Source organism: Conger conger, chromosome 3 (assembly GCF_963514075.1).
Source record: "Conger conger chromosome 3, fConCon1.1, whole genome shotgun sequence".
In the NCBI taxonomy this organism is placed as follows: domain Eukaryota; kingdom Metazoa; phylum Chordata; class Actinopteri; order Anguilliformes; family Congridae; genus Conger; species Conger conger.
Genome location: NC_083762.1, coordinates 5679124 through 5751212, shown reverse-complemented (window position 1 = coordinate 5751212; position 72089 = coordinate 5679124). Strand labels below are relative to the sequence as shown.

At 42.1% G+C, this 72089-nt stretch overlaps 3 protein-coding genes and 1 long non-coding RNA gene across 6 annotated transcripts; 3 read left to right on the top strand and 1 right to left on the bottom strand.

The window, feature by feature from the left end:
- Positions 1-12260: 12260 nt before the first annotated feature.
- On the top strand, positions 12261-13890 carry LOC133123287 (uncharacterized). The gene is made up of 3 exons (XR_009708225.1): positions 12261-12377; positions 13126-13485; positions 13587-13890. It is a non-coding gene; the product is annotated as an uncharacterized LOC133123287 (long non-coding RNA).
- An 18342-nt stretch (positions 13891-32232) lies between these two features.
- Positions 32233-36237, top strand: LOC133125309 (uncharacterized). The gene is made up of 4 exons (XM_061237134.1): positions 32233-32881; positions 33386-33715; positions 34702-34827; positions 35415-36237. The coding sequence occupies exons 1-4, from the start codon at positions 32821-32823 to the stop codon at positions 35540-35542; spliced, it is 645 nt and encodes a 214-aa protein (XP_061093118.1). The 5' UTR covers positions 32233-32820; the 3' UTR covers positions 35543-36237.
- A 10598-nt stretch (positions 36238-46835) lies between these two features.
- On the top strand, positions 46836-54033 carry LOC133125307 (uncharacterized). Its single transcript, XM_061237133.1, has 6 exons — positions 46836-46902; positions 50371-50514; positions 51219-51479; positions 52730-52831; positions 53201-53281; positions 53739-54033. The coding sequence occupies exons 1-6, from the start codon at positions 46836-46838 to the stop codon at positions 53804-53806; spliced, it is 723 nt and encodes a 240-aa protein (XP_061093117.1). The 3' UTR covers positions 53807-54033.
- On the bottom strand, positions 54030-59482 carry LOC133125301 (uncharacterized). Of its 3 annotated transcripts, XM_061237126.1 has the most exons (6): positions 59159-59476; positions 58673-58954; positions 58135-58434; positions 56702-56926; positions 55715-55849; positions 54030-55288 (listed from the first exon to the last, which is right to left on the bottom strand). In XM_061237126.1, exons 1-6 carry the CDS (start codon positions 59217-59219, stop codon positions 55152-55154), a joined length of 1140 nt encoding a protein of 379 aa, XP_061093110.1. In that variant the 5' UTR covers positions 59220-59476; the 3' UTR covers positions 54030-55151. The 3 variants fall into 3 exon arrangements, with proteins under 3 accessions (XP_061093110.1, XP_061093109.1, XP_061093108.1); XM_061237125.1 differs by lacking the exon at positions 54030-55288 and having other exon boundaries at positions 55721-56665; positions 59159-59482; XM_061237124.1 differs by lacking the exon at positions 54030-55288 and having other exon boundaries at positions 55721-56926; positions 59159-59482.
- Positions 59483-72089: the final 12607 nt, after the last annotated feature.

Here is a 72089-nt window from a genome sequence, read left to right as displayed (position 1 = left end):
TGTTTCGAGTTTCGGAAAGTGTGCATTTTGATATTCCGTTTTGAGTTTCATGTCTATAGTTTTCAAAAATGACCTGCAGGTTCTGAAATTAGTGTCAAAGTGATTTTAAGAAACTGTAATATTTAAAAGACCAAAGATGCAATTATCTCCACATAGCCTAAATACTTATATTATAACGGGCCTCCTGGTTTTACTTTCTGATTGGCGATTTGCTCTTACTGTAAATCTTCCCTGGGTTTTCTGTCGATTTTTACATATGCTCGATCCCCTCAGTTGCTGACGATAGCTGTACTATTATTATTATTGCTGATGTGCTCTATATGTTTACCACTGCATTGCAATAGCAGAGACAGTTGCTGCTTCATTGACAACCCCAAGCCTCTGACAAGATACACTCAGTGAGCCATTTATTAGGTATTTATTAGAGCTCATTTTTAGACTTCAACTGTTGTAGCCTATCCACTTAAGGCTTGATGCGTTGTGTGTTCAGAGATGCTCTTCTGCATACCACTGTTGTAATGTGTGGTTATTTGTGTTACTGTCGCCTTCCTGTCAGCTTTGACCCGTCTGGCCCTTCTCCTCTGACCTCGCTCATTAACAAGGCATTTCTGCCCACAGAACTGCTGCTCACTGGATGTTTTTAGTTTTTTGCACCATTCTCTGCAAACGCTAGAGACTGTTGTGCGTGAAAACCCCCAGGAGATCAGCGGTTTCTGAGATACTCCAGCCACCCTCTCTGGCACCCACAATCATTAGATGTCACATAGATCACATTTCTTTCCGTATTCTGATGGTCGATGTGAACTTTAACTGAAGCTCCTGGCCCGTATTTGCATGATTGTATGCACTGCACTGTTGCCACACAACTGGCCGATTAGACAATCACATGAAGAAGTAGGTGTTCCTAATAAAGTGCTCAGTGAGTGCACAGCGAGAGTGTCATTGACATTACTATGCGCCAGTCCATTGTGGTGCTGTGGTAAATATGTGATCTTGGTTCCCTTCAGAGTGCCAAGAGCAGATGGTTGTTCCTGTGGCACTGGGATCTTGCTCGGTTCTTCTTGCTATCCTGTTGGGGACCTGGTGCCGGCTCTACAAAAAGAAGCAAAAACAACCAAAGAGAAGCCAGAGAAGGACTGGTGAGAAAGGTGCTTTGCTACTCCTTGTCCCCCTAAAACTGTACAAATTTCATTTACCCCTTTGAATATCTCTTGAGGATCTTTGAATTTCTATCAGGCCTCTTTAACGCTTGTGTTGTCTTAAGGGTTAAAAAATGACCCGCCACTATGTTTAACATCATAGAAAATTTGAAAGATATAGATATTACATTACATTACATTACATTACATTACATTATTGGCATTTGGCAGACGCTCTTATCCAGAGCGACGTACAACAAAGTGCATACCCATAACAATTATTACTCTATTTGTTAATAGATATAGACAAATAGATTTGAAAGATAGAAATTCAATTAAGCTGCTTTATTTCATGGGTTTAGTGAAGTTGGGTCATTTACTACCCTCTGGACAAGGGGAGTATACAGAATGTTATGACTACACAAGGGTTAATAGGACGTCTGTGCCTTGTTGGTGATATCACATTTTTGGATTCTTGACACAAGTGAAGATACAGTCCTGTAATGTTTGTGGGTCTGGATAAAAGCACCCAGTAAATGATTATAATGTAATGTACAGTGCAGTAATATTGAGTAATGCAATCTCACTCCCCAGGTGACACATAGATCCAGCCAATCGCAGTGACCTTCCTCAAATTTAGGCCGAATACCCACTTGAAATTCAGGGGGATTTTGTCCACAGGAACTACAACATCGTGGGAAGGATATATTTCTTTTTTTTTTTTCTCACAATTTTTTGGTAATGTGAACTGTAATTTTCCTCCCTGTCACCTTTGTGGGATAGTTTTTGTGTTCTGCAATAGAGATATTGCAGAACACAAACAGATAATTATGTGACCAGCAGGGCTTGACATCAACACCTACCAGTGGCCAAATCCGGATAGAATTTGGCATTGGCGTGTAACTTGTTCACTCTAACTGGCCACTTTGGCAGGTGAGATTTCAGTAACATTTTCAGAATCTGAACTTAAGTCAATTGAATTACGTTTATGTTCCACCGCAGAGTTACATACTTTCATGAGGTATGGACTTGAAAACAAATTCTGACAAAATATGTCTATTAGCTAATTTGCATACTTTACTCAGGATGGCGGAAGTGACAATTTTTTCATTTTTGTTGCAGTCTATAACCTAGTAAGATATTGTTATAATTCTTTCAGATTCTAAATAAGACATGTTTGAAGATATTTTGCGCCAATTTGTATCACCAGTCCACCAGTCTCGAAATTTCAGATTTTCCATGAAGAAAATTGTGAAATTTCAGGATCTAACAATGGACTTTGTGATGCTGTACCTGTCCCTAAAGCTTATAACAAGAAAATAATTTGTTCTCCTGGATATGAAGTAAAGGATTTCAAAGTTTCATGATGATAAGATGACTATGCACTGAGACAGATATGGTAAATAATTATACTAATTCCATCATATACATGGTGTAATCACTCAAAAGGTGGCATTATCCTGAAAATTGAATCGTTGAGGGATGATTTGCAGCAGTAAACAGAAAAGGGTCATTGATTTTTTCAGTGGAACAGAACCTTAAGGCAATTTTTTGGTGATACTACATGATACTACAACTCCCATGAGCACTAGGTGCCATCTCGCTCTAGCTTCTTCAGTGGGAGCAGGCGAACTCGGGTGAACACAGCGCTGCAACTTCAAAGTGTCTGTTTGTATCCATGGCACTGGACAGCGCAGATTCAGATCCTCTAGTTCCAATCTGAAAACATGGAAGTGACAACGATCGCAGCACCGAACACAGAAAAAGATAACGGTTCGGTAAATGAGCGTGAACTTCGAACACAGACAGTTCTGTGACTTTGAGAAATGCCCATGAATTCAAAGTTGCTTTAGCTTATTTTTGAAAGGCAAAGAAAATAAAAAAGGGAAAACAAAAAAAGAAAGAAAGTAGGCTTGTCACAGTGTCTGGTTTAAGCTGTGCATTCAGCAGTTATACTGCATAAAGCCAATACTGATATTTTGTAATTGTAATTAAAAGTAGTCATTAAAAAATAGTCAAAGTAAAAACAATCAAAAATTAAGAAAGAGTTCTGTTACTCCATAAAGCATCTGTAACGGCAGGATACAGATAAAAACATTGTGCATGTCACATCAACATTTTGTAAAATTGTGGCTATGGGTGTGGCAGCCTGTCGAGAAGTGGCTAAGTTATGACTGGGTCCAGGATGGTTGACGGTTCAAGCCCTGGTGTAGCCACGATACGATCCACACAGCGGTTGGGCCCTTGAGCAAGGCCCTTAACCCCGCATTGCTCCAAGGGGGATTTTCCCCTGCTTAGTCTAATCAACTGTAAGTCTCTTCAGCTAAATAACTGCAATGTAATGTGTGCACTTTGTTCTCTGCACTGACACATGGAGAATATTCATGGCAAAGGTATGCAATACAAGTGTTTTGTAATTGAAAAGATTTTGAAGTGCATTTTTTATTTAATGTTCTCTTTAACAAGCTAACATGGTAGTTAAAAGTGGTGTATATCTTTTTTGGTTAGTGTAGGTGATTTAGCAATTACAATGATTTTTATATACCTATATGTCTATTTGACTTCAGTACAATCTATTTTTGTCATGTGTATTTTTTCTTTAATGATGTATTTTATATTTCTTTTTAATATGAATGAAGAGTATAATGTCTCAACTCATGCATGTCTCTGCAACATTATTTGTGAATGTATATTTTAATAAAATGGGTTCCAACTGTTACGTGTGCACTATATAACCAGAAGCATGCTGTAATTGATCAAAACTAAAAGAAATAATTATTATATATATATTCTAAAATATATAAATGTCCATTCTGACAACTTCAGATCCACTTGTGGTTGTGTAGGCAAAGGTGGGGTGCAGGGCAAGGAAAGATTCTTGGAATAAGTAACGTTCATAGAATGAAAGTTCATATGTTTGGTATCGAGCAGAACTATAGATTAGCAGACAATTTGTCACTTGAAATGCGCAGAAACGTTGTTTCCGACCCCAGACAGGGATGGAGACAATAGGGAAGTGGTTTTTAATAAAAAACAAACTTGGCTGATGAGGTGACACGATGAGGCTGCGTTTAGTTTAGGGTGTCCGCAGGGTGACACAGGGGAACCGGCTGAGGTGTTGAAGTGAGTCAGGACCTCGGTTTAAACGTCTCGTCCGAAAGACGGCCTCTCCTACAGCGCAGTGTTCCCATGTCCAGCAGCAACATCGCTTTCCCAGGAGGCCTCCCATCCAGTGTTTTGCTTTATCATATCATTGAGCCCCATCCTTCAACATTACACAAACAGGTTCCCAATCAGTGAAACATAATAATGTGAGAAATGTGTCTGTGTCTGTGTGTGTTGTGGTGGCCCGACCAGGGATCGGTACACCACTGGGGTGGAACGGCCCGTGCGCCGGCGCCAAGAGTTGGGGATGCTGATTCACTCTGAATATTTTCCCCTGTCCTATCTAAGTGAACGGCACCTTGGAGAGAGACCGGGAGGAGAATCAGCACCATGGCCAGCAACCCCCGGGGCGAGACGGGTGCGGCCGCATTCCGCACGTGAAGGAACAATTTGAATTAAGCAGGAACAGCTGACACGAGTGCGGAAAGGAGAGGCGGCGTCTACAAAAGGAGCCGAAAAACGCAACCCGGGGCTCATGACGGAGGAGGAGAGATCCGGAGCCAGAGCTAACTTACGGCGAGAGAGCCCATGCACGCGGAGGAAACCCCCACGGACGAACCCTCAAAAGTCGCGGATTCACGTGAGCCGACAATTAAAACAACGCGCTCGCTAACCTCTCTCTCTCTCTCTCTCTCTCGGAGCCTAGACGGCATCAAAGGCGGGCGACTAGGCGAGGAAGGACGGCTTCAGCGGCCAGGGCACCGCCGGGACAGAGCGAACCACCGGCGGATTCAAGGCGGACGAACACGGCTAATTGAATACCGGTTTTTTTTAGAAGTTTTCCCGACAGTGGAGTTCCTAATTTTGTGGACACTTATATTTTTTTAGTTTCTTTTCTTTTATGGTTTTTTGCATGAAAAGAAAGCACGTGTCGGTGCTGGACTTGTGAAGTGCCCTGAAGGCACGTGGGGAAAATAAAGACGTATTTTCACCCATTTTACTCTCTCTCCCTCTCTCTCTACCAGCGGGTCGCCACAGTGTGTGTGGACATATACAGATATATAGACAGTGTCTATGTATAAAACTAAAAATTGTTCAAGTCTATCTGTCAACATTGTGTCTGTGCCACTTGCAGTTTGACACGGAAGATAATATTTGACCTGTTTCATCGCACCATTCTGTCAGTGGCTTATTCCAGGAAACCTTTTTCGATCCCCTCCCCTCTTGCTAATAGATTCTCTTTTAGACCGGTTAGTGACTATGAAGTCTTCATGGCACTCTCCCATCTGAATATTAAAAAGTCTAAGGGTGAGGATGACTTAGCCCCATATCTTTTGCGTCTCAGTGCTCACCTGGTCGCCTCCCCGCTTGCTCACATTTTTAACCTAACTTTTATCTCCGGTGAAATCCCATCGGTCTGGAAGTCCGCACAGGTCGTGCCCCTGTTCAAAGGGGGTGACACCAGTGACCTAAACAATTATCGTCCCATCTCTAGACTGTGTTGCCTAGCTAAGGTTTTAGAAACCCTGGCAATTGAACAGCTGCGGGCTTTTTTCGATGCATACAATATCCGACACTCACACTAATCAGGATTCAGACCCGGTCATAGCACTGTTACTGCCACTTCCCTCGTCCTTAATGATATTGTGAATGGTCTAGATAATCGCCAACATTGTGCTGCCCTCTTTGTCAACCTCTCTGGCGGCCTGTAGCGTAGTGGTTAAGGTAAATGACTGGGACACGCAAGGTCGGTGGCCGGAGGATTGTCTCTTGCTTAGTCTAATGAACTGTATGTCGCGCTGGATAAGAGCGTCTGCCAAATGCCAATGATGTAATGTAATGTTGATCATGGTATTTTGTTAAGTAAGTTAGCTTCCATTGGCCTGGATGACCTTTCTCTTAGTTGGTTCTCTAACTACGTGTCTGGGAGAAAGCAGTCTTTTGTTGCTGGCAACCTTAGTTCCAGCTCTTTATCTGTTGTTAAGGGTGTCCCACAAGGGTCCATTTCTGGTCCAATTTTATTCACTCTTTATATAAATAATATTCTTTTCCCTTCTGTACATACTAATGTCCATTATTATGCGGACGATACAATAATTTACTGCTTTGGTCCCACCCCAGCTCAGGCAGCTGCAAGCCTGCAGTCAGCCTTCGACACATTCCAACGATCTCTGCTTGATCTCAAATTAGTCTTAAACTCAAACAAAACTAAATGGATGTTTTTCTCTCGATCGTCAATTGTTAATAATAGCCTTTCTCTTCACTCTCTGCAGGGAGAACTAATTGATTGTGTCGACTCATTTAAATACCTGGGTATGTGGCTGGATTCCAAGCTCTCTTTTCGCACACATGTTGAACATCTCATAAAGAAGCTGAGGATTAAAATTGGCTTTCTTTACAGGAATAAATCCTGTTTCTCTCTTCAAACCAGGAAATCCATTGTTCAGTCCCAAATTATGTCTGTTTTTGATTATGGTGACATTGTGTATATGCATGCTTCTCCTGCCATTTTGAAGCTGCTTGATGCTGTGTATCATAGTGCCCTGCGCTTTGTAACGGGTGATGGTTTTCTTACTCACCGATGTGTTTTGTATGAAAAATTGGGTTGGTCGTCCCTAACTGCAGGAAGAGAGCTACATTCTCTTCTATTCATCTATAAAGCTCTGATTGGTAAACTTCCACCGTATTTATCCTCGCTCCACATTCACAACTCTATGAATTCCCGAACACGCTCGCAGTCACACATCAGATTGCTCATTCCGCGCGTGAGGACGGAATATGGAAAAACTGCTTTTTCTCACTATGCTCCGGACAAGTGGAATAGGCTCCAGGACACTCTAAAATGGGATCAATTTTTTTCTCTAGACTCTTTTAGAGTGCTCCTCGTGGGTACCATGACTGAGAACTGCTCGTGTTTTACCAGATTTTTAGTGTCTTACCAATTATTATCTGTTTTTTATAGCTTGTTTTTTGTCTGCTCTTATCTTGTCTGTTGCAACCTGTATCTTTTATATATGTTTTTTGCTCTCAAGGGACTTCCCTGTATAAATAAAGGTCAAACAAAAAAATAAAAAATAAAAATAAGGACATAGAAAGAAGGTTCAAGCTGTATTGTGGAAAAATACAATGAAAGGTTACCTCTTGCTGTATAGATAAGAGCACATAACGACATTGCTCTAACAAAGGAAATATTATAAGTGTTCTATGACACCATTTAGGTCAATCTTACTTCAGAAAAATGTGACTTATTCCAGGAAAGGTTCAAGCTGCATTGCAGAAAAATGCCATTAATAGTTTTCTTTCTGAACAGATTCAGGCACATAACGACATTGCTATAAAAAATTAGTTTTTTTTTTAAAATGGAGGTCTCAATTTTATTCTGTTTTTCTCCTCAATAACTTCCTCTTTAACTGTTGTCACTGTCATGTTCCTTTGGCTAATACACACCACACTCAGACAGAGTCTGTCCTGGACTGGGTTCTTGTGAAGAGGCAGTGTGTGTAACTCTGGTGTGTGTATCTCCTGGACTGGGTTCTTGTTTCGGTGACTCCTGTCCTGTGGGATGAAGAGGATGCTGGGTCCCCTTCTCATACTCCTGCCGCTTTTGACCACGGTGTCACACGGTAAGCTTCACTGACTCAGTACGCATGTTTCAGCCTGTTTTACACACGGTAAGCTTCACTGTCTCAGTTCGCACGTTTCAGCCTGTTTTACACACGGTAAGCTTCACTGTCTCAGTACGCATGTTTCAGCCTGTTTTACACACGGTAAGCTTCACTGTCTCAGTACGCATGTTTCAGCCTGTTTTACACACGGTAAGCTTCACTGTCTCAGTACGCATGTTTCAGCCTGTTTTACACACGGTAAGCTTCACTGTCTCAGTACGCACGTTTCAGCCTGTTTTACACACGGTAAGCTTCACTGTCTCACTACGCACGTTTCCGCCTGTTTTACACACGGTAAGCTTCACTGTCTCAGTACGCATGTTTCAGCCTGTTTTACACACGGTAAGCTTCACTGTCTCAGTACGCATGTTTCAGCCTGTTTTACACACGGTAAGCTTCACTGTCTCAGTACGCATGTTTCAGCCTGTTTACACACGGCTGCATTGTCTGTGTCTAAATTGCTGGATACTGGACCAGCCCTTCTTTTGCTGTACAGAATGTGTGAACATACCCTATAACAGAAGAATCTATACATTTTAGCTTGAAGGCTCATGGTGAACATGTGGTCATGATAAAGGCATCTACTGTATGTCTGAAGAATATAAGATGTGTTGAGAAAGAATTCACATCCATTTATTAACAAAACTTGAAAAATAATGGAATCATTGAAAATTATTTATTTAATGTTGAAAATACTTGGTACATTCAAACTAATTGATTTAGGTTTAAAAACTACTCCAAGCTGCGACACATTATTTTTTGCATTTTAGCATTTTATCAATTTCTAAACATTTGATATCATGATTAAAATATATATTTCTCAACAGTCTTCTGTATTTACTCCTCTGTCATGGCCGTACATTTTATTCCTCTTTTAGGCACCGTGACATACTGATTGACCTCCTGCAGAAGCCCAGAGGGTGAAATATCAGCCCAATATTACGGAGCTCTGGGACAATCAGCTCATGTACACCTGACAAACACCAGTGTTGATCATTCGGGTTTTGAGTTGCAAGTCATTTTCAAGTGTGAAAACATTTTCAAGTACAGAAATAAAACAACTCGTTTTCGTTTGGGTAGAAATGGTCTGTTGCTGAAGAATGGAACCTTAATGATGGATAATTTAACAAAAAATCATTCTGGGGTATATTCAATTGAAGAGTTTTTAGATGGTGGAGGCATGGGAGAAAGACACATAACTCTGACAATTCAAGGTATATTATCTCTTCTATCTTAGTATATTTAAGCCTGTTGTTTTTTTTTAAATGACATTACATTATTGGCATTTGGCAGACGATCTTATCCAGAGCGACGTACAGTTGATTAGACTAAGCAGGAGACAATACTCCCCTGGAGCAATGCAGGGTTAAGGGCCTTGCTCAAGGGCCCAACTGCTGTGCACATCTTATTGCGGCTACTACCGACCTTGCGTGTCCCAGTCATTTACCTTAACCACTACGCTACAAGCTGTTTTCAGTTCAGAGGTCCCCTGTGTTAGGTTCGTCTCTGTTCTTGCCTTTGTTTGATGTCTTTTTATACTCTGTTCTGTCTGTTTTGATTTCTGGATTTCTGTTTTGACCCCTATCTGGCTCTTTGGAGTCTGTCTTTGGTCTGCTATCTTTGTACCTCTGCCCTGTTTGGACTGACCACCCAATCTTTTAACTTTGCCTGTCTGGATTACCCTCTGTCTGCCATATATTGGAGGTTAATATGCCATTTAACTCTGAGAGAATTCAATCAAAACAGAAAATAAAAACAAAAACAATGGTAATAACTCCGTATATGCATTTCCGCCCTGTCTTGTCCCAGCTGTTTCTCCTTATCTCATTATCTCTTCTTTCTTAATATATTTAAGCCTGTTGTTTTTTTAGTTCAGTGTTGCTAGTTTGTCAGTTCAGTTTTCCCCTGTGTTAGGTTCTTCTCTGTTCTAGCCTCTGTTTGATGTCCTTTTATACTCTGTTCTGTCTGTTTTGATTTCTGGATTTCTGTTTTGACCCCTATCTGGCTCTTTGGAGTCTGTCTTTGGTTTGCTATCTTTGTACCTCTGCCCTGTTTGGACTGACCACCCAATCTTTTAACTTTGCCTGTCTGGATTACGCTCTGTCTGCCCCTTATCCACCTGCTACATTAAACCTGCTATTTTCTGGTTATCCACGACACTGCGCATGGTTCCTCTGGCCCAAATCCTGACATAGCATTGATGTGGCTAATGAACCCAAATGTTTGGCGCTATATGAAAGTGCAATGTGGTAGCTCTGTCTCTGTCATGCGTTCTTGCTCAATTTAAGGATAATTACAAAAATTCTTTACTATCTACCCTATGCATATATCGTTGTGTGTGTGTGTGTGTGTGTGTGTGAATATGAGTTTGCGTGCATGTATGTATTCATACAGTAAGTGTGTTGATACCTTGTGTATGCATATTTTGTGCTTATTGAATTTGACTCCTGCTTACTTAAACACTAAAACATGAAATATTGGGTCTTCTATATGTATTTAGGCAATATAATCCATGAAAATAAGTTCATACAATTCAACACAGACTCCTTAGACAAGGTTCCTTAGACCAGAGTTCTCGGCCATTAGAACGCAATAAAAAAATTAAAAATGTCATAAAGAATATGTACAACTATCAGAATGATGTTTGTATGCTGTAAGTCTATCAGAGACTATTTGTCTTTCACACGCATATTTCCCGGTGGATGTCAGAACGGCAGAGTCTCTGGCCTCTGACCTCCTTCAAGCGCAGACTGAAGACCCATCTCTTCAGGCTACACCTTTCCCTCCCCAACTCACAATCACCGTGATTAGCCTTAGACCGTAATGGCACTTATGTATAGATATTGTTACTTGTATAGGTATTGTTGTTTTTATTGGCTGTTGTATTCTAGCTGCCAACTATGGTATGCTAGTTTGAAAGTTGATTGTACTCTTCAAGGGTTCTGAATTTCTGTATGTTTACACTAGGACTCGAAACTGTACTGTCCTCTCAGGTCCACTTTTGCACGTGTTCTTGTGTTTGATTTGCACTTTGTTGTACCTCGCTCTGGATAAGAGCGTCTGCTATATGCCACGTAATGTAATGTAATATTTTGCTCTAGCATACTCACTCTTTTTGCTCTGTGGTGATATAGAAGGTTTGTGCAGTCATTATGTGATTTTGAATTTGCATAAATACATTTAACTTAGGAATTGTCCATTGACAAATTTTGTATGATATACCACCTGAACTTTAGGTGCATGAACAAAAACGGAAAAATGAAAAATTTGGACTGAATTCATCTTTAGCTTCACCTTTGATTGATAAAATATTCAGGGGTCACTACTGGTTTTGTTGCTCTAACTAATGGATGTGCATATTAACTTTTGGCATTTGTAATATTGAAATGTAACCATATTTTATGAATTACTTGATGTATAAATATTCATCAAGTAATCTTTAGGCAATAAGGATTTTTAACAGAGCCCTAATAGTGCAGTAAGGACCTGCTTTAATTATCAAGTTTTACGTTCTCTGTGGGAACTTGTAGACGTAATGCTTGTGATCTATGAGGGCCCAAAAGTTTACCATATGAAAAAGGAAAAAATCATTTTGTGGACCTCATTGTATTTGCTGGGAGTGAGTGAGTGCTAGTCACAGAAGCTAACCCAACTTACTGGGGATGACTGGCTTTTTCCCATTTGACTGGCTCCAATTCACTCACATTCATTTTTCAGACCTCACCGAAATGAATAGTTTCAGTACAAACTTACGAAAGAGGATAATAGAGCTATAAAAAGAGTAGTAATGTAAAATGGTCAGATACGCTGTTTTAGCTATAAGTAGAATAACTATTTACAGATTTTGGCAAAGAAATACAGCAAGTCGTAATTTCGTTGTTTTATGAACATGCCCAGGCTAATATGCAGGAATACATCACTCAGTTAAGATAACAAAACCTTTTCTGGATTCTTTAATTAAACAGCAAAAAAAAAAAAAAAAACAGATGCCTCTTTTATCAATCTGCTATCATACGTAGCAAGTGTGTGCTTTACGACTATTCATTTGGGTGAGGTCGCGTAAATTAATGGAAGTGTATTGAGAACCGGACAAAAGGGAAACACAGCGGTGCAGGGAAAGCTGATGTTCCTGGTATTCACTCCACGCAAATACAATGAGGTTAGCGCCATAAAACTCAAGTGAAATGTCCCTTTAAGGTGGTTCCACAGAGACTCCTGTATTCTCAGCCTTTGTATGTTGCACTGTACCCCACAGGACTTGGAGCCCCTGTGAAGTGCACCATGGCTCATGGGACTGAGATCGATGTGAGGATGAATGCCTCCTTAAACGCCACATCTCTGCTGTACAATACAGAAATATTATTTATGGATCGAGGGGGAGAATACGTGTCTGCCATTTGTAAGACTTATCCCTATACTCCAGATAAGACTTCCGAGAATTCACAAATAACAACATCTTTCACTTCTGGTAAGGGACTTTCCTAAGATGTTAATGTTGTAAGTTGATAATGTACTTGTCGCCAAAGGTACAGGGTGGGGAAAGGATTTGAAGGGGGGAACTGAGTTTAAGAACCCCTAATGAAGGCCATTCACTTCAAATATTCCACTATTGAAAAACACAAACAAATTCAGTACTGTGCAAAAAGTTTAGGCAGGTGTGAAAAAATTCTGTAAAAAAAGAATGCTTTCAAAAATAGAAATATTAATAGTTTATTTTTTATCAATTAACAAAATGCATGAACAGAAGAAGTGAATGAACAGAAGAAAAATCCAAATCAAATCAATATTTGGTGTGACCACCCTTTGCCTTCAAAACAGCATCAATTTTTCTGGGTATACTTGCACACAGTTTTTGAGGGAACTCGGCAGGTAGGTTGTTCCAAACATCTTGGAGAACTAGCCACAGTTCATCTGTGGATTTAGGCAGCCTCAAATGCTTTTGTCTCTACATGTAATCCCAGACAGACTCGATGATGTTGAGATCAGGGCTCTGTGGGGGCCATACCATCACTTCCAGGACCCCTTGTTCTTCTTCACGCTGAAGATAGTTCTGAATGATATTGGCTGTATGTTTGGGGTCATTGTCCTGCTGCAGATTACATTTGGGGCCAATCATATGTCTCCCTGATGGTACTGCATGATGGATAAATATCAGCCTGTACTTCTCAGCATTGAGGAGCCCATTAATTCTGACCAAATCCCAACTCCATTTGCAGAAATACAATGCAAGGAACCTCCACCATGCTTCACTGTTGCCTGCAGACACTCATTCTTGTACCGCTTTTCAGCCCTTCGGAGAACAAACTGCCTTCTGCTATAGCCAAATATTTAAAATGTTGACTCATCAGTCCAGAGAACCTGCTGCCATTTTTCTGCACCTCAGTTCCTGTGTATTTGAGCAAAGTTGAGTTGCTTGGCCTTGTTTCCACGTCGGAGGTATGGCTTTTTGGCCACAATTCTCCCACGAAGACCACTTCTGACCAGACTTCTCCGCACAGTAGATGGGTGTACCTGGGTCCCACTGGATTCTGCCAATTCTGAGCTGATGGCACTGCTGGACATCTTCCGATTGAGAAGTAAGCATGATGTGTCTTTCATCTGCTGGACTAAGTTTCCTTGGTTGACCATTGCGTCTACGTTCCTCAACGTTGCCCGTTTCTTTGTGCTTCTCCAACAGAGCTTGGACAGCACATCTGGAAACCCCTGTCTGCCTTGAAATTTCTGCCAGGGAGAGACCTTGCTGATGCAGTATAACTACCTTGTGTCTTGTTGCTGTGCTCAGTCTTGCCATGGTGTATGACTTCTGACAGTAAACTGTCAGCAACCTCACCTTGGAAGCAGAGTTTGGCTATTCCTCACCCAGTTTTAACCCTCCTATACAACTGTTTCTGTGTCAGTTAATGATTGTGTTTCAACCTACATATTAAATTGATGATCCTGAGCTCCTGTTTGGTATAATTGGTTCATCACACACCTGACTATATGCCTACAAAATCCCTGACTTTGTGCAAATGTACTTAGAAGAGTTGATGCTGTTATTGAAATATAAATCAAATATTGATTTGATTTATATTTTTCTTCTGTTCACTCACTTTGCATTTTGTTAATTGATAAAAATAAACTATTAACATTTCTGTTTTTGAAAGCATTCTTAATTTACTGCATTTTTTCACACCTGCCTAAAACTTTTGCACAGTAATGTACATTCTCTTGAACCATTGGCCTGAGCTGTGCTTTGTGAATATCACCATGCGTTTGACATTACCATTAACCATTACGCTACAGGCCGCCCCATTTCTAATCAGTCTACTGTATTTACTTCACTGTCATGACTGTGAACATACATTTATTTCCTCTTTTCGGCACCGCGACCTCCTGCAGAAGCCCAGAGGGTGAAATATCAGCCCAATATTACGGAGCTCTGGGACAATCTGCTTATGTACACCTGACAAACACCAGTGTTGAACATTCGGATTTACAGTTGGAAGTCATTTTCAAGTGTGAAAACATTTTCACCTACAAGCAGAAACATAAAACATCTCATTTTCGTTCCGGTAGAAATGGTCTGTTCCTGAAGAATGGAACCTTAAGGCTGGATCATTTAACAAAAAATCACTCTGGGGTATATTCAGTTGAAGAGTTTTCCAATGGTAGAAGCATGGGAAACAGAAACATAACTCTGACCATTCAAGGTATATCATTCTTTTGTCGATCAAAATTGTAATATTGCAGATTAATTAATCTTTAAAACTAATATAAAAAAATAGGAAAACCTGCAACTACATGGGACCCACGGCTGTTCTCTTGGCAAAAATGAACTGCTGGCTAACACGGCACCTATTATTAAACATGCAAGTACCTGAAACTAATGCACTTATCTGTTGTCTCAGGAACACTGTAGACGCTGATTCTCTGGGAAATCCATTTGCAAAACAGTTCAGCCTCAGGCCGAATCTGCAGTTGGATGCAGACACAATTCTTCGGCTCTAATGTTCAAATGACTTCAATGTCAGTTTATTTTATTTGCGGACTGCATTAGCACATTTCTAATTTGGGCTGTTTTCCATCCCCTTGTAGCCCCAGTGTCTCCCCCTGAACTGTCCCAGCTCTGTCAGTCCCATGGAGAGATTCGGGCCTGGTGCTCCAGCACTGGGGAGGCCCCCCAGTACAGCTGGACCCTGAATGACCGACCCCTGGATGGGGGGGTGGCCTTCCTCAGCAATGAGACCCAAACTGTCATACTGAAGAGGCACATACCTGGATCTATCACCTGTACAGTCAGTAACCACGTCAGCAAGGAAAGCACCACCCAGAAACTCCTCACCTGTCCAGGTAGGATGCACAAAATCTTCACAAATTATGGAGAAGCCGTATATTGGAGGTTAATATGCCATTTAACTCTGAGAGAATTCAATCAAAACAGATAATAAAAACAAAAACAATAGTAATAACACCTTATATGCATTTCCGCCCTGTCTTGTCCCAGCTGTTTCTCCTTATCTCATTATCTCTTCTTTCTTAATATATTTAAGCCTGTTGTTTTCAGTTCAGTGTCGCTAGTTTGTGAGTTCAGTTTTCCCCTGTGTTAGGTTCTTCTCTGTTCTAGCCTCTGTTTGATGTCCTTTTATACTCTGTTCTGTCTGTTTTGATTTCTGGATTTCTGTTTTGACCCCTATCTGGCTCTTTGGAGTCTGTCTTTGGATTGCTATCTTTGTACCTCTGCCCTGTTTGGACTGACCACCTAATCGTTTGACTTTGTGTGTCTGGATTACGCTCTGTCTGCCCCTTATCCACCTGCTACATTAAACCTGCTATTTTCTGGTTATCCATGAGACTGCGCATGGTTCCTCTGGCGCAAATCCTGACAGAGCATTGATATGGCTAATGAACCCAAATGTTTGGCGCTATATGAAAGTGCAATGTGGTAGCTCTGTCTCTGTCATGCGTTCTTGTTCAATTTAAGGATGATTACAAACATTCTATACTAGCTACCCTATGCATATATCATTGTGTGTGTGTGCGTGTGTATGTGTTTGTGTGCATGTATGTATTCATACAGTAAGTATGTTGATACCTTGTGTATGCATATTTTGTGCTTATTGAATTTGCCGTTTAAGGAGGCGTTCATCTTCCACTTCTAGTAAGGGACTTTCCTAAGATGTTAATGTTGTAAGTTGATAATGTACTTGTCGCCAATGGTACAGGGTGGGGAAAGGGTATGAAGGGGGGGACTGAGTTTAAGAACCCATAATGAAGGCCATTCACTTCAAATATTCCACTATTGAAAAACACAAACAAATTCAGTACTGTGCAAAAAGTTTAGGCAGGTGTGAAAAAATTCTGTAAAAAAAGAATGCTTTCAAAAATAGAAATATTAATAGTTTATTTTTTATCAATTAACAAAATGCATGAACAGAAGAAGTGAATGAACAGAAGAAAAATCCAAATCTAATCAATATTTGGTGTGACCACCCTTTGCCTTCAAAACAGCATCAATATTTCTAGGTATACTTGCACACAGTTTTTGAGGGAACTCGGCAGGTAGGTTGTTCCAAACATCTTGGAGAACTAGCCACAGTTCTTCTGTGGATGTAGGCAGCCTCAAATGCTTCTGTCTCTTCATGTAATCCCAGACAGACTCGATGATATTGAGATCAGGGCTCTGTGGGGGCCATACAATCACTTCCAGGACTCCTTGTTCTTCTTCATGCTGAAGATAGTTCTCAATGACATTGGCTGTATGTTTGGGGTCGTTGTCCTGCTGCAGAATACATTTGGGGCCAATCATATGCCTCCCTGATGGTACTGCATGATGGATAAATATCTGCCTGTACTCAGCATTGAGGAGACCATTCATTCTGACCAATTCCCCAACTCCATTTGCAGAAATACAGCCCCAAATTTGCAAGGAACCTCCACCATGCTTCACTGTTGCCTGCAGACACTCATTTTTGTTCCGCTCTCCAGCCCTTCGGAGAACAAACTGCTTTCTGCTTCAGCCAAATATTTAAAATGTTGACTCATCAGTCCAGAGAACCTGCTGCCATTTTTCTGCACCCCAGTTCCTGTGTTTTTGAGCATGGTTGAGTCGCTTGGCCTTGTTTCGACGTCAGAGGTATGGCTTTTTGGCCACAATTCTTCCATGAAGACCACTTCTGACCAGACTTCTCCGCACAGTAGATGGGTGTACCTGGGTCCCACTGGATTCTGCCAATTCTGAGCTGATGGCACTGCTGGACATCTTCCGATTGGGAAGTAAGCATGATGTGTCTTTCATCTGCTGCACTTAGTTTCCTTTGTTGACCACTGCATCTACGTTCCTCAACGTTGCCCGTTTCTTTGTGCTTCTCCAACAGAGTTTGGACAGCAAATCTGGAAACCCCTGTCTGCCTTGAAATTTCTGCCAGGGAGAGATCTTGCTGATGCAGAATAACTACCTTGTGTCTTGTTGCTGTGCTCAGTCTTGCCATGGTGTATGACTTCTGACAGTAAACTGTCAGCAACCTCACCTTGGAAGCAGAGTTTGGCTATTCCTCACCCAGTTTTAACCCTCCTATACAACTGTTTCTGTGTCAGTTAATGATTGTGTTTCAACCTACATATTAAATTGATGATCAGGAGCTCCTGTTTGGTATAATTGGTTCATTACACACCTGACTATATGCCTACAAAATCCCTGACTTTGTGCAAATGTACTTAGAAGAGTTGATGCTGTTATTGAAATATAAATCAAATATTGATTTGATTTATATTTTTCTTCTGTTCACTCACTTTGCATTTTGTTAATTGATAAAAATAAACTATAAACATTTCTATTTTTGAAAGCATTCTTACTGCATTTTTTCACACCTGCCTAAAACTTTTGCACAGTAATGTACATTCTCTTGAACCATTGGCCTGAGCTGTGTTTTGTGAATATCACCATGCGTTTGACATTACCATTAACCATTACGCTACAGGCCGCCCCATTTCTAATCAGTCTACTGTATTTACTTCACTGTCATGACTGTGAACATACATTTATTTCCTCTTTTAGGCACCGCGACCTCCTGCAGAAGCCCAGAGGGTGAAATATCAGCCCAATATTACGGAGCTCTGGGACAATCAGCTTATGTACACCTGACAAACACCAGTGTTGATCATTCGGGTTTTGAGTTGCAAGTCTTTTTCAAGTGTGAAAACATTTTCACCTACAGGCAGAGTAATAAAAAAACTCGTTTTCGTTTGGGTAGAAATGGTCTGTTGCTGAAGAATGGAACCTTAATGCTGGATAATTTAACAAAAAATCTTTCTGGTGTATATTCAATTGAAGAGTTTTTAAATGGTACAAGCACTGGAACAAGAAAAATAACTCTGACCATTCAAGGTAAATCATTATTTTGTCGATCAAAATTGTAATATTGCAGATTAATTCATCTTTAAAACTAATATAAAAAAATAGGAAAACCTGCAACCACAAGGGACCCAAAACTGTTCTCAAGGCTGAACTGCTGGCTAACACGGCACCTATTATTAAACATGCAAGTACCTGAAACTAATGCACTTATCTACTGTCTCAGTAACACTGTAGACGCTGATTCTCTGGGAAATCCATTTGCAAAACAGTTCAGCCTCAGGCCGAATCTGCAGTTGGATGCAGACACAATTCTACGGCTCTAATGTTCAAATGACTTCAATGTCAGTTTATTTTATTTGCGGACTGCATTAGCACATTTCTAATTTGGGCTGTTTTCCATCCCCTTGTAGCCCCAGTGTCTCCCCCTGAACTGTCCCAGCTCTGTCAGCCCCATGGAGAGATTCGGGCCTGGTGCTCCAGCACAGGGGAGGCCCCCCAGTACAGCTGGTCTCTGAATGATCGTCCCCTGGATGGGGGGGTGGCCTTCCTCAGCAATGAAACCCAAACTGTCATACTGAAGAGGGACATACCTGGATCTATCACCTGTATAGTCAGTAACCACATCAGCAAGGAAAGCACCACCCAGAAACTCCTCACCTGTCCAGGTAGGATGCACAAAATCTTCACAAATTATGGAGAAGCCATTTATTGGAGGTTAATATGCCATTTAACTTTGAGAGAATTCAATCAAAACAGATAATAAAAACAAAAACAATAGTAATAACTCCTTATATGCATTTCCGCCCTGTCTTGTCCCAGCTGTTTCTCCTTATCTCATTATCTCTTCTTTCTTAATATATTTAAGCCTGTTGTTTTCAGTTCAGTGTCGCTAGTTTGTGAGTTCAGTTTTCCCCTGTGTTAGGTTCTTCTCTGTTCTAGCCTCTGTTTGATGTCCTTTCATACTCTGTTCTGTCTGTTTTGATTTCTGGATTTCTGTTTTGACCCCTATCTGGCTCTTTGGAGTCTGTCTTTGGATTGCTATCTTTGTACCTCTGCCCTGTTTGGACTGACCACCTAATCGTTTAACTTTGTGTGTCTGGATTACGCTCTGTCTGCCCCTTATCCACCTGCTACATTAAACCTGCTATTTTCTGGTTATCCATGAGACTGCGCATGGTTTTTCTGACACAAATCCTGACATAGCATTGATATGGCTAATGAACCCAAATGTTTGGCGCTATATGAAAGTGCAATGTGGTAGCTCTGTCTCTGTCATGCGTTCTTGTTCAATTTAAGGATGATTACAAACATTCTATACTATCTACCCTATGCATATATCATTGTGTGAGTGTGCATGTGTATGTGTTTGCGTGCATTTATGTATTCATACAGTAAGTGTGGTGATACCATGTGTATGCATATTTTGTGCTTATTGAATTTGCCGTTTAAGGAGGCGTTCATCTTCCACTTCTGGTAAGGTACTTTCCTAAGATGTTAAAGTTGATAATGTACGTGTCGCCAATGGTACAGGGTGGGGAAAGGGTATGAAGGGGGGAACTGAGTTTGAGAACCCCTAATGAAGGCCAATCACTTCAAATATTCCACTATTGAAAAACACAAACATATTCAGTACTGTGCAAAAAGTTTGGGCAGGTGTGAAAAAATTCTGTAAAAAAAGAATGCTTTCAAAAATAGAAATATTAATAGTTTATTTTTTATCAATTAACAAAATGCATGAACAGAAGAAGTGAATGAACAGAAGAAAAATCCAAATCTAATCAATATTTGGTGTGACCACCCTTTGCCTTCAAAACAGCATCAATATTTCTAGGTATACTTGCACACAGTTTTTGAGGGAACTCGGCAGGTAGGTTGTTCCAAACATCTTGGAGAAGTAGCCACAGTTCTTCTGTGGATGTAGGCAGCCTCAAATGCTTCTGTCTCTTCATGTAATCCCAGACAGACTCGATGATATTGAGATCAGGGCTCTGTGGGGGCCATACAATGACTTCCAAGACTCCTTGTTCTTCTTCATGCTGAAGATAGTTCTTAATGACATTGGCTGTATGTTTGGGGTCATTGTCCTGCTGCAGAATACATTTGGGGCCAATCATATGCCTCCCTGATGGTACTGCATGATGGATAAATATCTGCATTGAGGAGACCATTAATTCTGACCAATTCCCCAACTCCATTTGCAGAAATACAGCCCCAAATTTGCAACCATGCTTCACTGTTGCCTGCAGACACTCATTCTTGTTCCGCTCTCCAGCCCTTTGGAGAACAAACTGCTTTCTGCTTCAGCCAAATATTTAAAATGTTGACTCATCAGTCCAGAGAACCTACTGCCATTTTTCTGCACCCCAGTTCCTGTGTTTTTGAGCATGGTTGAGTCGCTTGGCCTTGTTTCGACATCAGAGGTATGGCTTTTTGGCCACAATTCTTCCATGAAGACCACTTCTGACCAGACTTCTCCGCACAGTAGATGGGTGTACCTGGGTCCCACTGGATTCTGCCAATTCTGAGCTGATGGCACTGCTGGACATCTTCCGATTGGGAAGTAAGCAAGTTGTGTCTTTCATCTGCTGCACTTAGTTTCCACTGCGTCTACGTTCCTCAACGTTGCCCGTTTCCTTGTGCTTCTCCAACAGAGTTTGGACAGCACATCTGGAAACCCCTGTCTGCCTTGAAATTTCTGCCAGGGAGAGATCTTGCTGATGCAGAATAACTACCTTGTGTCTTGTTGCTGTGCTCAGTCTTGCCATGGTGTATGACTTCTGACAGTAAACTGTCAGCAACCTCACCTTGGAAGCAGAGTTTGGCTATTCCTCACCCAGTTTTAACCCTCCTACACAACTGTTTCTGTTTCAGTTAATGATTGTGTTTCAACCTACATATTAAATTGATGATCCTGAGCTCCTGTTTGGTATAATTGGTTAATCACACACCTGACTATATGCCTACAAAATCCCTGACTTTGTGCAAATGTACTTAGAAGAGTTGATGCTGTTTTGAAGGCAAAGTGTGGTCACACCAAATATTGATTTGATTTATATTTTTATTCTGTTCACTCACTTTGCATTTTGTTAATTGATATAAATAAACTATAAACATTTCTATTTTTGAAAGCATTCTTACTTTACTGCATTTTTCACACCTGCCTAAAACCTTTGCACAGTAATGTACATTCTCTTGAACCATTGGTCTGAGCTGTGCTTTGTGAATATCACCATGCGTTTGACATTACCATTAACCATTACGCTACGGGCCGCCCCATTTCTAATCAGTCTACTGTATTTACTTCACTGTCATGACTGTGAACGTACATTTATTTCCTCTTTTAGGCACCGCGACCTCCTGCAGAAGCCCAGAGGGTGAAATATCAGCCCAATATTACGGAGCTCTGGGACAATCAGCTTATGTACACCTGACAAACACCAGTGTTGATCATTCGGGTTTTGAGTTGCAAGTCTTTTTCAAGTGTGAAAACATTTTCACCTACAAGCAGAGAAATAAAACAACTCGTTTTCGTTCCGGTAGAAATGGTCTGTTCCTGAAGAATGGAACCTTAAGGCTGGATAATTTAACAAAAAATCATTCTGGAGTATATTCAATTGAAGAGTTTTCAGATGGTACAGGCAAGGGAAAAAGACACATAACTCTGACCATTCAAGGTAAATCATTATTTTGTCTATCAAAATTGTAATATTGCAGATTAATTTATCTTTAAAACTAATATAAAAAAATAGGAAAACCTGCAACCACAAGGGACCCAAAACTGTTCTCTTGGCCAAAATGAACTGCTGATTCTCTGGGAAATCCATTTGCAATACAGTTCAGCCTCAGGCCGAATCTGCAGTTGGATGCAGGCATAATTCTTCCGCTCTAATGTTCAAGTTACTTTAACCCTTGTGTAGTCTTCATTCTGTATACTCCTCTTGTCCAAAGGGTGAAAAATGACCTTCACTAAACCCCTGAAATAAAGCAGCTTAATTGAATTTTAAACCCCAAATCTATTCTGCATGAAGAAACAATATGTCACTTTTCACAAACTTTGTCATAAAATGTCAAGTTGACAAAATATAATTTAGGGGGTTTTCTCTGCTGTTAAACATGGAGGCGGGACCCTTAAGACAAAGGGTTATTCATTCATTATCCTAACCCAATTATCCTGAACAGGGTTGCAGGGGGGCTGGAGCCTATCCCAGCATACATTGGAAAAAAATGCAGGAATACACCCTGGACAGGTCGTCAGTCCATCGCAGAGCACACACACCATTCACTCACACACTCATCTGGGCCCAAAATTTTACCTTATGAAAAAGGAAATATTATTTTGTGGAGCTCACCCCATTGTATTTGCTGGGAGTGAGTAAGTACTAGTGACAGAAGCTAACCCAACTTACTGGGGATGACTGGCTTTTCCCATTTGACTGGCTCCAATTCACTCCTGTTCATTTTTGAGACCTCACCAAAATTAGTACAAAATAATGAAAGAGTAATAATAAGTAATAATAGAGTGATAAAAAATACTTTTTTTAAGGCTATTTTAAGACTTTGGCGAAAAAATACAACAATATCATTGTTTTAATGAACGTGCCCATGTTAATATGCAGGAATACATCACTTAGTTATGATAACAAAACCTTTTATAGATTCTTTAATAAAACGGCAAAAAAAAAAAAGGTCGCGTAAATTAATGGAAGTGTATTGAGAACCAGACAAAAGGGAAACACAGCGGTGCAGTTAACGGGCAGCAGGGAAAGCTGATGTTCCTGGTATTCACTCCACGCAAATATAATGAGGTTAGCTCCATACAACTCAAGTGAAATGTCCCTTTAATGGTGGTTCCACAGAGACTCCTGTATTCTCAGCCTTTGTATGTTGCACTGTACCCCACAGGACTTGTGAAGTGCACCATGGCTCATGGGACTGAGATCGATGTGAGGATGAACGCCGCATCTCTGCTAAACAATACAGAAATATTATTTAGGGATCGAGGGGGAGAATTTGTGTCTACCATTTGTAAGATTAAGCCCTACACTCCAAATAAGACAACTTCCACTTGTGGTAAGGGACTTTCCAAGATGTTAATGTTCTAAGTTGATAATGTACTTGTCGCCAATGGTGCAGTGAGTTTGATAACCCCTAATGTAGGCCATTCACTTCAAATATTCCACTATTGAAAAACACAAACAAACACATTCTCTTGAACCACTAGTCTGAGCTGTGCTTTGTGAATATCATTGCATTTGACATTACCAGAAAGAATAAAGGCTCCGCACACCAAAACATGCCTGAAATATACATAAATCTGTAACTTCTAACTGAAGACAACTGGACCAGCAATTTCAGCCTTCTATACTTTACCTGATTTGCAAATGAAAAGCTCCTTGATGAAATGCCTCAACCTAAATGGCCACATCTACAGACAATTCTGAAAAATTGATCCTGTTCCAAAGTAATTGGTGTCAATTAGTTGTCAATGTATCCTAAAACATTTATGATCTAAACATGGAATGATGTTACAAATAATCAGTTTCCATGAAACTATGCTTTAGGAGTAGAGCTGCAGAGCAGTGGGATACATTGGTAATTAGATTCACTGGAATTAAAGAAAACACTGTATATTCAAATGTAATGTGTGTATTTCATTTTGAAATGTTAATACTTTCAATGTTAAGTTGTGTCATTGTGAACAAGTGATTTGGTTCAGTGAACAAATTATTTTTGGTTTATGAATATTGTATTGTAGCAATTGAAAAAAGTGTTTTGAGTTTCGGAAAGTGTGCATTTTGATATTCCGTTTTGAGTTTCATGTCTATAGTTTTCAAAAATGACCTGCAGGTTCTGAAATTAGTGTCAAAGTGATTTTAAGAAACTGTAATATTTAAAAGACCAAAGATGCAATTATCTCCACATAGCCTAAATACTTATATTATAACGGGCCTCCTGGTTTTACTTTCTGATTGGCTATTTGCTCTTACTGTAAATCTTCCCTGGGTTTTCTGTCGATTTTTACATATGCTCGATCCCCTCAGTTGCTGACGATAGCTGTACTATTATTATTATTGCTGATGTGCTCAATATGTTTACGACTGCATTGCAATAGCAGAGACAGTTGCTGCTTCATTGACAACCCCAAGCCTCTGACAAGATACACTCAGTGAGCCATTTATTAGGTATTTATCAGAGCTAATTTTTAGACTTCAACTGTTGTAGCCTATCCACTTAGGGCTTGATGCGTTGTGTGTTCAGAGATGCTCTTCTGCATACCACTGTTGTAATGTGTGGTTATTTGTGTTACTGTCGCCTTCCTGTCAGCTTTGACCCGTCTGGCCCTTCTCCTCTGACCTCGCTCATTAACAAGGCATTTCTGCCCACAGAACTGCTGCTCACTGGATGTTTTTAGTTTTTTGCACCATTCTCCACACAACTGGCCGATTAGACAATCACATGAAGATGTAGGTGTTCCTAATAAAGTGCTCAGTGAGTGCAAAGCGAGAGTGTCATTGACATTACTATGCGCCAGTCCATTGTGGTGCTGTGGTAAATATGTGATCTTGGTTCCCTTCAGAGTCCCTAGAGCAGATGGTTGTTCCTGTGGCACTGGGATCTTGCTCGGTTCTTCTTGCTATCCTGTTGGGGACCTGGTGCTGCCTCTACAAAAAGAAGCAAAAACAACCAAAGGGAAGCCAGAGAAGGACTGGTGAGAAAGGTGCTTTGCTACTCCTTGTCTCCCTAAAACTGTACAAATTTAATTTACCCCTTTGAATATCTCTTGCAGATCTGTAATAAGCATAAAAGCACCCAGTAAATGATTATAATGTAATGTACAGTACAGTAATATAGAGTAATGCAATCTCACTCCCCAGGTGACACGTAGATCCAGCCAATTGCAGTGACCTTCCTCAAATTTAGGCCGAATACCTGGTTAAAATTCAGGGGGATTTTTCCACAGGAACTACAACATCGTGGGAAGGATATCTTTTTTTTCCTTTTTTTTTTCTCACAGTTTTTTGGGAATTTGAACTGTAATTTTCCTCCCTGTCACCTTTGTGGGATAGTTTTTGTAATAGATAATTATGTGACCAGCAGGGCTTGACATCAACACCTACCAGTGGCCAAATCCGGATAGAATTTGGCAGTGGCGTGTAACTTGTTCACTCTTACTGGCCACTTTGGCAGGTGAGATTTCAGTCACATTTTCTGAATCTGAAATTAAGTCAATTGAATTACGCTTATGTTCCACCGCAAACGCGTCTTTTGGTCAGAGTAATACTTTCCATATTTCAGAGTTACATATACTTTCATGAGGTATGGACTTGAAAACAAATTCTGACAAAATATGTCAATTACCTAATTTGTATACTTTACTCAAAATGACAAATTTGAACATTTTTTTTTTTGTTGCAGTCTATAACCTAGTAAGATATTGTTATAATTCTTTCAGATTCTAAATAAGACATTTTGAAGATATTTTGAGCCAATTTGTATCACCAGTCTGTCGAGGACCCGGCCCTAGGCCCCCCTGATGAGAGATTGACGGGGGATGGGTTAGAAAGGAATGCATTGTTAACCCCTCACACACGCCATCGAGGTGGAAAAATATGTGGTTCACAGATAATGAGCAGCCACACTTGTCAGTAGAGGAGTCTGAAGTCGGGGGACTTAGATTTAGGGTTTTAAGGAGCAAGGTTAAAGTTCTGACTGAGAATACCCCAACCCTACAGGGGAGGGGCACAATGCCTGGCTAAAGAAAAAAAATAAGGAAAATGGAAAGGATGTCAATACCGAAAGAATATTAAGAGGCTTTAAGGGCCTTCCTGATTATAGCACAAATAATTTTTCGGATAGATTCAAAGGACTGACTATAGAAGAGTTGGTGGATGATTTACACTCAGCTATTGGCTGGATGTCCTTTGTAGATCCCTTAAGGCGCCGCGGAGAGGGGCACCTGAAGAGTGTGTTGAGATGTTGGAGGGCACTAACTTCTGGCTTGTATGAAGTCAAAGTTTGGAGAGAGTCCAAGGAGAGATTATGACAGGGAGACAAATACCAGTGATGAATAGGTTCATTAAAAAATTACATAAGAGCTAGTGTTTTTCCACTCGTATATTAAGATGGTGGAAATTCCCAAACTGGAGGGGCACATGACATAAAATATTGGGGAAATTTCTTTTGAGGTATGAGAAAATGACAATTGGAAAAACAGAAATAATTAATATGATCATTAAAAAACAAGTTACATAAGAGATAAATGTCTTCCCGCTTGAAATATTGGGGACATCTCTTATCAAAAAGGTAAACTTTTGTATGCAAAAAAGATATATAAGGAACAAGCTTTTAGACCTTAGGGTGGGATCTTAGAATTTTGCTTCAGAAGATATCTACGAGCTGTTGAAGAGAGAGCAACACAAGACAGCTGTAGTCAAGCTGGAGTGGCGCGCTCCCTCTGCGCGCCACTCCAGGATATGGATATGGAGAGAGGAGTGACGTACGCGGTGCGGACTCAGCCCAAGAGTTGTGGCAGCAGGACTGATGTCGAAGAGGTGTTCACGCGCATCCCTCATCATACAGAAAAGCTGGTGAAAGAGTTAAAGGGCTTTTACGACATGCTTGGAGGCGTGAACTGCACCTGGAGGCCAACAGACGGGACGCGGGGTTCCTCCACGCTACAGAACACCGTCCTGCTGGACCCACGCAAGAACCTGAAGCCTCCCCCCCTAACCTCAGTGTCAGTGAGGAGAGGCATATGCTGCGGCTGCACTGCAAAACCCCCGACGTGTTCGAAGACATACCAGTGCACATCCCATACAACTGGCAGGAGAAGTACGAAGTGCAAAGTCACGTCTTTCGAAAGTCTGGGTCCTGATCCTGCCCCAGATTCCCAAACCAATGCAGCTGTTCAAAGAGCTCATCAACAGCAAGGAGGAGGGATCAAATCCCGTGGAAAACAAGATGGCTATATTTAGGACATGGGTGGTAATTATAATCTATATTACTTGTAAAAGTAGGAAAAGTAGTACATAGAAGTAATACATTTTAAGTTTCCTTTGAATTTTATGTCTTTTATTTCTCATTAAGATACTATATACGATATAAATAAGTAGTAGACTTTAGGGGTGTTCGTACCCATTGTATTAATGGAAGTTCAGTAGCTTTTATCTCCGTGAAGGGGGAGCCATAAGATAAGGTAAAGGCCAAAGAGGATGATGGATATTGGAGGGGTGTACCTTGATTTTTAAACATCATGGTGGAAAGGTAAATTAGAAAGAGCTAAAGGGGTATATGTAACTTGCATGTGATTAGCAAACTGCAAAAGATGATATGTACACTGTAATCTGTATAACTCTATTCTTTTGATTAATTATAATAAAGTATATCTTACTATAATCATATGTGATAAAGAGTCTTTAGAGGAATACATTGAATACAGGACATCGATTACCAGATTTGCATCACACCCTTCACTTCGAGACTGGGCTGGAAGTTCAGTAGAACTTACCAGGGCTCCAGGACGTTCGGAGTACTTGAGTTCGTCCCCGAGACACCTCCTCGTGGGGTACTGCTCGTGGGAACGTGAGGTCTGAGCTCGGCAAGAGGTCCGTGGCTCACGACAATTTCCCAATAGCCATTTTTCTCGAATCTCGAATTTCAGAATCTAACAATGGAATTTGTGATGCTGTACCTGTCCCTAAAGCTTACAACCTGGTTCTCCTGGATATGAAGTAAAGGATTTCAAAGTTTCATCATGATAGGATGACTATGCACTGAGACAGAAATGGTACATAATTATACTAATTCCATCATATACATGGTGTAATCACTCAAAAGGTGGCATTATCCTGAAAATTGAATAGGTGAGGGATGATTTGCAGTAGTAAACAGAAAAGGGTCATTGATTTTTTCAGTGGAACAGAACCTTAAGGCAATTTTCTGGTGATATTACATGATACTACAACTCCCATGAGCACTAGGTGCCATCTCACTCTAGCTTCATCAGTGGGAGCAGGCAAACTCGGGTGAACACAGCGCTGCAACTTCAAAGTGTCTGTTTGTATCCATGGCACTGGACAGCGCAGATTCAGATCCTCTAGTTCCAATCTGAAAACATGGAAGTGACAACGATCGCAGCACCGAACACAGAAAAAGATAACGGTTCAGTAAATGAGCGTGAACTTCGACCACAGACAGTTCTGTGACTTTGAGAAATGCCCATGAATTCAAAGTTTCTTTAGCTTATTTTTAAAAGGCAAAGAAAATAAAAAGGAAAAATAAAAAAAGAAAGAAAGTAGGCTTGTCACAGTGTCTGGTTTAAGCTGTGCATTCAGCAGTTATAATGCATACTGCCAATACTGATATTTTGTATGTAAGAGTTCTGTTACTCCGTAAAGCGTCTGTAACGACGTGATACAAATAAAATTGAAATTCACAATACATTCAGATAATGCTAATTGCCGTAAGATACAGCAAGTTCTCTTTCTCTAGGCAAGTAATAAAATACCTTTTGCATCACAACATTGGGCATGTCACATCAACATTATGTAAAATTATGGCTATGGGTGTGGCAGCCTGTCGAGAAGTGGCTAAGTTATGACTGGGTCCTGGATGGTTGACGGTTCAAGCCCTGGTGTAGCCACGATACGATCCGCACAGCGGTTGGGCCGCATTGCTCCAAGGGGGATTTTCCCCTGCTTAGTCTCATCAACTGTAAGTCTCTTCAGCTAAATAACTGCAATGTAACGTGTGCACTTTGTTCTCTGCACTGACGCTTGGAGAATATTCATGGCAAAGGTCTGCGATACAAGTGTTTTGTAATTGAAATGATTTTGAAGTGCATTTTTTATTTAATGTTCTCTTTAACAAGCAAACATGGTAGTTAAGAGTGGTGTATATCTTTTTTGGTTAGTGTAGGTGACTTAGCAATTACAATGATTTTTATATACCATACATTGTGTGTATTTGCCTTCAGTACAATCTATTTTTGTCATGTGTATTTTTTCTTTAATGATGTATTTCATATTTCTTCTTTATATGAATTAAGAATATAATGTCTCAACTCATGCATGTCTCTGCAACATTATTTGTGAATGTATATTGTCATAAAATGGGTTCCAACTGTTACATGTGCACCATATAACCAGAAGCATGCTGTTATTGATAAAAACTAAAATACATAATTATTATATATATATTCTAAAATATATAAATGTCCATTCTGACAACTTCAGATTCACTTCACAGGTTTTGTAGGCAAAGGTGGGGTGGAGGGCAAGGGAAGATTCTTGGAATAAGTAAGGTTCATGGAATGAAAGTTCATATGTCACTTGAAATATGCAGAAATGTTGTTTTCGACTTCAGACATGGATGGAGAGAATAGAGAAGTGGTTTTTAGTAAAACTAACTGGCTGATGAGATGACACGATAAGGCTGCATTTAGTTCCCTGGGTGTGAAGGATTGTGGTTTAGCAGGGCGACAAAGGGGAACTGGCTGAGGTGTTGAAATGGTACAGCTAAACCTTCTTCAGGGCTAGCTTTAAACAGTGTTCAGGGTTAGCTTTAAACAGTGTCCAGGGCTAGCTTTAAACCGTGTTCAGGGTTGTCTTTAAACAGTTTTCAGGGTTAGCTTTAAACGGTGTTCAGGGCTAGCTTTAAACAGTTTTCAGGGTTAGTTTTAAAATATGACAAATCTTCTCTTTGTTTGCTGATTTCACTCATCTCCTTGTTCCAGGAAGTCATTTCTGAAAGCAGGTGGTGTGCTGCACGGACAGAGACCGAGCACTTTATTAGGAACATTTTTACTTTATTACTCCTACTTATTCATGCAATTATCTAGTCAGCCAATTGTCTGGCAACAGTGCAATGCATACAGTCATGTAGATACGGGTCAGGAGCCTCAGTTCATGTTCACATCAACCATAAGAATGAGGAAAAAATGTGAAACTGCTAATCTCCTGGGATTTTCACGCACACTAGTCTCTAGAGTTTGCAAAGAATGGTGCAAAAAGCTAAAATCGATCAGAAGTTTCTGATATACTCAAACCACCCTGTCTGGCACCAAAATACAGTCAGTCACTTGGATCACATTTCTTCCCCATTCTGACATTTGGTCTGAGCAACAGCTGAACTTCTTGACCATGTCTGCATGCTTTTATGCATTTAGTTGCTGCCACATGATTGGCTGATTAAATATTTGAGTGTACCGGTCTACCAGTTAAATTGCTCACTGAGTGTATACAATATAACAAAGCAAATGATTGGTTATAGATAGATAGATAGATAGATAGACAGATAGATAGATGCATTCATAGTGCTTTTGTCACACTCAAAGTGCTTTACACTGATGAGGGGGTACTCACCTCAACCACCACCAATGTGAAGCACCCACCAGGGTGAAGCAGCGGCAGCCATTTTGTCCCAGAACTCTAACCACGTCTCGGGTGGAGAGGGGAACTATTTTTTGGCAATTGAATCAGGGGATGACTAGGTGGCAGGTTGAAAGAGCCAGGAAATTTTGCCAGGACACCAGGGAACCTCCCCCCTGCTCTTTGTGAAGAGTGCCACGCTTTAATGACCACAGTGAGTCAGGACCTCGGTTTAAACGTCTCGTCCGAAAGACGGCGTCTCCTACAGCACAGTGTTCCCAAGTCCAGCAGCAACATCACTTTCCCAGGAGGCCACTCATCCAGTGTTTTGCTTTATCATAAAGCATACTGGACGAGCACACATTGAGCCCCATCCTTCAACATTACACAAACAGGTTCCCAATCGGAAACAATTATTTGGTTGTCCGGAGTCGTAGGTTTTCAGCATTTGAGATAAAGTGTCTACTCATGGGACAACACGCTGGACGACATTGGCTGAGGAGGCAAGAGCAGTCATCTTCCAGTCGATCTGTTGTTCCCACCCTGAGCGAGACACCTAACCCCCAATTGCTTCTGATGAGCTGGTTGGTGCCTTGCATTGGTGTGTGAGTTTGTAGGACTGGGTGAATGAGAAGCGTCAATTGTACAGCGCTTTGGATGAAAGGCGCTATATAAATGCCGACCATTTGCCACATACCCTGGCTGATAACTGAGAGTGGTGGGAACTGGCTGGCCAAGATGTCACAGGCTCTGCACTGTGTGAGAGAGAGGAAGAGAAAGAAAAACACAGACAGACACACACTCTTGCACGCAATATTACTACTCCTTGTTGTGATTGAGAGAAGGATTCCCACAGGGCCAGAAGGGAATACGGAGGTGTGGGGAATAACTGGGGCTCCCCGTGTTTGCATGGGTTTCCTCCCACAGTCCAAAGACATGCCGGTTAGGCTGATTGGAGAGTCTAAATTGCCCTTGGGTATGAGTGTGTGAGTGAATGGTGTGTGCCCTGCGATGGACTTGTGACCTGTCCAGGGTGGATTCCTGCCTTTCGCCCAATGTATGCTGGGATAGGCTCCAGCCCCCCCTGCGACCCGGTTCAGGATAAGCGGGTTAGGATAATTAATTAATGAATCTTTTGTCGCCCTCATAACAATCTGATTGCAATCAGGCACGGCTGCATACCTGCATGAAGGGGTGGTGCTGCCCCCTGGTGGACAGTGCCTTAACTTCCCTTCCTGGCTCCACAGGAGGTTCGAGGTCTCTGTGTGGAAAGCTTGGGAGTAATTGCTTCCCCTGTTTCCTGAGAGGTCTAACAAGAGGCCTGAGAACTTTGAGAGTTTGGTGCGGTTTCAATTAGAACATGGTTAGAACATTTCAGTTTGGTTCAGTTTGAACAGTCTGAGAAAATGCATGCAATGCTTTTGTCTCAGCTAGACTACTGACATTCTCTGTTTATCTGGTTGTCTTAAGACGTACTGAGGACTGAGGTTTTGCTTCGAATTGAACGTTGCATTACCACAGTGAAACATAATAATGTTTCACAGCAATATGTGTGTGTGTGTGTGTGTGTGTGGACATATACAGATGTATAGACAGTGTCTACGTATAAAACTAAAAATTGTTCAAGTCTGTCTACATTGTGTCCGTGCCACTTGCAGTTTGACATGGAAGAAAATATTTGACCTGTTTCATCACACCATTCTGTCAGTGGCTTATTCCAGGAAACCTTTTGCAGAATTATAAGGACATAGAAAGAAGGTTCAAGCTGTGTTGTCGAAAATAGAATGGGAAGTTATCTCTTGCTCTATAGATTGGAGCACATAACAACATTGCTATGAAAAAGGAAATATTCTAAATGTTCTATGACACCAATTTGGTGTCATAGAACATTGCGATAAAAAGTAGGGGTTTTTTTTCAATAGAGAAGTCTCAGAAGTTTTATTCTGCTTTTCTCCTCAATAACTTCCTCTTTCCTCGTTTTCCTCATCACACGCTGTCACATGGAGGGCTGTGCAAGATCCTGTGTTGTGAGGTTGAGTAACTTGTGTGCATCTCCTGGACTGGGTTCTTGTGAAGAGGCAGTGTGTGTAACGCTGGTGTGTGTGTCTGTCCTGGACTGGGTTCTTGTGAAGAGGCGGTGTGTGTAACGCTGGTGTGTGTGTATCTCCTGGACTGGGTTCTTGTTTTGGTGACTCCTGTCCTGTGGGATGAAGAGGATGCTGGGTCCCCTTCTCAAACTCCTGCTGCTTTTGGCCGCGGTGTCATACGGTAAGCTTCACTGTCTCAGTACGCATGTTTCAGCCTGTTTTACACACGGTAAGCTTCACTGTCTCAGTACGCATGTTTCAGCCTGTTTTACACATGGTAAGCTTCACTGTCTCAGTACGCATGTTTCAGCCTGTTTTACACACGGTAAGGTTCACTGTCTCAGTACACATGTTTCAGCCTGTTTTACACACGGTAAGCTTCACTGTCTCAGTACGCATGTTTCAGCCTGTTTTACACACGGTTGCGTTGTCTGTATCACTAAATTGATGGATATAAACTTATACATATAAAACAGGACCTGTACTGCCCAGGACTTTCAAATCAAGGTTGAGAATACAGAGCACATGTGAACTCTCTGGGTTTTGTTTTTGAACAGAACTGCTACCTCACTATCTAGCATCGTGCCACTCAGTTTTGTTTAAAGATTATACTGTAATCAGACTACTGCACTTACTTCACCATTATGAATGTCACAGTCAGTTAATTATTTTATCTTGCTTCTAGGCACTGCGACATCCTGTGACATCAGCAGGGATGAACCGGTTCCCTGCTATGGAACACTGGGGCAGTCCGTTTCTATGAATCTGAAAACAGCCACCAATCATGAATGTTCTGGCATACAACTTGAAATAAAATTCAATGGTGTTGATTTTTTCAGATGCAGAAATGGTAAACCAAGTCTTCACAAAGCCTGTAATAATCACTGTCGTTTAGTCAATCGGGCTTTCTGGCTGGAGAACTTAACACAAAATCTTTCTGGGACGTATTCTTTTCAAGAGTTCGATGAAAATGGGAAGAATTTGCAAAATGGAAAAATAGAGCTCATTATTCAAGGTAAGTCATGGGTTTTCTATAATACTTGTAATACAGAGAAACTAATCTTTAAAGAAAAAATAAAAATAACAGCCAAATCCACAATGACACTGAAGCGAAGGATGTTCTCTAGTGCAAAATATACCACTGTCTGATATACCAAAATATACCACTGTCTGACATGGCACCTATTATGAAATATATGTAGACTGAAACATTTAAACGTATTTACAGCAAGTATAATCCATGTATATTCATATTATCAGAAAAGGGCATTTGGAACACAGTCCCTAATAAAGTGAGCTCTTTCCTGGAATTGAATGAGTGAGCTGCAATTTGTGCATATCATCGCACATTGTGCTTTGCGAACCAGCCTAAGACAGCATATCTCAACCTGAGCCTGCACCCCAATAACTGCTCATTACATTTCCAAAATGATGTAAAAGAAAAACTTTCATTCCTTCTAAATAGATTCTAAATATATCTGTTTGAATCAATTTCATGACCGAATATGAGGCATATTCTTTGCTTTTGCCAGGAGTCTTGTAAATATCTTGAAAAACAGGGCCACCCGACCGGATTATAGGCTCACAGACAAAAGAGCCAAGAGCAGAGGGTGAAGTGAAAACGGCAGGAAGGGCCAAGTATGGCAAAACAGGGCAGTACGGGAACTTCCAGAGTTCGAGGTCGTGTCCAGGCAATGGGTCATAACCAAGCAAACAGGGGCGCAGGGAGTCAGGCAGGCGGACGTCGAAGTCGAAGCCGGGGAGCCCCCCCCCCCCCCCCCCACACTCAATGGGTCCTTATGCTTGGCATCCCTAATGGCAAGTCACAGCTATATTTATGATATTCCACATTCCTGGTACCACTGTACTGTGAACACCATTTCCGTTTGATTGACAGTACCTGATAAGCCTCTGAAACGGTAAAGTGAGAGAGACAGTGTGCGTGAGTGTGCACCGGGACCAGTGTGATAGAACGTGTCCTTTATGAGTGATTCTCTTCAGGGCGCCCAGCGAGCATCGTGGCCATTGTGCTGGGAACATGCTCCTTACTTCTAGCCCTGCTTGTCGGGACGTGGTGCGTCTACAAGAAAATGCAGCAACAAACAACCACGAGCCAGACAAGTGCCGGTAAGAAGTGTGCTTCTCCTCCGTGCATCTCCTCTGTCCATAAAACTGCACCCATGTTGTTAGCCCCGCAACACGGTGGCACAGTGCAGCACACTATCCTGGGTTCGAATCCCGGCCTGGGGTTTTCCTCTGGGTACTGGGGGGGCAATTAACAGGGCATTGCTAGAAAAAGAACATGTGTGCTTGATCAACTTACCCAGTATAAATAAAGGTTCATTAAAAAAATAAAAGAAACGAACTATAAAAGAAAAAAAGAATATCTCTTTAATATTGCTTCTGTGACTCCTTGGTTGATTTTTATGCTGAGACTAACACTCATGCTCTCCACAGCTGATTGTCACTGTGGACTACATTACATTACCTGTTATTTAGCTGACGCTTTTATTAAATACGACTTACAGTTGATTGGACTAAGCAGGGGATAATCCTCCCTGGAGTTATTGTGACTACACTGGGGATTGAACCACCGACCTTGTGCGTCCCAGTCGTGCACATTAACCGCGAGGCTAAAGGCTGCCCCGCAGATGTAATGCAATGAAATGTAATTGAATGTTCAGTACAGAACGCAAGGCAATCTCACTCCCCAGGCGACGGGCCGGAGGGGGACCCGCAGGAGTTGGTGTACTGCGAGGTGCAGGTGGCGAAGGGGAAGGATCGCCCAAAGAAGCAGCAGCAGGAGCCGCAGGTGGTCTACGGGGAGGTGAAAGTGAGATGAGCTGGAAAGGCTGTCGGACCCCCAGCCGTGGGACAGACGAACGCGGCGCGCGGTGTACGTGTCGTCCGCCCGAAGATGCAGCCGATCACAGAGCGGACTCCCGGCTAAAATTCGTTAGAATTTAGCACCGAATAACCACGCGTAAAAAAGTTTGCAGGAAATCTTCGACGGGAACTACAGTATTTCAGAGGAAATGGCATTTTCTGTCATTTGAGGAACTGTCAAATCTGAGGAACAGCTGTGTTACGCAACAAAATGTCAATATTATGTGTTACCAGACTCTTGAAAAGCTGAGATCCACAGACATTTTTACTGTTGATGACAATAGGCTGGCAGGGTGGTATAGGGTTATTGTGTTATTGTGAATTAATGAGTATAATGTCTAGACTCTATTTTTCTGTAACATAATTCTTGCATTTAATGCAGACACATGCTATTACTGCTAATAACCATGTATAATGCTGTTTGTGTGTGTGTGTGTGTGTGTGTGTGTGTGTGTGTGTGTGTGTGTGTGTGTGTATATATATATACTGAAGAGGTCATTGCGGTTAAATTAAAAACAATGGTTATGCAACTAAATATTAGTTCAGTAATTTAAGAAATCTTCAGTTTCTTCAGTTTATACAGTTTGAAGAGAGTTTGAGGAGAAAAATGTTTTCACAGATTAATATTCCCTTTCTTTGCTTCCTGTAAAAGAATAACACATAAAAAAACAATGCTAATGAGCAGGGCTTTGAGTGAGCAGGGCTTTTACAACTCAAAACATGAAGAGTCACACGTACATCCAGCTCGGGGGAGAGAGACACACCTCCTGTGGCGAGACCAATCTACCGTCTAAAGGCCCATCTAAAGGGCCGTCTCCCTGTATTACAAAGGGAGGCGGGGGAAGAAATGGTAAATGGTCAGCATTTATATAGCACCTTTATCCAAAGCGCTGTACAATTGATGCTTCTCATTCATTACATTACATTACATTATTGGCATTTGGCAGACGCTCTATCCAGAGCGACGTACAACAAAGTGCATACCCATAACCAGGGATAAGTTCGCTGAAAGACCCTAGAGGTAAGTACAATTTCAACTGCTACCTGTACAACAAAGATAAGGACAAGGGCCTTTTTTTTTTTTTTTTCTTTTTTTTTTGAACAAACAAACAAACAAAGAGCAAAAGTGACCAAAGTTAACTATCCAAACACTGCTTACCTAGCCAACTAAAAATACCGATACACAAAGCAAGTCACAGAGACAACAATAAAGGTTCACAGGGAGGTAGGGAGGGATGGGGAGAGGTGCTGCTTGAAGAGGTGTGTCTTCAGCTTGCGCTTGAAGGTGGGGAGAGATTCTATAGTTCTGACCTCAACGGGGAGTTCGTTCCACCACCGTGGAGCCAGAACAGACAGTAGTCGTGAGCGTGAGGTGGAGGTTCTGAGAGGGGGAGGTGCCAAGCGGCCTGTGGAGGCTGAACGAAGAGGTCTGGCAGGGGTGTAGGGTCTGATGATTTTTTGCAGATAAGCTGGGGAAGACCCTTTAACTGCTTGGAAGGCTAGCACCAATGTTTTGAATTTGATGCGAGCCATGACTGGCAGCCAGTGGAGGGAAGTAAGCAGGGGGGTGACATGTGAGTATTTGGGAAAGTTGAAGACCAGACGAGCTGCTGCATTCTGGATGAGTTGGAGGGGTCTGATGGCGGACGCTGGGAGGCCAGCCAAGAGGGAATTGCAGTAGTCCAGGCGGGACAGAACCATCGCTTGGACCACCCATTCATACACACACTGACGGCAATTAGCTGCCATGCAAGGCGCCGACCAGCTCGTCAGGAGCATTTGGGGGTTAGGCGTCTTGCTCAGGGACACTTCGACACAGCCCAGACGACTGCTCTTACGGCCTGAGCCATGTCGCCCCAAAGAAGAAGCAAACATCCTCCCATACTTACACACGGACTTTACCATTCCTCCGATCGGTCCATCTCTCTATGGAGCTGCAGGTTTGGGGGTTTTGGGGTTTGGATCTGATGAGGTGCCCTGAGCCTCTCCAGGCCAGGTTTGGCATTCCTCAGATGGGGCAGGTGTTCCACACAGTTATAGATTAATGTGTAGTGGAAACATGGTCATTAATAGAATATGTGGATTGTGAAGAGAGGTTAAAAACTTGAGCTAAAAAATAAATAAAACAAAAGATCCTGAAATAAGATATATGTACCTGCTAGCCAGTTTTTAGGCATTTAATGTCAGTTCCCTCTCTACGTGCAGCTGGCGGTCGAGCTGCACGTTCACGCCTGTTTTCCGTTCTGCTTCCTCAGTGGTGGAATGACTTGCCTACCACTGTCAGAACAGCAGAATCCCTCCCCCTATTTCGACGCACTCAAAATCCACCTTTTCAAACTCTACCTTAGTCCTCCCATCTGATTTCCCCCGCCCCTCCTTTCTGATATCCCTATCCTTGTCTAACCCCCCCCAAAAAAAAAATGTGCACTTATGATGACGACTATGTTTAGTACAGCATTTCATGTGTATTTTCCGAGTTCTGGATGTAATGCTTTGACTTATGGTAGAACCTATGCACTTGTAAGTCGCTGTGGATTAAAAGCGTCTGCCAAATTACAAAAATGTAAATGTAATGTAATGATTCAGTGAGTGAGTGCATGAGTGAGTGAGTGTTTGACTGATTTAGTGAGTGAGTGATTTGGTGAGTGTTTGTGTTAGCAAGTGTTTGAGTGAGTGTGTGAGTGTTTGGGTGGGGGGAGGGGGGCAAGTGAGAGAATTTTATCTCTATAATCAATTCAATAAATTTTTGTATAGCCCTTGCTTTTCACAGATGACTGTCACAAAAACACTTACAGAGTATCACAGAAAATAATTAAACTTAATGTATGCAACTAGTTGGTAAGCAGGAAATTCCATATGGAAGGATGTAGAGTCTGGAGGTCAGAGAGGATCCATTTGTAGCTCCAGGATGTCTCGAGACGTGGGCTAGACCAGAGAGGATCAGGGCTGCCGCAGTCCACGATCTTCGAGCGGAGTCCGGGTGGCCGATTTTGAGCAGCCCATGAGCTCCGGGGAGGGGCGATGGCAGTAAACATTAACAAAGGAAGATGCTAGACACTAAAAGGCATTTGTACATAGAATAGGATTTCCTGATGCACAGAACAGAATGCATGAACCACATTTAAGGTTAAGGACTACTCAGTGTCACCGTTCACATGTGGATTTTATTTAAACACGAGGCTGATCTAGCACTCATCTCCAGAACCACCATATATTTGGAAGGGTGTTCCACTGCAGGCAGGTGGCAAGAATGGTGCAGTGGGTAGCACTGCCGCCTCACAGCAAGGAGGTCCTGGGTTTGAATGTGCGGAGTTTGCATGTTCTCCCCGTGTTTGGGTGGGTTTCCTCCGGGTACTCCGGTTTCCTCCCACAGTCCAAAGACATGCAGGTTAGGCTGATTATAGAGTCTAAATTGCCCATGGGTAGGAGTGTGTGAGCGAATGGTGTGTGTGCCCTGCGATGGACTGGCGACCTGTCCAGGGTGTATTCCTGCCTTTCGCCCAAAGTATGCTGGGATAGGCTCCAGCCCCCCTGCGACCCTGTTCAGGATAAGCGGGTTCAGATAATGTATGAATGAATGAATGTTCCACAGCAGTGGGGCTCTGTATCAGAAAGCTCTAACACCCGTGAAGGAGTGAATGAGTTAGTGAGTGAGTGTGTGAGTGTGTGAGTGAGTGACTGTTTTGGGTGTGTGAGTGTTTTGAGTGTTTGAGCAAGTGTGTGAGTGAGTGAGTGAGTGAGCAAGTGAGTGTTTGAGTATGGCATTTGATTTGTGCCAAACACCATACGTATCGTGCTAAGCCAATGATGCGCTGGACTGATGTGCCGGCAATCACAAATGAGAGACTGTGCAAGTGCCTGGCTCCTGAAACTCCTTGGCTGGCAACTCACCTGCCTGGAATAGCAACTGGCTCCTACCTAGGAATTTACACGTATTACACTTTTAAACAACAGCAGTAGGGCCAGCCTACTACATTCAGTTACATTAACAACAATATGAAGAGGATAACGAAGGTTAACCAATGAGGCGTCGGTGGTTCTAATCCCGGTGTAGCCACAATAAGATCCGCACAGCCGTTGGGCCCTTGAGCAAGGCCCTTAACCCTGCATTGCTCCAGGGGAGGATTGTCTCCTGCTTATTCTAATCAACTGTACGTCGCTCTGGATAAGAGCGTCTGCCAAAATGCCAATAATGTAATGTAATGTAGGTTGTTAGCCTAGAAAGGGGGGTTGTTAGTTCAGGCGAGTGATTTGCTGGTAAAGGATGGTGCGTTGTTAAGTCTAGGGGAGTGAGTCGTTAGTCTAGGCAAGTGAGTTGTTAATCTAGGCGAGCGAGTTGTTTGTCCAGGTGAGTGAGTTGTGTTATGTTCCTATGTTCTGTCCTCTGTTAGCTTATCATTGTTTAATATTGTTATTCTTGTTATTATTTTTCATATTCACGTCTGGTGCTGTTCTGTTAGTCATTAGTCTTTGCACTCGTCTTCCCCTGTGATGTCTGAGTCTGAATGTTTACTAGCCCAGTCACTCCCTTGTCTGCGTGCCCCACTATTCAGGTGGTTACGGTAGTTCCGGGGTTCAACCTTCCTTCCAATCTTGCATTCCTTACTTCCTGCTTTCTCTCCATTTCATGTTTGTACATAGCACTAATATACTGATCCCAACTAAAATAGAATTTGTACAGTACTAATTATACTAACACACTAATATGTTTGTCAAACTAACAAACTAACATTCACTTATTTTGGGTATTTGTAATTTAAATCACTTAACTAACTTACTAACGCATCTACAGTTTCAATTCTGTTCTGTAACTATTCTATCACTGATTACTGATTATTCGCACCTGTCTCTCCTTATCTCTGCATCTCCTGATTCTCTGCAATTGTCTACTCTCTAGTCCGGAGCCGTTTGTATTACATGTGTGTCTTTGTGAATCCAGTCCGCGTTTTCGTTTCCCCCTCGTTATTGTCCTATTACCCTTTCATGTGTCTCACCTGATGTTTGTTTGTTAGACCACCCTCACTCCCATGCCCTGCCTAGTTTCTCATTCCCCTGTGTATTTCTACCTGTCCTTTTCAGTTGCACGCTGCTAGTTCGTCTTGTCCTGCTTTTGTTCCCGAGCCCTTTATTCCTTCTCCTAGTTCTAGCCCCCTTGTTCCCGAGCCCTTGCCCTTGTTTTCTGGATTTCCTGGTTTTGACCCCTGCCTGCTTCCCTGGACTCTTCTTTGCTTGTTGTGGATATCTGTACCTCTGCTTTGTTGGACTGACCCCCTGGTTTTTGACCCTGGCCCTCCATCTGCGAGTAAACCTGTCATTTTCCACACCCCTGTGTCTGCTTCTGGTTCCTCTGTCCTCCCCGCCGTGACAAGTTGTTAGTCCAGGATAGTGAGTTGCTAGTCTAGACATGGGAGTTGCTAGTCTAGACAGGTGACTTGGTCGTCTAGGTGAGAGAATTGTTAGTCCAGGATAGTAAGTTGCCAGCCTAGGAGTGTCAGTAGCCAGGCACTTGTACTGTCTCTCATTTGCCACTGCCATCAGTCGCTGTATCATTGGCTTACCGCAATACCAGCAGCCGCCCTTGGCCTCTCATACGTCTGATTTTTGGTACGAATCAAACGGCATAGTTTCACGTGAGTGAGTGTTTGGGTGAGTGAGTGAGTGAGTGAGTGAGTGTTTGAGTGAGTGAGTGAGTGAGTGAGTGAGTGTTTGAGTCAGTGAGTCAGTGAGTGAGTGAGTGAGTGTTTGAGTCAGTGAGTCAGTGAGTGAGTGAGTGAGTGTTTGAGTGAGTGAGTGTGTGAGTGAGTGTGTGAGTGAGTGTGTGAGTGAGTGTGTGAGTGAGTGAGTGTTTGAGTGAGTGAGTGTTTGAGTGAGTGAGTGTTTGAGTGTTTGAGTGAGTGAGTGTTTGAGTGAGTGAGCGAGTGAGTAAGTGATGGTTTTACAGGAGCTTGATCAGCCTCTTGTTCAGCCTTTTGTCGGCTGACACCACTCCGATGATCTTCCTTCCGGAGCTCCTGGACAAAGGGGAGGGCATATTTATCAGGATGGGCTGTGCTGTCCTCTCTACAGAGCGAATGTGTGGACAGACAGACAGCCAGGTGCGTAAAGATGCGCTGCCCACCTGACTTCCGGTGAGGCGTCGTGGGGCAGTCGGCTGGCGGCGGACAGGAAGCTGTCCAGCATTTCTTTTTTCAGCCCAAGCAGGCGAGTCGCCCCCATGACCTCCACCAGGGCCTCCAGCAGACGAGCGTTGCAGGCCCTGATCCCTGCGTTCCGGTCACTAGCGAGAGAAAAACCCACTTGTGAACTCACCCACAACTCAAATTCTGTCTAAATGGCAAATTACGCACATTAAACACCATGCCAAGTTTGACTGAAACTCCACGATGGTGTTTGAGGGTAAGAACGCCCACCTCAGGCCCCCGTTCAGCAGGACTTTGATGCAGCGGTTGGGGCTGCAGTTGTGCACCATGTGACCCAAGGCCACATGCACATCCTGCTGGATGAAGTGGCTGGTCTCTCCAGCCTTCTGGAGCAGCACCCTGGCGGTCCAGTCCAGCTCGGGGTCCATGGCTCTCTGCAGGCAGAGGTACATGTCCCCCAGCGTTGTCATGGCCGCATGCGACACCATGGAGCGCAGATTCTGCACCTGGAGACAAACAAACAAACAGGTGTGTGAGCAACTGTACACACCATCAGAACAATGGCAGAAGCACAAACACAAACCAGTGTGAAGCAGAATAAACACACACTCTCGACAGGTTCAGACAGAAAAACCTGAGTACCTCTTGCGTGACCGCCAAGCAGACACTATGGAGGTCGGCGGTCAGTAGCTCAGGGTGACGATGAGCCAGCCGGCGGATGGAGGTCAGCCCTTCGATCTTCTTCTCCCTGCAGGTCCACAGACACCAATCACAACTATATTTTCACACATATCTGCAATAAATCGCTGTCTATTCCATTTCTACAAGAGAGTTGTGTTTTGTCCTGTTGCAAAATTTAAATTACAACCACACCAATAATACATATTGCAATATCTGAAAGTGTTAGACTGCCATTGAAGTATATTGCAAAATGTTTGTATATCTTGAAGAAGGGAAGACTCTGAGTTTATTTGTTTTGGATCAGCGTGGTTAACATTAGCGTCTGCCTACCAGTTTTCAGAATTGATGAGCTGCAAGCTCTGGTCGAAGGCCGCATTGGGATTTGCAAAGGGCAAAAATCCGGGCACATCTGTGGAGTCACATGATCAGTGAGTGATGTCATACCAGTGAAAACAAGACAGAGCATAAACCAGTCCTACTGAACCATTCACCTTCGGTACAGAATACATGCCGCATGTCATCTATTAATACATTTCAAATGTATGAGGGTGAGGGTGAGGTGAGGGTGTTGGGGCCGGTGGGGGTGTTGGGGCCGGTGCGGGTGTTGGGGCTGGCTTCCTCTCCCTGCAGGTCTTCCAGGGGCAGGTCAGGCCTCTCCCTGGAGCTCCCCAGGGTGAAAGAGAACCCAGGCAGACGCAGCCAGGGCTGAGGGGGGTTCAGCATGGAGAGGGAGGGGAACGCAGTCCTCACTGTGTTCTGGGGTGAGCCGTGTGAGGCGATGGGCAGGTGGAGCAGGTTCTGCAGCCGGGCGGGGCCAGGTGAGTCATCAGCCTGCAACGTCACACCTGTGTGTCAGCCTCCCACATTCAAAGCAGCACCACCGTTTCAGGGACAGAATTGTCATCCCCATTACGATAAAGATTCTTATCAGCACTTATCAGCACTTACGCCAGTTTGTCGTGCAGCGATACTCTGTATTTATGTCTTTTTATCTTTTTGCTCAGGACAGCACCACTGTCTACATTGGGCGTCAGCTAAATGACTAAAATATAAATTAATACATGAATAATTATATCACGATTATAATCACAAGTAAACTTGTGTTGTATGGATTTTGCATTTAATTAACAAAATAAATACATGGCCATTTATATAGCTTTATCCAAAGCGCTGTACAATTGATGCTTCTCATTCACCCATTCATACACACACTCACACACCGACACACCGACGGCGATTAGCTGCTATGCAAGGCGCCGACCAGCTTGTCAGGAGCATTTGGGGGTTAGGTGTCTTGCTCAGGGACACTTCGACACACCCAGGGTGGGATTTGAACCGGCAACCCTCCGACTGCTAGACGACTGCTCTTACTGCCTGAGCCATGTCGCCCCCATTAGGTATTTTTTTTAGGTATTAGGTATTATTATTATTAGGTTTTATTTTTTTTAACTTATTAAGTCTTCTGCTGCTATAGCCTATCCACTTAAAGGTTTGACGCATTGTTTGTTAGAGATGCTCTTCTGCATGCTACTGTTGTAATACGTGGTTATTTGCGTTACTGTCAGCTTCCTGTCAGCTTTCACCGGTCTGGCCCAGTCTGGCTCCTCTGACCTCTCTCGTTAACAACGCGTTTTTGCCCGAAGAACTGATTGATTTGATTTAGCCTTTGCATTTCTGGGTTTTTAAAAAACCATATAACACCATTATTGCATACAAACTCAAACCTGGCTAAAGTACATTTAAGAATCATGTCATATATATTACAAGCTTAAGGGTTTCTAAAGATTTACCATGAACGCTTCCATCTTCTGGAGTCGCTCCTCAAATGGAGCCAGCCTCCGGGTCACCTCCCTCTCAACCTCCCTCGCAACCTCCCTTTCCATCACCTGCTTGAGGGCCTTCTCTAGCTGGGCCAGAGACTTTGTCTGTTCCCCACTCTGCCCAAAATCATGGAGCCATAATATTCAGCATTATCACCATGCAAAAACACACACTAGGATTCAGACCAGGGGTCTCCAACCAAAATTCTGGAGGACCACAGTGCCTGCTGGCAAGTCCTCAGTTTTAATTTTCAGAATTTCTTACCAAAGAATCCACACATGCCATTTCCATTGGACACTGAAATAGCAAATATCTCCAGGCCTGGAGAGAGATCTAAAATTCATGAGGCTTTAGGGTACTTTCAATATTTGCTACTCTTATTTAAGGTTTTTTAAACTATTTTGCAGCCCTGGAAGCATTACACAATTCCATACATAAAAACAGATCATTCGCATTTAGCATGAAAATTAAGAATAATAGCTTTCCATGGACTACGTCAGAATTCCCATGGAAGGTTATATCAACTGTATTTTTCAAACCAAGCAGCAACAGGCGCGTTGAGACACAGATAATTTAGATGGAGCTACTTACAGTTTTCTGTAAATTAGCATTTACATGCTGGTGAACAATCTCCATTAGGTTTTCCATAACTAAATTGTTCGATAAGTTATTTCCATAACTTCGTGGTATATATATATCGGCCAACGAATAGTGACATTATTCTGAGTGTCACGTCATAGAGCGAAGCTCACCTTGACACGTAGAGACGTCATACGGGCCGGTTGCATCTTTCCCTGTATGATTGAATGTTGCTTGAAGCAGAACCTTCAGCGTCACTTCCATTCTTAAAAACATCGTATTGACCAACAGCGTTTGGATAATCCCAAGTGCGCCCTTAAAAGAAATTGGAGGTTTAGTGTTTCAAGTTTATTACATTTATTGATTCAGCAAATTTAAAGGCATTGATTTATCTAAAATGTCCCATCTATGTGCCACCGTTGTTTCACCTCAAACTGCTATGAGCGTTCATGTACACATAAGCTTACGTTACAATGGAAAGTAGACTGATAGTTATCTACATTGGTGTTCGGTGTTACGTAAGGCAAGTTTTTTAAACTGATGCTTTCGCATGCAATACTACGCAAAATGAACAACTTGAAACTGTGGATCTATTGCAGTCCTTTGGCGTTTTTATAAACATTTAGCCTAACATATATAATCCGTTATTGCAGTTGTAAGATGTTTGGCACACAGCAGGTAACATTCTGCCAGGCCGATAGAAAATGAATCTTTCCTAAAGAGTCCAGTAGGGGGAGGTAAACCCCCGGCTGTAACCTGTAACCTGCACCCAACGTACGGCCTTTCCCTGTCTTCCAACACGGTTATTTCATTTCATTTTATTGGATCATGGGACAAACCTACTTCATTCCTTTATTCGGAATCATCAGAAGAAAAAAATATGTAGTGAAATATTTCCTCTGGAAAACGCACGTTTCAAGGTTCTAATATACGCTTGTCATTTCTGTGAAAAGATGGCACTAGTTTAGCCCAACTACGGAATGAAATGTTTAGGCTATTGTCAATTGATGAAACGTTTACCAGGATCCACGTGGATAGTTATTTAAAGTTTAACATGTGCTTCGAGATATTTTGTGAATGCGGCCAGTGTTGCAAAACAATGAATGTAACTGAAAATACGCTCGGAACTAAATAGGCATTAAGCATGCTTACGTTAACTTTTTCATGAAAAAGTTATTATCGGACATATATGAAAAGAATAAATCAAGATATCTATAATTCAATTTTAACTTGTCAAGATTATATTTTGAAGACACTGATCGGAGTGCGGGGCGGCACGGATGGTGCAGTGGGTAGCACTGCCGCCTCACAGCAAGGAGGTCCTGGGTTCGAATCCCCGTCGGCCAGGGCCTCTCTGTGCGGAGTTTGCATGTTCTCCCCGTGTCTGCGTGGGTTTCCTCCGGGTACTCCGGTTTCCTCCCACAGTCCAAAGACATGCACGTTAGGCTGATTGGAGAGTCTAAATTGCCCGTAGGTATGACTGTGTGAGTGAATGGTGTGTGTGCCCTGCGATAGACTGGCGACCTGTCCAGGGAGTATTCCTGCCTTTCGTCCAATGTATGCTGGGATAGGCTCCAGCCCCCCTGCGACCCTGATCAGGATAAGCGGGTTCAGATAATGGATGGATGGATGGATGATCGGAGTGCTAACATTGTGGTTTTTAGAACACATGCGAGGTATGGGACGCATATAGCCAATAGAGACAGACACAAAGCCAACCCAAAATGGAGGCCGTTAAAAAGTTATTATCGGACATATATGAAAAGAATAAATAAAGATATCTATAATTCAATTTTAACTTGTCATGATTATATTTTTAAGACACTGCTCGGAGTGCTAACATTGTGGTTTTTAGAACACATGCGAGGTATGGGACGCATATAGCCAATAGAGACAGACACAAAGCCGACCCAAAATGGAGGCCGTGAACGTGGCCGCTTTCTGAGGGTCTGTGACGTCATGGAACAACGCCCGTCCTTGGTCCTTTTTCAGTCACGTGCTCCGTTTTCTTCTTCTGTTCTCTGCAGCATGGCAGCTGGGGCCCAAATTCAGCTCGCATTACTCCCGCTCACTGGTCTTCACCGTCTCCGACAACGTGAGTGCGCTTCCTTCACCATGTGACGGTTTCGCTCAATCTCTCTCCGCCCATTGACATGACCATTTCATTAATTGATGCTTAGTAGCTGGTGTGCAACACATTAGCTGTAATATAGCATATGAGTTGTATGCTAATATGTGGGGTCAGTTCTAGCAAATGCGCAGAATGTTTGGGCATCAAAAATATGATCAAATAGGCCCTGGTCCTTATCTTTGTTGTGCAGGTAGCAGTTGAAATTGTACTTCCGTCTAGGGTCTTTCAGCGCACTTATCCTTGGTTATGGGTATGCAATTTGCAATTTGTTCTATGTCGCTCTGGATAAGAGCATCTGCCAAATGCCATTAATGTAATGTAATGTAAAAATTAACCCTCATATCATACTTTCCACTTTTAAAGGAACAATAGGTATTATTCTTGTGTTAAAACATTGTTACAAGACCATTGTAAATCCCTTCATATCATTGAAAAAGGCTCACTGACATGTTGACTCACCCTCTGCCTGTGTTCATAGTCCTTAAATTCGGGTTTCAAAATATGCATTTGACGAGCCGGGACTATGTACAAAAACATTGTACAGCTGTACAATAATTCAGGCTCATTGGTTAAAAATTGGTTCTAATTGTCACGGCCAATACCGTTGAAACGTCAGCACGTTTACAGAGAAGGGGGAGGGATAAACAGTGTTGTGGTTTGAGCATGTTTGTTGCTGCAATTTCTCTCTTGACTAAAGTCCAGAATTACCTATTAATTAAACCTTTAATTTTTGCATGTGCTTTCGAGACCTCATTCTGCATTCTGCTTTAATTGCATCTTTATTCAGGAATTACCGTCACTGGTTTGGCAAAAATGTGTCTTCATTTTGTCCACATTGCAAAGTACATTATACATTATGGATAATCTAAATATGCCAATGATATTTCATAAGTCTACAGTAACTTCACTACCATAAAACTGTGCAAGTCACACTACAAGTCAACTTCATCAAAGCTACAGAATGTTAATCCAGACATCCAGAGAGTTTCTTGAATATTGTAATGTATAAAGAAATGTTTTAGGTTTTTTTTTTTTTTTATGTTAATTTTGTTGAATTGTTGAACACCTGTCTTCATGAATGAAAATAGAATACGTGCATTGAACTGGGATTCAGAATTGAGAGAGAGAGAGAGAGAGAGAGAGAGAGCAAATGGCTGTTCATGGTCTCCTGTTGGCCAGGCGTCAGTGCTTCACTTCTACCTGTAACAGTTTCACATCCTGTGCACTATGAGGAACATGAATACACCACACCATTACTTAATTTTGACCTCATTTCCTGCAAGACACACAGTTCAACACACATTTTCATTTCTCTGTTCAGCTCCCTACTGGACTCATATACACTCTATTAGAGTTGAATCCACACTGTGTCGCACCTGTTTCTTCAGTAACATGGATCTAAATCCCACCGAAGCTTGCCCGTCTGGAATGGTTGAATCCATTTCCTGGTGATTGAAACTTCATCTAGTGGGGGCTTTTCATCTGTAGCAGAGACCATCAGTGTCGGGCAGTAGTTTAACTTCACTTACATTTTGCAGCAGTTTGCTGGTAGGTCTAACCACATTCAACCTTGTGTAATGGTTGTAGTAGTTACACTAATGACTTTTACTGTCATTTTGAGGTCTGGGTAACCACAAGAACTACTTACTACTTTAGCCCTAAAATATACATTATATTTTACACATTAATATATTTAATATATAGATATACAGTATATTAACCCCTATGAGCAAAAGCTAGGTATTCTCACTCCTGTCTCTCTAATCCTGAGGAGTGTGAAGTTGCTCACGGGCAACCTGGGATACACACACATGCACACAGACACGCACACAGACACGCGCACACACACATGCACACACACACGCACACAGACACACAAGCAAATGTAAGGTTCAGAGTGATGCACTGATGCGGGTGTGTTACAGACAGAATCAGCCTTGTGGTTGTTCTATCTGTTTCTATTCAGGCTGGACGGCTTTGTGAACAGTGCGGATGTATGCTATGCTAACTGTGAAAATAGCAACAGCCAGCCCTCCGCCTCCTAACCCTTACCCTCCCCATTTCCTGCTCTATGAGCCCTAGCAACAGGAGTGTTCTTGCACCCTGGCTGGTGCGCTTAATCGTGTTTAACAACTCAGCTTGTGTCCTCCTCTGGGCCTGAGACGCCGAGTGAATTAGTGTCCAATAGGCCCTGCTGAATCGCAGTCCAATGTTCAAAGACAGTTTTTTTTTGTTTTTTTTTTGTATGCTCCATGTGTCCTCCAAAGTCATCCATCCATCCATTCATCCATTATCTTAACCTGCTTATCCTGAACAGGGTCGCAGGGGGGCTGGAGCCTATCCTAGCATACATTTGGCGAAAGGCAGGAATACACCCTGGACAGGTCGCCAGTCCATCGCTGGGCACACACACCATTCACTCACACACTCATACCTATGGGCAATTTAGACTCTCTAATCAGCCTAACCTGCATGTCTTTGGACTGCGGGAGGAAACCGGAATACCCAGAGGCAACCCACACAAACACGGGGAGAACATGCAAACCATGCAGAGAGGCCCCAGCCGATGGGGATTCAAACCCAGGACCTCCTTGCTGTGAGGCGGCAGTGCTACCCACTGCACCATCCATGCCGCCTGTGACAAAAGATTCTTGGGACTAATGGACTGGTTGGGGATGGATGGATGGATGGATGGGACTGACTCCCGGCTTATGGGCTGTGGTCCTAGTTTTTGTTCCACCTGTTCGACCTCTCTAGCTTCAGTGTTCAGACATGACATCCCCCCCCCCCACCCCCACCCCCACCCCCCCACACACACACACACACCAAACCCACACACACCACACCCACATTTGAAGTAGTTACACTACAAGAATAGAGAAATAAGAATGCTTGACACTTTCTTGTACGTCACTCTTGATAAGAGCGTCTGCCAAATGCCAATAATGTAATATGTAATGATGTTGAGTGGACCCATTACACACCCCAGCCACAGCTTCGATGCATGAGTATGGATTCTCTCTCCACTGCACGCTATTTACAATTTGTGAAAAGACACATCTTTCACATTATGAGTCTGTGTATCTGTGCACAACATGGTAAGTCAGATTTACTTTTATTCTAATGTTTATTTCCATTTAGAACTGTTTTCTTATGAATTGGCAGCCGTGAGCATGTATGTGAAACACTTGGGCTTCACAGTGAAAGTGTTGCAATGTTGCAAAAGTATTATCATTATTAACTGAATTTTATTATTATAATCATCATCAAAGCCACTAGTATGTTTTTGTTTTGGAAAGCCCTCTTCAATTAGTATGAGAGAATGCAAATTAAATTTGTTTTGAAAATAGTCGTTTTCAGTAATGATGATTTCTCATTAAATGAACTACATCTCAATTACCAAGTCATATTCCTAATTTATTCCTAATCCAGCCATGGCACAGAGCGCATCCAGAGAGGTCAGACGAGTTGGGGACGCCGTACTTTTGCACCCTGCCAGGACAAGAGGAGATATGATAGATGCTCGGTGGATAAAAGCAAACAACCGGATTTCTAACTCCGGGTGTGGGAGCAAATGTGAGATTTTGGGAAACAGATCACTGCTAATAAAAACAGCCGATAAAAGTGACACAGGAAATTATACAGTGGAATTGTTTAACCGTTCTGGCCGTAGGATTTTGAAAACCGACATTGAGCTCATCATAATAGGTATGATTTTTGAAAGTTAATTATCTTAATTGGGGCTAGTTATCTTGCCGCCTCCATTCTTACAGATGACTAATACTGAAGAAATGAGACATGGCATTACTGTGATATTTGATTGCACCTTGCTCTTTAGACAAAATGCGAGGCGGGAATAGTGATATATATTTTTACTGTCCTTATGTAACAGAAAAGGGCAAATAACCACAATTATAAAAAGACCCCGAGAACCAAGATAGAGAAAAATAACCTTGAGATTATTTTTAAATAGCATTCATTTGAGTAGTATTGGCTTCCCCTTCAATGCAAGCCGGCACTAATGTTGCAGCTCAGGAGTGTGTTGCTTGCCGAGTGATAATAACTTGGTGTTGACCACATCAGTTTCCTGTTTTCAATCCTGAACAATGCAGTGTGCATGCAGGCTACAGCCATTGTCCAAATCAGGAGTAGAAGATTCTTCTGAATTCACATCAAATGTTGTTTTGTTTTTTCAACTGAATTTCCCATCGCCATGCATCACTGGCCTACGTTTCCACCTGTGGTTGTAGTTGTGGTTGTTTGTTCCCATGTCTTTTTAGACGCCGTTTCCCAGCCAGAGATCCGCTCTTCCTGCACGTTAGACGGACATACCCTTCTGGCCTGCTCAGTAGACAGAGGGGACCGCGTCAGGCTGCAGTGGATCGGTCTGGCGAACCTGTCCCATCTACCCCAGCAGCCAGCGCAGACCATGTCAGGGCGAACCCTCTACCTGTTGGGCAGCACACCTGGTCATGTGGTCTGTGTGGCAGAAAATCCCGTCAGCAAAAAGTCCAGCAGGACCACTGTCCGAAGGTGCAGAGGTACAGCTCACACCCAGAGAGCTACCGATGTGAATGCTAACTGATATCGCAACCCGGTAGCACGTCGGTGTCGAAAATGCCGCTGGGTCCAGAATGGTTTAATCCTTTTTTTTGGCAACATCTGTGGTCACAAAAATCTCTTTTCGTGGTCCATATGCCAATGTCCATTAAGAGCTAAGCTATTACAACTGTTGGAGCACATTGAGAGGTAGCACATTTTCAAGAAAACTGCCCAGAGACAACCAAAAATATTGTTTGTCATGGTAATTTTCAGCCACATGTCAAACCTAATTTTATTAATGTTTTTTTACATTTTACTTAATACTTGGTGTGCTTGTCGCATTCCGCTCCACCAGTGTAAGATAGCATATACCTGCAGAGGAGTAATTTCACAACGCAAACACGATATTGAACAAATATGAAATGAATGGGTGAGTGCTGATGTTACCTCTGCTAAATCACTGTGTGTTTCCATCACCATCGACGGACGAAAAGAGAAGGCACAGAATCCTGGGATGCTTGAACAGTGGTATATTTCTGTGGACAACCCTGCTCTCTCCGGGGCTGTTTGTACAATTTAGAAATGTGCTGTTTGCTATGGATGCGGGGCCGGAATGAATGCATTCTCTGCATTGGATCATAAACAGATCTGTCAGTTCTGCAGCCCAAATACATTGTCAATAATACTACAACCCAGTCATGCCAAAATGTGCTATGGGACCCATCTGATCCAGGCTGAAAACACACTTAATTGTACATATTGCACTTATCACAGAAATGGCTTGATGACCTGTACAATGTAAAGTTTTGTGTTGAATCATTGTTTCAAATCCCTTCCTATCATTGAAAAAGGCTCACTGACATGTTGACTCATCCTCTGCCTGTGTTAATAGTCCTTAAATTTGGGTTTCAAAATATACAGTTGACGGCCAGACACTCTGTACCAAAACATTGTATAACAGTAGAATAATTCAAGCTCATTGGTTCAAAATTGGTTCTAATTGCCACAGCCAATGGCGTTTCAACGTCAGCATGTTCACAAAGAAGGGTGAGGGATAAACAGTGTCGTGGTTTGAAGGAGTTTGTTGCTGCTATTCCTCTTGAGCGTTAGATGTCTGAAATTACCCATTGTACCTTTAATTGTGCATATTGCACTTGACACAGAAATGTACAATGGCTAGTATGGAGGAGATAAAGATGTCTGTTGTTTTCCCCTAACGCATGTGTTTACCTCATTTAAACTAACGCAGGTCGCATTCCTGCGTGCATCGCGTGTGGGCTGCTCTTCAGTGTTCTGGTATGTTCCATGGCCTGGCTGAAGTTATACAGATCGCCAACAAGGCACAGTGTAGGTCAGTAGAAGATTCACATTTATTATAATAATAATACTAATTATTATTATTATTGTTGTCTGTGCCTATATACGTCTTATCCATTGGCTTCCAGGCACAGCAGAAAAACTTGAAATGTATAATTACACGTGAAAATGCCGCACATTCAAGTCAAAATAGAACATTTATAAAACATTTTCACAGCATAGTACGCTATCACAAAATTAAATGGCAATTGTCAGCTATAATTACTGATTATGGGTTATTCAGCAATGGGTCGTTTGGTTGTTGATCCAGGTAACCACACCGAAACAGGTATAAATAATGATCGATTTGAAGGTGCATTTTCAGAGATCCGGCAGGTCTTCATTTTGTTGGCCTCTTTTTCAGACACAGAGGGGAACATCTACCTTACCATGCAGGGGTTCCAAGAGAGGAGACCTGAAGTGGAGGTGGACAACAACATTTACGGTAACAGAGCTAGTGAATTACTGAATGAATATGCCCTGTGGTGTCTCGCGAGCTCAAAAACCTCAGCCTATGCCTGATGCATTTATTTGAATTTGCATTATAATGTGACGAAATTGTGCACATTTCATCATCACTATTTGCAGATACATGTAGACTTCTTTCTCTGCACTCACACTCACTCCGTAGACCGGAGTGGGACAGATCTGCAATGCGTAGATTATAAACAACCTTGAAGCGCAGGTTTTGTTATTGCTGGTTATTCTGAAGGCTAAAGTGGGGGATAACAGAGTGCTGTATCTTTGTTTATTTGTAGGCTCGGCTACCTTTTGATTAAAACGGATTTCTAACGGATACATTGAATTTATGATGTAATATGGTGAAGCTGTGTGTTACTTGCTAATTGTTTAGTCAGCTTGTGAACAATTAAAACTTATTTTAATGTTTCTTTACTTTCCAGTTACCTGTGCATCTGTACAAGCCGTCCTGGCAGACACAAGCAAAGTGACACAGAAAACTTCTCCCTGAAGTTATTGAGTGTAAAAACAGAAGCAAAAAGGTTCAAATGAGCATATCTGCTGTATATCCATGGCAACACTGCGATAAACTACATTCTTAAAAGGGATGTTATTCTGCAATATAAAAAAGTTCTATATTTGGAGCCCACCATCTGACTTCTGAAGAATTCTGACTACAGTCATCGAAAGCATCCAACAATCTGTGTTAATATGAACAAATAAACATTTTGACATTGATTTTGAAATCTTTTAATCACAGGAATCCTGTCACACATCACACACATAACATAATCACAAAGGCTATTACAACTGCAGGCTCAGCAGTTAATTTCTAATTCTGTCCACTCACCTAATCTAAAAACTCATTCCATCACAAGCATGCTATCTGTTAACCTGTATACATCATATATTTTAATGCACTGCACTACAGTTATCAGATCCTATATTCTCCCACAGGATTCCCTGGCACAGCTGGCCATATTTTATTCCAGGTAGTGAGGTGGATCAGTGCACGTGGGATTAAATTATTCTTGCTCTCGTGCGATGTGACAGCAGACATCACCCTGACCACTCATTACTGGGTTTGCACATGCAACTACATCAATACTTAATGGTGTGAGTGTAGAAGCCAGTATATATGCCATTACACACACACACACCCTGATGGTATTCTCCCACTATGGAACACACAGACGCACACACACACAGACACACACACACCCTGATGGTATTCTCCCACTATGATACACACAGACGCACACAAACACACACAGACACACCCTGATTTTATTCTTCCACCATGGAACACACAGATGCACACACACGCACCCTGATTTTATTCTCCCACCATGGAACACACAGACACACTTCTTTCTTTTTTTGTTTCCCACTCTGGAAATGGCAGCTGTGTTTGCCAGCCTGACCGCCCGACACAGTGAGTCCTTCCACTGAGCAGCCAATCAGCTGAGCTGCATGCTGAACGGAGGGGATGCTGATTGGACATAGATGCTGCTGACTGGCACAAGGGGCTTCCGATTGGCCAGTGGGACAGCTGATTCTGAGCTGTTGATTGTCGAGAGTGACACCTAATCACAATAATATTTGAAGTGTCATACCTAATAAATTCTACACTAACTCTTCTTCACCTGCCACCACTACAATAACATGCTGCCCAGACCATGTCCACATTCTGGAATGTCCAAAAACGTGCAGTCCAGTTTGACCTATATTGATTTTTGGATTTTCTGTGCTACCATATTGTAGCGCTGGCATGCTCACTTGCATGCAGACAAACAAACACACACTGGCAGGATGGGAGTTCATTTTGGCCCTGTGGCTACACTGCCCCCTGGAGGTCAGGTCGTGAAGGTTGACATTTCCAGTGGGTCGGTGATGCAGGAGTAGAAGTCATCCTGGTTCCCCAGCATAGAGGGAGGTCGCGGCTGAAACTCGTCCGTGTCAGTCAGCTCGTAGATCTGAACCTCCATGGTAACTAGCATGCAAACACCACAAGGGCAGGGTCATACAGAAATCACATTTTCACTTCAGCATTAGCTTGCCAGTAACCTCAGACTTTCTTAGTTTCAAGTTTCTTCAAAGGTACAAATATTCCATTGTCTCTGTTTCAGCAATAAAATTTACTTTAAACTCAGGAAATGGAAAAGGTTTCCTCATAAAAGCTGAGGGCGATTTTAAAATGACTGTACATACTGTACAAGTATTATGCAACTATACCTAAATATATATGTGAAAGAATATCAAATAATAGAACAGCTCTTTTTACGTCAGTCCCAGTTTTACTCAGTGCAGTTATCCAGCTAACTCTGGATTAACTGCACTGACACAGGCCCCTGGTCATTTACAGTAGGAAAAACAGATGAAACATGAAACAGAAAAGTATAAAAAGGTAAAAACTCACCCAGCTGGGGGCTTTGGCTTTGGCCAGGCCTCTGTCTCTGCTGATGTATATAAAACCCCACCAGGGACAGGATGAGCACAATGCCCAGAGAGCAGAAAACCGCAAGGATGTATGTTGTGCTGGGTACTTCAGGAGCTTTTCGGAATCACAACAAGACACACTCATTATTAAGTAAAAGGAAGTATTATGCTACAGGGCAATTTCACTGATACTTCAAAAACAACAGCAACAAAAATAACAATAATTATAATACTAATGAATGTAATTGTTATTACAACTACTATTCCTACAAAGTGCATTATAATTAAAGCATTAGAAATGTATGTATACAACTTTTTTCACATTTATGCTCCACTGATACTCCCTTTCACACGGAAGTAACAGCCCAGGAAAGTCCCATGTTTGCTGTTGGTATGAGAGAGCCTGCGTTATCCGACCCGAAAGCCCGATCCTGCTCACGTCCTGCGACTTTGGTGGGATAGACACGGCCCCCGCTTCAGTATGAAGGGGGGAACACGAGTTACTCGCATTGCCTGTAGTGTAGTGGCCAAGCTATATGACTGGGACCCGTAAGGTTGGTGGTTCAAGCCCCAGGGTAGCCACAATAAGACCAGTGCAGCTCTTGGGCCCTTGAGCAAGGCCCTTAACCCCACATTGCTCCAGTGGGGGAATGGGCCCTGCCTAGTCTAATCAACTGTAAGTCACTTTGGATAAAAGCGGCAGATAAAATAACTGTAATGTACTTGACCCGGGATTCAAGGCGTAAATACACAAGTAATGGACACGACACATGCACACAGGACTTACCTGCATGCGTAAACGACACAGAAACACAGGACTTACCGGCACACGTAAATGACACGGAAACACAGGACCTACCTGTGCACGTAAACAACACAGAAACACAGGACTTACCTGCACACGTAAACGACACGGAAACACAGGACCTACCTGTGCACGTAAACAACACGTAAACACAGGACTTACCTGCACACGTAAACGACACGGACACACGCCTCTCAGGGTACTCCTCCAGCACACAGAGAAGCTCTCCCGAAAAGAAGTGCAAAACCATCTTTTTGTTCTCCGGGACGCCCAACCCCAGAGGGTTTCCATGTAAGATCCAGCGGGTGCGCACCCCCGGGTTCACCAGGCAGTGGAACTCCGCCGTCCCATCCAACAGGCAGCGGTGCTCCACAGAGGGCCGTGGTACTGAGGGGGGGAGAGGGGAGCACGTTGGGGAACTTACCGTGTGCACCTTGCTGTTCGTGGCTCTGGGTGTCTGATACTCTATGTCAGGGATGGGCAACTCCAGTCATTACATTACATTACATTATTTGCATTTGGCTGGCCTCCGTATGTTGTATAGGAAGAACCTGCAGTCACCGCCGCAATGTTCTCGGAGAGGGACAGTCTGCTGTCCATCACCATGCCGAGGTTTCTTGCACTGGGCGATGGCGTGAGTGTGGTATCCCCGAGGGAAATGGAGAGATCCAGGTGGGGAGAGGTATGAGCAGGGAACCAGAACCAGTCCTGGTGTGTATGCAGGATTAACTCCAGTCCTGGAGGGCCGGTGTGTGTGCCGGATTAACTCCAGTCCTGGAGGGCCAGTGTGTATGCAGGATTTTGCTGCCACCAGTTACCCTGGCTCAATCAGCTAATTAGTCACATGCACCATGACCGATTCACTCGTAAATCAGACCAAGATAAAATGCTACAAGACAAGAACATTCATCAGCTGCTGTTTATATCACGGAACGTGGCTATGAAATGACAGATCATGCAAATGATTGGGGTGTTTAAATAATCAAGAGCAGAAGTTGTACGAGCAGATACGACCCGTCTTGCCCCATCCCTGTTTTATGCAAATTGTACCTTATCTGACCTGTGTTCTGTACCTTCAGTATACACTATTTCTCTTTGGGTAAAAGCATCTGCCAAATAAATGTCATGTAATAAATTGCTAAAGGGTTTTTTTACATTTTTTTTCAGACATTGCGACTATATTTCTGTGGTGATTGTACAGCATAAACTATATCCTTATCTAAAGCCTTATCATTTATTTTACATTTACATCATATAGTGAAAGCAGTGCCTGTGGGGTCATGATTCACCATAGCTAAGCAGGAGATGCATACTGTACGGGTTGCATTGCATTACTCAAAATTGCATATTGCAATGTTTGCGCAAACCCTATTGTATGAACAATTTAATATGGAACTGCTCTGGATCCATATTTATCAGATGAAAAGTGCATACCACGGTCATTGGAACAACCTACAGAACAGGTTAGATAAGGCACAATTCCATAAGTAGTAAGGTCAGGAACTACAGTACAGAATATAAATACAAATGCAGCAGTCCTAGATTAAACTGTGAAGTACAATGCGACACTTCATTGCATCGTAAAAGTACAGTACCTCTGAAGACCAGCTGTGCTGTCCATCGGAGCCTGAGATCCCCTTTGGAGACCTCCAGGGTGTAGTTCCCTGCATCCTCGCTGTGCACCCTGTCCAGCCAGCACTCTCCTGTGGGCAACATCCTCAGGCGACCCTCAGGCTTCTCTGAATACACAGGCCTGGATTGGTTGAGCTGAGCAACCACCAATCCGTTTTTTTCCCACCTTGCTTCAGAAATCATGGAGAGTCCTGTGAGGTTTCTCCCAAAGACAGCTACAGAGCCGCCCAAATCTCCGTGCACCTCATGGAACCCTTTTAGGCCTGCGGAATATAAATGGATGAATTCTATCTTCTCAGCCACTTAGCAAGGTTAATCTTGATTTATAGCAAACAGGACTACTGGATAGCTGAACTGAGTAAAACCCGATGAGCCCTTCCAAATAGGGAACATGGACTGAAGTAAAAAGAACTGTTCTCGGTTTTACTAAGCACAATTATCCAGCTAACTCCATCACCCGGCTTTGTGAAAAAAAACCCAGAAGTGGACACTAGTGCTCACATGTCAGGATTATAGTGATCTCAGTCTTGTGTGCTATGCCTGCCGTATCAAACTGCTCCAGCAGGTACGGTCCAGCATCTGTCTCCTCAAGCTTATCCAGACTCAGTGTCCTGTTCTCATTAAACGCCAATCTGTCCACATACCGGGGATCCACATCATTCCTGTCCCACCTGAAAATGTAGTCCCCGTTTTTTTTTAACGTCACGTCAGAGTTTTTTTTCAGCTCTGTTCTGAGAGGAAAGATCACAGATTCTCCCAGGAATTTTTTTAAAATGATGCGTTCTGCGATAAAAACAAAATGAAAATACTTGTTAAGTACGACTACTGTGGTTTCATGACACTAATCACAAACAATCAGTAGGATTAAACTTAGTTCAAGTCTTACAATTCTGTAGATGGCACTGCATTAACAATTCTGTAAACTGAATGATACAATCTTTCACAAAATTGTAATCATGGTATGATGTGCATATAATTAATACATACCAGACAAAACGTCCTGAGCAATCCAGATGAAATAATACAAGAAATAGTATCTCCAACCCATCTCACAGCGGCAGGTTGAGCAGTCAATCTGCGTACGTCTCCACTGAATTGCCTTCGACTGCTCTGAAACCCCACATATTACATTGGGTTCTCGGAAGAACTGATACCACGTAACTGCAGGTAGGAACTAAAAGTGTGTATGGTAACTGTGACCAGTGGCCTCACGCACAGAATGACATGTATGGCTAAGTTCACAGGCTATACCTATTTCTGACGAAACTACTGCCGATAAGGTGATGACAGTTTTCACTCATATCAAGATTTGCCAATGAGGTAAGAAAATCTCACTTCTCAAACAAACAGTACCATAAAAGGAACTAACACACGTGTTTTTTTGCTACCTCAAAGTATTGATCCTCTGACTGTATAGGCCTATGCTGTGATCTGGGGGGGAAACTACACCAAGAGTAAGATAAAACTGGCGACAGCAAGAAAGGGTGTCTCATCTAAGTACCACCAGGAAGTGAATGTGTGTACAAATAGCTTCTTATTTCCTCATTTGTCAAAGTGGAAAACCCAAGTCACCGCAAGAGGTATTGGGATGAAATTTCCAGTGACACAGTACATTAAATTATTGGCATTTGGCAGACTCTTATCCAGAGCGACATACAGTTGATTAGACTAAGCAGGGGACAATCCTCCCCTGGAGCAATGCAGGGTTAAGGGCCTTACTCAAGGGCCCAATGGCTGTGCGGATCTTATTGTGGCTACACCAGGATTACAGCCACCGACCTTGCGTCTCCCAGTCATTTACCTTAACCACTACGCTACAGGCCGCCCCCGGTAGATAAAGAAACGGTTATGATTGCAGGCGAAAATAACTGAATTTATCTCAAAAATGTATTTAAATTGCAAAGGGGCCATGGTTGAGCATAAAACAAAATTTGTACACCATTCACAACAAGAAACCATTAGAGGAAGCATACTGCTTAGCTAGAAAATTAAACAGTTGTACAATTGAATGTGGGAATATAGAGGTCACATCATACTGCAGGGGAATTGATATGCTATTATGACAGCCTTCCATACGTTATATACATTTTGACAGTGGGGAGGCTAACTAAATAGCTAGATAGCTAGATAGCTAACTAGCCAATGCCTGTCATGTTTCTAACATACCTGACTAGTTGGGAGACTAATCTTGGGAGGTTTGGATCGTTAAAGGGGTAAAGGTGTTCTCAGTCACCTTGTCACCTTGTTTTAGATGGCCCTGCTGTTACGTACTGCAGTGGTGGTAAATGAGTCATCAGGCCAAAACTCACTCACTTTTGGCACAGGGTGTTTTTGTTAAAGGTCAGCGTGGTGACGGGCATAACTAGCAAAGTACTGCACAGAGGGGTTTGTGTCTGAAGTGCTTGGTGGAGACAAGTAACGGATCTCAGACCCCCCTCCCCTCACCCACCGCTGTTAGACAGGAAGTGAACGTGCTGCTGCTTATTTTAGGTCTATCTACCAGCAAAGAGAGGAACCAATTGTTTAATAAGGGAAGCAGAAGCGTGAAAGCAGCTGTGCTGTGTGACTTCCTAGCAGGTGTATGCAACTACCTCCCCCCTCTCTGTGCCCCTCCCCCCCCTCTAGGCCCATCCCTTCCTTTTCCATTACATTAATGGCATTTGGCAGATGCTCCTATCCAGAACGACGTACAGTTCATTAAACTAAGTGTGGCTCTGTAGTCCGCACATTTGATTTTTGGACATCTTGGTCATCTTTTTACGTTTACATCCATATTGGTATGGGCAGGATTGTATTCAGAGCCCCCACATATTACTTTTTTCTTTGTACTTTTGCATTCTGACCGTATGTGAAGTAAAATGAAAAAATAATACTGATGGCAGGTTGGCCATGAAGATTGAGATTCTTACTTGAATTCCATTCCTTGAGGCATATTTGTACAGCGACTGAAATTCCACACATCAGCATGACAAGGACCTCCATATTGACACACTGCTTCATTTCTGGACCAGATGGTCCTGTCCCTTCAGATACAAGTTCAGTTAGTCCTCAGTATGTCTTTAATCATCTCAATATAATTATAGATTAAATAGGTGGACTGGGGTTATCACTAATATACTGCATGTTCACAATATACTGTGATATGTGTCTGAATAGGGCAGGTATGAGCAACTCCAGTCCTGGAGGCCGGGCAATTAGCTGCCTTCAGTTACCCTGGCTCAATCATCTAATGAGCCATATGCACCATGACAGATCTACTCATAAGATCCTATCATAGATAGTTCTGCAAGGAGATACAGAAGGTCTAACCCTTTCAGAACCTTTTTGTCTAAGACTGTGGTAATTGCTCAAGGCAAGTTAAAGAGTTAGGGAAGTTATTTATCACTGGGATGACAACACATAATTTACCTTCACAGGAGAGGGAAGAGGTCTCACTCTGTCTGCTGAAGTTGCCGATTTTCTGAGTACAGGAGATGTTTCCGGATTAATATTTCAGAGCCAGGTATTTCCAAGTGTGATTGGAGACGGTCCGATGTCCCTGGTTCTGGATACTGACCCTCCACTCGTACACGGTGCCAGGCCCATTTTCTCCTGCACAGTGAAACATAGACACCTCCAGTGTGCAGACAACAAGCTCTACCACTGGAGGATCTTCGAGAGAAAATTACACTTCACTGTCACAAGTAGCTGCATAGTAGTACACAATTTACACAATTCAACATCAGTATTAGCATGACAGCATTACTATACACCTCACAATTGAAGACTTACCAATCACAATCAAGTGAGTGCTCTCATTCAGTTGTAAGATGCCATGGTTGTTGTAGGAGTTAACCATATATACCCCACTACAGTTTCTCCCGACATTGTGCAGTTTGAGTGTCCCATTGCGGAAAACCTCCACAGATGATTTCATAGAACGATCTGTCTTGGCTACAGGCACATTTTGATGTCTCCACTGAATATCGGGGAAATAGCTTCTTTGTGACTCACGCAGATGTAGGTACACGTCTTCTCCTACTTTACCATACACTGTTTGACCACAGCTCACTCCTGTGTAGAACAAAATACATTATTATATTCTTATCTTATCTTAAATCTAACATGTATAAATATCTCAGGTTGCATGAACATACGATTTTCTGTCAAGACGATGATCACATCTGTTGATCTGTCAGTTTAAATTGAGTTCTAATCTCTATTTACTTGCAATATAGTACAATGGTAAATCCGTTGATTTGGTTCTAGCATTTAGCTACATCATCTAACATTTCAACTACATTTCTTGATGAAGGCATTAATGATGGTCAGAGACTGTTCTTGTGTCCCTGTATGATATGGTTTTACCGTGATCTATTCTGTGTGAACTAGTGTTGGTGTATACGGCCAATTAGCTCACTTACCCTGAGTAATTGGTGGAAATAAAAACCTGCAAAAGCATGCTATTTATTCAACCTAAGTAGTCTTTTTGCCCTCCAGGACTGGAATTGCCCACCCGTGCTGTAGGGTTTTCAGCGCACTTGTTCCTGGTTCTGGTCCTCAGATGTCACATCTACAGGAAACATTTTTAACACATTATATTTATATTTATATTCATAGAAATGTAGCAGTTAATATACCCCTGGGGTCAAATCCAGGAGAGGGTTTAGCATAGGCTCTAGCATTATAATTTAACATTCATATGAAAAAGATATATTGCAGTTAATTGTTTGAAATATGATTTATTTTCAAAATCACATTCTACATACAATATATACAATTTTCAATGCATTGCATTCATTGTAAATCAATAAATCAGTAAATCCTGAAATTGTGTCCGGGATTCTATTTGAAGCTGGGCCTCGGATAATAGCCGGGGGCATGGTCGTTTCGGACAAATGAAGGCCGGCCCCCAAATACAAGCCGGGGTAATATTGCCTACCAGTCGGGCTATCAGTCCATGAGCATTAGAAGACATTGTTTCGATTTAACTCAATGAAATAAAAGAGCTCTTCTTAATATTTTAAATTGTTGGTTGGTTTAATAGTGTTGCCAATGAAAAGTCGTTGTCCTACACCATGGGTCTCCAACACGTTGCTCTCAAGCTACCAGTAGCTTGCCAAAGGCTGAAGCAGCATACATTTAAACACAATTGTTGCCGCGAGGCATTACAGCCTACGAATTTAATGAAAAGTAAATCAGGCAAAATTAAAAATTAACTCAATTTAGGCTACTTGGCTACGCAATAAGGTGTCCATGTATTTACAGCACAGTGCACGTTCAATGAATGAATGAAAGCGGCTGCCTTGACTCGCAATAAACCGACGGGTGGAAATCCCGACACTCTTTCAACAGCATAAAACTTAACAGTGAACCATCAAAAAAAACCCAGATTTCAGTACCCATCAGTCCCAACAAACAGTCAAAAAGTAAATTAAAATCAAAACCAAAGCGAAAATCTTTTGATAGCCTGCTCCAAACGAAACGCATGTCTCACAATAAAATGCACTTTGGGAAAAAAAGAACTTGCTGTTATCTACGCTAATTTGTTATTGTTCATGAAGGCGTGTCTGGCAACTTGGTATTTTATGAAGACGCATCTATTTCGGCTTTCATTAATGGTTTAGTTACTCAAGTTGCGTTTCTGAACGGTTACAGGAAGTGTTGAACAGTGTTGGCCCACTTTAAGTGTAGCCTTGTACTTTATTTCTAAGAATTAAATTCTAAAACAGAAGCCTAATAAGAAATAAAGGCTTGCCTCGAATACATGCCTGCCCCAAATAAAGGCCTGTGCTTTGTGCAGCCTAAGTAAATAAAAGACCCCGGCCACAATTTGAGGATTTACGGCACCTTGCAAGAAAAGTATTCATACAGTCAAATACGCTGCAAAAGTATTTTAGTCATGACATAAATGTTCTAAAACAGTCCCCTATTTTATTTAATGTTTTCACTTTTACATTTTGGTCATCTATGAAACAACATGCTCTACCACTGGAGGATCTACGAGAGGAAATGACCACTTGTTTACACATCTATGGTCAGTGAATACTGACACATTAAGGGTTACAACCAAACATGTTTGAAATAACTCCTTACAGTGTCATTGGTTTCCTCCATGACATAAATAAATCGAGGCGTCCAGAGAAGTGCCGCTTTAATTTGCCCTCCATTTTTTAAGCTAGTGACTAAATAAATGGCCATACGTTTTTGAACTTCTGCGCAAACTTTCTCTGTTGGGTATACAGCAAATACTTGTGCTCCCATTAATTTATGAAATTCACCATCATTATAAACAATACAGTATTTCGCATCCTAGTCGAAGACATACCTGTCACAACCAGTTGAGTGCTCTCAGTCAATTGCATGGTCCCTTTGTCATCATAGATTATAACAGTATAGTCTCCTCTGTGGTTTCTACTGACAATGTGCAGTATGAGTGTCCCATTTTCAAAAACTTGCACAAATTAAGAGGTTTTGTTCTCTTTGCTATAGGTACATTTTGATGTATCCACTGAATATCATGGAAAGACCATCTGGGTGACTCCCGCAGATGTAGGTACACACCTTCTCCTACCTTACCATACACGGTTTGGCCACAGCTCTCTCCTGCATAGAAAAAAAACAAAAACATCATTTTCTCATCTTCTTAAATCTAGCATCAAATCACAATTTCCACCTCGGGTTGCAATCACCTGATCTTTCAGTGCAGTGCAATGAAAAACAAAAAAAAAAATCAAATTTTAGCCTTTTATAAATAATAACAGGACATGGCATACCGGCCTCATAGATGTAATTCAAATGACAGTGCATTCTTTGTAATTATTGTTTTAGCTTAAGTTATCTTTAGTTTACATACTTTATTTTATGTTATTTATGGCCATTAAAAGTTAAAGCAGGGAAGAAAATAATTGTTTTACCTGAAAATAGAGACAGCAACATACAGCAGGTGTGAAATGCTCGGACGCCCATTGTGATTGCATCAACAATGCCGTTTTCAGAAAATACAAACCCACGTGTATTTAAAGCAAATCGGCGGTGGGACAAAGAATCTTGTGCTCTAGTTTCACTTCAAACTGCCTGTTACACATGAGGCCTATTTGAGCTGCATATTCAGAATGATCATTGCCAAAGGTAACGTTTTGGCATACTTAACTCAGAATGTCATTCCGCAAATATGTTATATAAAATGATTTAATGTCTTTGGGCGCACGTTGATGATGTTTTTGCATCGTTGAGGGGTGGGTAAGCAGTTTATGACATAAATGTAATGTTGGGGACTGGCGGAGAGCCAGGAGTGACTAAGGGTAATCCCTTATAAGCGGACACGCGAACGTGTTCGCCACAAAGGAAACAGAAAAACGGCTATAGGAAAATAAAGCGATCCTTAAAAACCAGGGCGAACAACCTAACCAAAATGAGTGCTAAAAGGCGAGCACTGAAAACCCGAGACCGGGGACCAAAATAAAAGTACTACCTAGTATAAAACACTAGGCAAGCAAAAATAAAGAACCTTGAGACGCAGCTCAGGAAAAAACAAACCAAAATACAAATTGTCTGAGAAACAACTTGACTGTGATGGAACTGATCCCACTTGAATGGACAGTTCCTTTGACTTTGATCTGTTTCAATGAAATAAAACCGAGACATTGGCTCTCCTCACAGTCTGTGGCTCACTGCTAGAACCGTTGTCTACCTTTGTGGACTATTTTATGAAAACGTATGCCATTACTTTCCATCTGGAACAGACACCGCCATTTACTGGATTTAATACCTTCTGTCGTCGCATTTGTGCCTCAAATTTTACTGAAGAATGCTGAATTACGAGCAGCTGTCAACCACTCATCACTAATAATCAGAATGTGAATTTTCTCTTTAGGCCACACTGCAGGCTTTGACCAAGCTTGCACAGGGTGGAGTAGGAGGAAACACTTTCACATGGGGGCAACATGGCTCAGGCAGTAAGAGCAGTCGTCTGGCAGTCGGAGGGTTGCCGGTTCGATCCCCCGTTCGGGCTGTGTCGAAGTGTCCCTGCGCAAGACATCTAACCCCCAAATGCTCCTGATGAGCTGGTTGGTGCCTTGCATGGCAGCCAATCGCTGTTGGTGTGTGAGTGTGTGTATGAATGGGTGTATGAGAAGCATCAATTGTACAGTGCTTTGGATAAAGGTGCTATATAAATTCCAACCATTTACATGCAGCATCAGTATGCAATCCATGGGCACCCAATTGACCATGGCTTGGGTATTATTCAAATGTATTTATTTATTATTTTAAATGATATTTTCAAAGGCCTACCTAAACATAACATCTAAAAGATAGCATGACATGGCAGTTGTGTTGTTGGAATGTTAGGGACAGTTGTGGCCCTACTGTTCAAGAGGCTCTAATGAGTAAGACTGAATCTGAGCTTGTTGCCGTTTCGCAAGACTATCCTGCTCTGATCACCCACCCACTGTGTGCTGCCTCAGCCAATCAACGCGCTTGAAAGTAGCCCGGCGCCAGGCAGCCAGTTTGGAAGAGACAGGAGAGAGCCGCGATGAAGACATCTCTATTTACTATTGTGTTTAGCTCAATGCCAGTTTATCCTAGTTCGTAGTTAGTTATGTAGTTAGTCGTGTGCGTAACGGAATAAAAGTACGCATTTCCCATGACTCTTGCTTCGTTTAAAAGCAATGCTACTGTTTATATTCGGTGAGGTATCCTGAAAGCCGTTGTTTAATTCGCGATTGTACAACGTAACGTTATTTTCATTATTGAGAGAGTTTGCTGATTAATATGACGCTTTATGGGATTTGTGCACATTGTAACGTGTATAGTTTAGACGGAATTCACACCATGTGTTGTATTTAGTATTTAAATTGAGTGGCTATCGGTGGTGTAATAACTACATGCTGGCTAACTTCCAATTCACTTGCGCAAGATTTTCCGTCAGTTTGTATAAGGCAGAGTGATATGCTATTTAGGTATCGTTTGAGTATGTTTATTTATGTACTCGTAGCTAATCCATATATAGCCAGCAAATGGTGTGTATATGTATTATATTTGTTATTTAATTTAAGAAGCCGCATGCGACACAGCTTAGGCAGGATACATGCAGTTTATTTCGGTCTTGCCATTGCAACAATATTAATCAAAGTGCATTTGGATTGTATAGATGACACATTTATGTCCACAGTTAACAACACACTGTGTAGTAATAGCAAGAACATAAATATTAGCAGCTGTTGTTGAAACCGGATATTTATGCTGATTGTTAAATATTCTGTTTTCCTCTAGACCACACCCACATCCAAACCCCATCCTTTCCGCCTGCCATTAAACTGGTCAAGAGAAGTCCTGCCTCGTTCTGTTTTGACTGACACACCGTGGCAACAGCAATTACACCTGAGCCTATATTCACTCACCTACACATAACATTCAAACAAACTTTTTATGAATGTCAACTGTCCATTCCATAATGTATGAAACCCCAAGTAACAACAGCAAACAGCACTGCCAGAATATGTTCATATTCAATCCAAATCACTGTGTGAGTGTGCACGTGTCTGTGTAAACAATGGATTCATAGAGCTTACATAACCTTCAAAGATCATGTAGCAAGGATACTGTTTGCAGCTTGCAGTGCAGAGGTTAATGGAGTGTGTGTGTGAGGGGCGGGGGGTATTTCAAAAATCAGGATTGCTGAATTAGCTGGATAACTGCACTGAGTAAAACACACAAAGAAGGATTACTGAGTTAGCTGGATAACTGCACTGAGTAAACCCCACAAAGCATGATCACTGAGTCTGCTGGATAACTGCATGATGTAAAAACCAGAGCAGCTTTACTTCAGGGAATGTTCCAGTGTCATGTGGCTTCTTGGTTTTACTCTGTATATATGTCAGACACAAATGAAATGAAAAAGGAGTAATCATGCAACATATATCCATCCATCCATCCATTATCTGAACCCGCTTATCCTGATCAGGGTCGCAGGGGGGCTGGAGCCTATCCCAGCATACATTGGGCGAAAGGCAGGAATACACCCTGGACAGGTCACCAGTCCATCGCAGGGCACACACACCATTCACTCACACACTCATACCTACGGGCAATTTAGACTCTCCAATCAGCCTAACGTGCATGTCTTTGGACTGTGGGAGGAAACCGGAGTACCCGGAGGAAACCCACGCAGACACGGGGAGAACATGCAAACTCCGCACAGAGAGGCCCCGGCCGACGGGGATTCGAACCCAGGACCTCCTTGCTGTGAGGCGGCAGTGCTACCCACTGCACCATCCGTGCCGCCCATGCAACATATAGCCATAATAATTATCTTGATCATTCAGGTGTTTGTAACCTTGTGAGCCACTGACTGTGTGTCTTCCTGCCGAGCAGATGTTATAAATACACACAGTTGCATGACTGGAGATAAATTGTGTAGAGTAAGGGTGACCACCATGAAAATAAGCGGGCAACTTTTTCTGAACTAATTCAGCATCAGCCCTAACACAAACACACACACATACAAACCCTCCCTCAGACACGCACATACAAACCCGCCCACACACACACACACACACACACACAGGAGAGGAGTGAAGAACCTCTTAACCACAAGGTAGCCAAGCGCTGCTCTGCACAGGGCTGTAGAAATCTCTCCTGTCACTTCTCCACTGTTCTTACAGAGAAAGCATGCTATTTATTCAACTATATGGTCATTATGGTTTTGACAACTACTACTACAACTACTATTGCTATGACGATGACTACTACTACTATTACTACTACTACCAGGACGACTACTACTACAGCTACTATTGCAATGACAGCTGCTACTACTGCTGCTCCTACTGCTACTGCTACTGCTTCCACTGCTACTACGAGGATGACTACTACAACTATTATTACGATGTAAGTAGTAGTAGACTACTACTACTACTGCTACTACTACTGCTGCTGCTGCTGCTACTACTACTACTTCTACTAGTAGGACTACTGCTAATAATTATAATTATAATAATAATCATGAGAAGAAGAAGAAGAGCTGCCCAAATTAATTTTCCAGTCATAACCACACAGTTGTCACCTGACAAGACTTCAGCTCATTAATGCGCTCTCTTTTTTAATGTGCGTAGCCCTCCATGACCATGGTGTCTATGTGGGTTTAACTCAGATAAACAGGAAGCTAGAAACCAATTTCCTGTCAGAAGGAGGACTTATTTCTTTTCAACCTTCAATTAAATTGTATTTGTATCATGCATTTAACGGAGAGACTGTCACAAAAGAAGACAATTAGGCAAAAAAAACCCTGATTCGAAGCAAAAACTCCCCTTCAAATGAATATAAAAGGGCAGTGTTTTTGCAGTGTTTGAGTAACGGTCTGGGTCCTCTACAAGAGGAGTTCTCTCTGCGATCACATGGGTTATGCCAGTGATCAGTAGTCAAGCCCTCTGCCAGTTCATGGCTGACACAAGGCGTGCTGAAGTATCTAAATCAAATTACTTGGGTGGCACATCAATGGCCTTGATCAGTAGTCTTGGAGGTGCGACCTGTGTGCAGCCTAGATTTATTATTTAAAGGACGTGGCAATTGTGTATGCAATGTAATGGGAAAATTAATTAATATAATTATTTGGGTGTTTCATCATCACCAAGTTCAATAGCCCAACTTAAGACCAGGGCCCTGTTCTACAAAGCAGGACAACTGAGTTAGCCAGATCTGGACGATGGACTGAAGTAAAAAGAGCTGTTTCCGAAACTTGCCCTTTTTACTTTGTGCAGTTATCTGGCTAACGAACTGGAACAGGCACCAGGTCTGAAACATTTACATTTTACATTTTAGTCATTTAGCAGATGCATTTACTCCAAAGCGACTTGCAAGTGCATAAGCTCTTCAACATGTTAAAAACATCAAATCCATCAATAACAAAACAGGCATGAGGAGCTGTTCTAACCAAAAACAATAGTCATTGTGAGTGCAAGTTTTTATTGTATTTTATATAGGGTGCAAAAGAGGGATATCGGGGATGTCGGGTGTTTTGAGGATTAACTGCTCTGATGTCAGTTTGTAATTCCTCCTCATTTTTAAGACTCAATGTTCTATAATTTCCCAAGCAGGTTTGAGTCCTTTTTACTTTGAACAAATTATACAGTCTTAATATTTTAAATCAACACAGTTATACAATTACAGGTATAACCTTTCTGAATTATTCATAGCAATTAATATTATACCTCTCCAACACAAAGCCAGATCATCATAAAATAGTCATGAAAAAATGTTTCTTTAATGTTCATTTAAAAAAACACACCCACAATCTTTGCCCCTTGTTCTCCGAGAATACTAGAGCAAACATGTGCTTACAGTATGTACATTTTACACACAAACACAAACACATCAAAGTTTTATAAGTGCCCTTTTCTTAAGAATATTAAAATCACAGGATTACAGGTTTCGAGATATTACAATTGTTACTAAAATAAAATACTTTATTGTTTTCTGAAATGGACTCACTGTGAGTGATTTATTAAAAGGGATACCAAATTTACTTGCGTTGTTTTCCAACTCTGACTTCACTGTACACAATTCCATCGTCCTGGGCCATCTCAACAGAGAGACTGCGTGCCTCAGATGTCACATCTGCAGGAAACATTTTTAACACATTATATTTATATTTATATTCATAGAAATGTAGCAGTTAATATACCCCTGGGGTCAAATCCAGGAGAGGGTTTAGCATAGGCTCTAGCATTATAATTTTACATTCATATGAAAAAGATATATTGCAGTTGATTGTTTGAAATATGATTTATTTTCAAAGTCACATTCTACATACAATATATACAATTTTCAATGCATTGCATTCATTGTAAATCACCTTGCAAGAAAAGTATTCATACGGGAAAATATGCTGCAAAAGTACTTTGACAGTGACATAAACGTTCTAAAACAGTCCCCCATTTTATTTAATGTTTTAACTTTTACATTTTGGTCATCTATGAAACAACATGAAAATCATCACTATAGACATACAGACATACTGCATATCACACTGGCCATGAAAATATAAGAATGAAAAAATTCTTACTTGAATTCCGTTGCTTGAGGCATATTTGTACAGCGACTGAAATTCCACACATCATGAAGCACAGAAAGCCCAGCATGACAAGGACCTCCATACTGACACACCACTTCAGTTCTGGACCAGACAGACCAGACTCTTCAAATACAAGGTAATGACATATCACCATCAGAATATATCCTTCATCATATCAATACATACATAAAGTAGGTTTTCACAAACAGTGGTGACGTATCTTATTCACAGTACTGGTCATGGCACGTTAAGAGTTAGAGAAGTTATTTATCACTGTTTGGGATGGTAAAACATAATTTACCTTCACAAGAGAGGGAAGAGGTCTCACTCCGACTGCTGAAGTTGCCGATTTTCAGAGTACAGGAGATGTTTCTGGATGAATATTTCAGAGCCAGATATTTCCCAGTGTGATTGGAGACGGTCCGATGTCCCTGGTTCTGGATACTCACCCTCCACTCGTACACGGCATCAGGCCCATTTTCTCCCGCACAGTGAAACACAGACACTTCCTGTGTGCAGAGAACAAGCTCTACCACTGGAGGATCTACAAGAGAAAGAATGACCACTTGTTCACACAGTTACGGTCAGTGAATACTGTGTGCTGAATATAATTTACAATTCAACATCAATATTAATAAAACAGTATTGAAGACTTACCCATCACAAATAAGTAAGAGCTCTCATTAAATGTGAACATGCCCTGGTCATCATAGGCTTTAGCTGTATAAACTCCACTATAGTTTCTCCTGACAGTGTGCAGTTTGAGCGTGCCATTACTGAAAACCTCTGCAAATGATTTAATAGAGGATTCTGTCTTGGCCAGGAGTTCATTTTGATATCTCCACTGAATATCATGGAAATAAC

Bases quoted from the DNA above. Each gene is read 5' to 3' on its own strand.
- LOC133125307 (XM_061237133.1), top strand. From the start codon at position 46,836: ATGGCAGCTGGGGCCCAAATTCAGCTCGCATTACTCCCGCTCACTGGT. The intron at 50,515-51,218 runs GTGAGATTTTGG...ATGTCTTTTTAG, and splicing joins CTCCGGGTGTGGGAGCAAAT to ACGCCGTTTCCCAGCCAGAG. The intron at 51,480-52,729 runs GTACAGCTCACA...AAACTAACGCAG, and splicing joins CACTGTCCGAAGGTGCAGAG to GTCGCATTCCTGCGTGCATC.
- LOC133125301 (XM_061237124.1), bottom strand. From the start codon at position 59,219: ATGGGTTGGAGATACTATTTCTTGTATTATTTCATCTGGATTGCTCAG. The intron at 58,955-59,158 runs GTATGTATTAAT...TTTTTATCGCAG, and splicing joins TGCTCAGGACGTTTTGTCTG to AACGCATCATTTTAAAAAAA. The intron at 58,435-58,672 runs GTGAGCACTAGT...TATATTCCGCAG, and splicing joins GATCACTATAATCCTGACAT to GCCTAAAAGGGTTCCATGAG.
- LOC133125309 (XM_061237134.1), top strand. From the start codon at position 32,821: ATGAAGAGGATGCTGGGTCCCCTTCTCAAACTCCTGCTGCTTTTGGCC. The intron at 32,882-33,385 runs GTAAGCTTCACT...TCTTGCTTCTAG, and splicing joins TTTGGCCGCGGTGTCATACG to GCACTGCGACATCCTGTGAC. The intron at 34,828-35,414 runs GTAAGAAGTGTG...CTCACTCCCCAG, and splicing joins CACGAGCCAGACAAGTGCCG to GCGACGGGCCGGAGGGGGAC.